General features: G+C 46.4%; 2 protein-coding genes across 3 annotated transcripts; one reads left to right on the plus strand and one right to left on the minus strand.

The window, feature by feature from the left end:
• The first annotated feature begins 3415 nt into the window (after positions 1-3415).
• Positions 3416-38024, plus strand: NET1 (neuroepithelial cell transforming 1). Of its 2 annotated transcripts, XM_055431176.2 has the most exons (12): positions 3416-3670; positions 14887-14953; positions 17236-17295; positions 31414-31521; positions 31928-32095; positions 32468-32530; positions 32849-32945; positions 33288-33364; positions 33853-34110; positions 34535-34705; positions 35672-35858; positions 36184-38024. In XM_055431176.2, exons 1-12 carry the CDS (start codon positions 3543-3545, stop codon positions 36570-36572), a joined length of 1773 nt encoding a protein of 590 aa, XP_055287151.2. In that variant the 5' UTR covers positions 3416-3542; the 3' UTR covers positions 36573-38024. The 2 variants fall into 2 exon arrangements, with proteins under 2 accessions (XP_055287151.2, XP_055287162.2); XM_055431187.2 differs by lacking the exons at positions 3416-3670; positions 14887-14953; positions 17236-17295 and adding an exon at positions 26393-26619.
• Positions 38025-54753: 16729 nt separating this feature from the next.
• LOC129555444 (calmodulin-like) lies at positions 54754-55597 on the minus strand. The gene has a single exon (XM_055424877.2). It carries the CDS (start codon positions 55450-55452, stop codon positions 55003-55005), a length of 450 nt encoding a protein of 149 aa, XP_055280852.1. The 5' UTR covers positions 55453-55597; the 3' UTR covers positions 54754-55002.
• Between the last annotated feature and the right edge of the window lie 15686 nt (positions 55598-71283).

Consider the following 71283-nt stretch of genomic DNA (forward strand, 5'->3'; position numbering starts at 1 on the left):
GGTGTGAAAGGAGAGGCTATTTTTAAAGGCTTTGAACACCTACAAAGCAGTATTTTAAACTAAAGAATGTACTATATAACAATTGTTAAACTGTCTTTTTTACTTAAGAAGGTCCTTTAGGTGATGTGGTCCTTTCTTATAATTAAAGGATGAAGCGCTTTCACTCTCTTTTGCTAAAGAGATGCTGTCCCCTCTGCACCTGGAGGCAGGAGGTCTCAGAATCAGATTTACTGTTAATGGCACCCCACTCCAGTACTCTTGCCTGGAAAATCCCATGGATGGAGGAGCCTGGTGGGCTGCAGTCCATGGGGTCGCTGAGAGTCAGACATGACTGAGCAACTTCACTTTCACTTTTCACTTTCATGCATTGGAGAAGGAAATGGCAACCCACTCCAGTGTTCTTGCCTGGAGAATCCCAGGGACGGGGGAGCCTGGTGGGCTGCCGTCTATGGGGTCACACAGAGTCGGACACGACTGAAGTGACACAGCAGCAGCAGCAGCAGAGACAGCCTGATAACTCATCTCCAGTACCTTTGGCAACCGGGGATTTATCGCACATGAATAATTCATTTTAGGTCATCACTTTCAACCTTTCTTCTCCCCAAATGTTAAGAAAGATCTAAAAGTTGAACGGTTCCATGAAGACCTACAAGACCTTCTAGAACTAACACCAAAAATAGATGTCCTTTTCATTATAGGGGACTAGAATGCAAAAGTAGGAAGTCAAGAAATACCTGGAGTAACTGGAAAATTTGGCCTTGAAGTACAGAATGAAGCAGGGCAAAGGCTAACAGAGTTTTGCCAAGAGAACACACTGGTCATAACAAACACCCTCTTCCAAGAACACAAGACAAGACTCTACACATGGACATCACCAGATGGTCAATACTGAAATCAGATTAATTATATTCTTTGCAGCTGAAGATGGAAAAGCTCTGTACAGTCAGCAAAAACAAGACTTGGAGCTGACTGTGGCTCAGATCATGAACTCTTTATTGCCAAATTCTGTCTTAAATTGAAGAAAGTAGGAAAAACCACTAGACCATTCAGGTCTGACCTAAATCAAATCCCTTACGACTCTACAGTGGAAGTGACAAACAGATTCAAGGGATTAGATCTGATAGAGTGCCTGAAGAACTATAGATGGGGCTTTGTGACATTGTACAGGAGGCAGTGATCAAGACCATCCCCAAGAAAAAGAAATGCAAAAAAGCAAAATGGTTGTCGAGGAGGTCTTACAAACAGCTTTGAAAAGAAGAGAAGTGAAATGCAAAGGAGAAGAGGAAAGATATACCTATTTGAATGCAGAGTTCCAAAGAAGAGCAGGGAAAGATAAGAAAGCCTTCCTCAGTGATCAATGCAAAGAAGCAGAGGAAAAAATAGAATGGGAAAGACTAGAGATCTCTTTAAGAAAATTAGAGATACCAAGGGAATATTCCATGCAAAGATGGGCACAATAAAGGACAGAAATGGTATGGACCTAACAGAAGTAGAAGATATTAAGAAGAGGTGGCAAGAATACACAGAAGAACTAAACAAAAAAGATCTTCATGACCCAGATAATCACAATGGTGTGATCTATCACCTAGAGCCAGACACACTGGAATGCAAAGTCAAGTGAGCCTTTGTGCTTCCACTGAAGGCAAATCCATGAAGCTTTTCCCAAAAGTAGCAGAATTATAGATGAACAGGTGAAATTCAGAGTAGGTTTAAATCTGATCCAAACACAGATATTGAAAGAAAAAAATGTCTCTTTAAATATTTTGTCTCTTGTGTGAAGAATCTATGAAGAATTGTTTGGTGGGGAAAAGAAAGACACAGGATGAGTAAAATTTGCTACAACTATTGACAGCAGCACTTACCATCCTGATCTGAAAGTGCCCCACTGACTGTGGTAATGAGAGGAGGCGCCCGCCCAGGTAAGCTTTATCACAGGGCAAGAAATGACCCCACCTGAGGGCTGCACACTTAAAGCAGCACAGCCTCTTTTCAGTTTTTCACTTTTCTGGGGTCAAAGGAGGTGTGACAGGCCTGCCTGAGTCCTCTGCGATAAAATCTGTGCACAAACATTGATGAATTTGCTAAAGTTTATCCAAATCTGCTTTGACTATGCCAAAGCCTTCAATTGTGTGGATCACAAGAAACTGTGGAAAATTCTTCGGGAGATGGAAGTACCAGAGCACCTGCCCTGCCTCCTGAGAAATCTGTGTGCAGGTCAATAATCAATGGTTAGAAATGGATATTGAACAACAGACTGGTTCCAAATAGGGAAAGGAGTACGTCAAGGCTGCATATTGTCACCCTACTTATTTAACTTACATGCAGTGTACATCATGTGAAACGCCAGGCTGTATGAAGCACAAGCTGGAATCAAGATTGCTGGGAGAAATATCAATAACCTCAGATATGCAGATGACACCACCCTTATGGCAGAAAGTGAAGAACTAAAGAGCCTCTTGAAGAAAGTGAAAGAGGAGAGTGAAAAGTTGGCTTAAAACTCAACATTCAGAAAACTAAGATCATGGCATCCAGTCCCATCACTTCATGGCAAATAGATGGGGAAACAGTGAGAGACTTTATTTTCTTGGGCTCCAAAATCATAGCAGATGGTGACTGCAGCCGTGAAATTAAAAGATGCTTGCTTCATGGAAGAAAAGCTATGACCAACCTAGACAGCATATTAAAAAGCAGAGACATTACTTTGCCAACAAAGGTCCGTCTTGTCAAGGCTATGGTTTTTCCGGTAGTCATGTATGGATGTTAGAGTCGGACTGTAAAGAAAGCTGAGGACTGAGGAATTGTGCTTTTAAACTGTAGTTTCGGAGAAAACTCTTGAGAGTCCTTTGGACTGTAAGGAGATCCAACCAGTCAATCCTAAAAGGTCCTGAATATTCATTGGAAGGCCTGATGCTGAAGCTGAAACTCCAATGCTTTGGCCACCTGATGCAAAGAACTGACTCACTGGAAAAGCCTGATGCTGGGAAAGATGGAAGGCAGGAAGAGAAGGGGACGACAGAGGATGAGATGGTTGGATGGCATCACCGACTCAATGGACATGAGTTTGAGTAAACTCTGGGAGACAGTGAAGGACAGGGAAGCCTGGCGTGCTGCAGTCCATGGGGTCGCAAAGGGTAGGACAGGACTAAGCGATTGAACTGAGCTGAAAATGCTTCCAGTTTCCCTTGACTTGTCCTAATGAACTGTACACTAGTAATCTGGCGTTGGCGATTTAGGAACTAGACCCCAGACCACCGGCTCATCAGCCGGGCGACCCTAGGACCATGCTCCCCCTCACAGCTTCCGCGCAGTTTAGCGCCTGAAGGGAACAGAGGGGCGGGACTCCATGTTCCTAGCAACAGCGCCGCGTCCCCTGATTGGCTGGTCGCCGCGCGGCCGCCATTTTCAAACCCCGGAAGATGGCGGCGGCGGAGGTGGCGGCGCCGTCCTGACAGGATCGCGTCTCCGGGCCGTAGCGGCCGGGCGCCCTGCCGCTCCCAGCGGGCCTCCCGGGCACCCAGCCACCGCGCCGCCCCCTCCGCGCCATGGAGCCCGAGCTGGAGGCCCAGGAGCAGAGCCGGCCGCGGAGGCGAAGCCGCCGGGCCTCGGGGCTCAACGCCGGCGGCGCCTCGGAGCCAGCGGCAGATACCCCCGGGCTCGGGCAGGACGGCAGGTGAGCGCGGGCTCAGCGGCGCCTGGGGACGCGGGGTGTCGGGCCCGAGGCTGGGGAGGGGGTAGCGGGCAGGGGAGAACCGGGCTGCCTGCTCTCCTCTTCTTCCTCCTCTCTCCCCTCGTCCCCCTCTTCTGATCGCCTGATCCTCCTTTATTTTTACCTCGGGGTCCTCTCCTTCCTCCCTCTCGTCTCCTCCCCTCCCCGCTCAGGGGGTGGAGGTCCTCTCTGCACACCCAGCAGGTTTCGGGCTGGACTGGGGGGTGGGGGGGCGGTTCCTAAATGCCCACAGAGAGCTGCTGGTTCAGGGGACTGGAATCTTTCCTGGAGCCGGAGAGTTTCTGTTGTTCAGTCGCTCAGTCGTGTCCGACTCCTTACGACCCCATGGACCGCAGCCCGCCAGGCTCTTCTTGTCCATGGATTCCCCAGACAGGAATCCTGGAGGATTCCTGTGACCCATTCCCTTCTCCGGGGGATCTTCCCAGCCCAGGGATCAAGCCAGCATCTCCTGCATCGAAAGGCGGATTCTTTACCATTGTGCCACCGGGGAAGCCCCCGAGGACTTCTACCAGACACCAAACTTTTAGTCTAAAAGCGAGCATTAAAATGAAAAGTTTCGCCGAGCTCTCAGTCCCTCCTTTCGAGCCTCTGACCAAGTCGGTGGTCAGAGCGCAGCTCAGGGCCCCAGCCTCCCGGGTAAAGAGGACGCAGAGGCCCGTCTTGGACTTTTAAGGTGTTGACACATTTCATTCTGTCCGGTGCGTCTACGAAGGGAGGACACCGGCCGAGGGTGTCAGAGGCTGTGTCTGCGAGGCAAGCGGTGAACAAGGGCTTTCCCGTCAGGATGCTGCAGGCCCTGGGTTCCTGTGACTGGCTGTTGGACCTTTCTTCTCTAAGGTTGGGTCCTCATCGGTCATACGGGGTTGAAATAGTACCCACTTCCTCCAAGTTGTGCAATTCAGTGAGGTCATTGTGTGAGCCTGTATGCAGGGAGCGCGCAACAAACTGTTATTTGCTTATTTTTATCTGTAATTCCACATCCGCTTCTCTTTTCAGAAGTCCCTGTGGTCCACTACTTAAACTACAGTTCCTTACTGAAGTTACATTCCAGTCATGCTTGGATGTGCCAGTCGTTTTTTCAGAGAAAGGAAAACACCTTACTTTCATGGACAGGGCATTTGTAAACTCACTGTTAATAAATCATCATGCAAAGAACTAGACTTTTTCATTAGATACTGATTTTTTATTTTGAAGATTAGGATAATCCTTGCCTGAAACCTTTGTACTGATTACAACTTATATTTAAGAGGTAGTGAAAGAACAGAAAGACGTCGCCATCCCAGAGACTGAGAAATAGGAGAATCAGGATCATGTAGTGAAGGGGAGAACAGTGATAAATTCATTCTGCGTTCATTTAGTAAAGCTTTTGAGCATTTGCCTGGAAAGCTTCCCAGAGGAGGGCATGACAACCCACTCCAGTATTTCCTTCCTGGAGAATCACATGGACAGAGGACCCTGGAGGGCTACAGTCTGTCGGGGTCACAGAGAGTCGGACACGACTGAGCAACTAACACGTTCACTTCCCTAGATCTTCACATTGTTGTAGATATTGGAGATTTTGGTGAACAGATGAAGTTTCTGCTCTCATAAAGCTTACATTCTGGTTAGGGATGAAAGACGATAATGAAATACCAGGTGGTCATCCTGTGAGGAGGATTAAGGCATGGTAAGGGCAGGCAGAGATAAGGTGAGGGGCAATGTTGCTATTTTTAAAAGATCAAAAAAGCCTCCTCCATGGTAATGATGCCATTTTAGCAGAGATCTGAAGGAATTAAGGAACTCAGCTATGTGAAGATTTGGAGAGAAAGGCAGTAAGTGCAGGACTTCAAAGTAGAATCCTGTTTGGTGTGTTCAAGGACTGTAGAGAAGCCACGGTAACTGGAGTGGAGCAAAACAAAGGGAGAAAGGTGGACAGCGAGGTCACAGATACCTGGGGTCAGATCGGGTAGAACATGGCCAAAGACTTCAAATTTGAATCTGTGGTTGGGAGACAGCAGAAAATTGTGTGACGTGTATTTTAAAAGGATTGGTCTGTTATGTGGCAGAGAGAAAATCAGGGAGACTAATGATGAGCTTATTGCAGTTTGAGACATCTGAGTGGTAAACATGGTGGAAAATACTCCTATTGGGGATGTATTTTTAAAGTAGCACCAACAGGATTTGCACATGGATTCAGTGTGGAGTTAAGAGAGACGGAAGAATGAAGAGTGATTCCGAGGTTTTTAATCTGAACACCAGAAGAGAAGATTTCCATGTTCCTGGAGAGGAAAGATCTGGGGAGAAGTTTGCTTCGGGATGTGTTATGAGGCTCCTATTAAGGAGTGCATCACAACAATTTTCCCCCTTTTCTCTTTTTTTGCTTTTTTCTCTTAAAAAAAAAAGCTTTCATTGAAGTTTAACAGTCAGAAGAAAGAGTGCATGAATCATAAGTATTTTGCCCAGTGATATTTCACAAAGTAAACACATCTGTGTAACCAAATATAACTTGAGGGCTTATCAACAAATAGACTTGAAATCACAGCACTGGGAAGTCATCTAGATAGTCTGAATAGTGGAGAGTTGGGGGCCCAAACCCTGAGACACTCCCCACATGTTAAGGTCTGGGAAATGAACAAGCTTGGAGGAGCCACAGCTGGTGAGGAACCAGGTGAGATCAGTGTCCAGGAGGCCAAGTGGTAAAAGGGTTTTGAGAAAGGACATAGGAAAGTATGTCAAGTGTTACTGATAAGGAAGCAATGAACAGTTTAATGAGATGAGGAATGAGTGACCATTGAATCTAGTCGTGAGAAGAGCATATTGACCTCCAGTAGTTACCATAAAATAGTTAAACTACTAAGAATGTTTGTAGTGGGTTGAGAAGAGAATGGGGTATGGTTTATTCCAGAAATGTGTGAGTGTCAGACACTATAAATATGGAGATGCAAAATACTGTCCTTACCCTGGGAGTGTTGCGGAGATCCCAGCCTCTGTTCTCTGGTGCCGGATAGAAACACAGAAACAAGAGTTTTGGGTGAAGTTGAAAAGAGTAGCTTTTATTGTTTTGCCAGGCAAAGGAGGCCACAGTAGGCTAACGCCCTCAAGACTGCCCTTCCTTGGGAAAAATAGGAAGGGATCTTATAGCTCAGGAGGGAAAGGGAGTGCTGTAGATAAGGAGTAGGGCAGTAGCAAGCTTGCATTCTTCTTTCCTTTTGGAAAATCTCTATATGGTCTAAGTCAGTGTCGGGCTGTCATGGAGTAATACAGTAGTCCTTGAGGCTATCACACTGTGACTTTCTAGAATAAAGAACGCTAACAAAAGAATGGAGTGTTAGGAAGTGCTTCCTCAGAGAAGCGAACACCATATGCATTGTACACAGCTCTGATTAGAAAGTAATCATTTTCAAAATGTATTTAAGTAAGCAAGAGAAGCTCTTCTGAGAAAATGGCTTAGTGGACTTAAAAGAATAAGGCCTAGCATGTTGGAAGCAGCCTTAACCAATTTCTGCTGTTACAGAAGAACTTACAATGGTATAGAGAAGAAACTTAATAACCATAATCATGTATGATGACAGTTACTATCGCCTTAAACGGTACATGATGCCATAGATGCAAATAAAAGGAGAAATTCTGGTTGGAAAGGACAGGAAATGATTCCCTGTTGTAACCCTTGAGTCTCGGAGGGCTAGTTTAGAGAGTGGATGTGCATGGGTGATATCATGTAGGGGGAAGCATTTAAATGTTAAAAGACCCTTTACACAAATGAGCATTAAGAGTTTTAGGTATCGTGACTGTTTAGGGAGAAGACTGAGATGGGGATAGAGGGGAGGTAGTGATTAGAGATGATACTGAAGAAGTAAGAACCACATCACTGAGGGGAGCCTTGTATGCCATGATAGCAAATCTGATGAAAACTAGCCCCCAAAAAGTGCTCATATAGGCAAAATTCCAAATTTGTGGACCCTTGCAGCCCAACTGTGGAACCAAATTAAAAGTCGCATGTGAATTCATCATTGGCGGGAAGTCAGTTTGCAGTCGCCTGGATGAGTGTTTGAATCTAATGGCTGGCAGTAAGGTTGGAGAACTTGAAACACTGGGTTACACTTTCAGGAAGTCTTACTGCAACCCGAGGGCAAGAAAGAATAATGGAGGCAACACCAGCTTGTGGGCTAGTTTCTGAAGAACGGGTGAACTTGATATGGGGCGGATGGGGGAATAAGCAAGTCCAGAGAGAGGTTGAAGAGACAGGAAAGAAGAAAGGTGATAAAACAAGCAACCAGAAAGACAGAAGGATGGACTCTTAAGTGTAAAGGTAGAGAGTCTAGGCTGTCTGAGAGCTGTGGACAGTAGCCTTTGGGGTAAGTTTGGGGAACGTGGGATGTTATGAGCAGGAATTTGGGGGCTTTCCCACCAGGGTTCTTTTTTTTAGGTGAATTTGTAAATTATCTCAGCTGAGAAAAGGGTGGTGACATAGGCTTCCCTGGTGGCTCTGTGGTAAAGAATCTGTCTGCAATTCAGGAGTCACAGGAGACATGGGTTTGATCCCTGGGTCAGCGAGATCCTCTGGAGAAGGAAATGGCAACCCACTCCAGTATTCTTGCCTGGGAAATCCCATGGACAAAGGAGCCTGGAAGGCTACAGTCCATGGGGTTACAAGATTCCAACACGACTACACCACCGTAGGCAGCGTTAGGAGAGTAATGAAGTTGTCCTACATCATTACTCTCTGTTCTTTTTTTTGAAAGACAAAAAAAAAATGAAAGTATCACCTTTTTATAAAACAGTATTCACATACTATACAGTTTTACCCACTTGAAGTGTACAATTCACTATTTTCCTCTAGATTCAGGACATGTGAATGTCCTCTAGACATGTGCAACCATCACCAGGTAATTTTTTAACATTTTCTTCACCACAAAATGAAAGCCCATACCTCTCTCCCTAACGCCTCTCTCTTCTTTTACCCCAAACCCTAACCTGCTTCTTGTCTCTATGAATTTCCCTGTTCCAGACATTTCACATGAATGAAATCGTATGTGGCCATTTTTTAGTGAGGCATCCTTTGCCCATTTTAAAAATTGGGTTATTTATATTTTTTATTACTAAGATATAAGATCTCTTTACTCTTGATAACAAGTCCCTACATGGTTTGCAGATATGTTCCCCTATTCTGTGGGTTGTCTTTTTGTTAACTGAAGTCCAGTTGATTTACAAATTGTGTTAGTTTCTGGTGTACAGCAGAGTGATCCAGCACGTGTGTGTTTGTACACATATTTGCATGCACACTGCTGTTTACAGGCCTGCCATTTAATCAGCCTGTCCACGTGGTTGGAGCTCATTTTCAGCCACATCTTTGCTAATTGTTAATCCCAGCCATCCAAATGAGAAACGGATAGACTTGAGAATGAGCTCAGGAGTTGGAATGGCTAATACATGCAGCACCTGAGAGAGAGGGCCTGCTGTACTAAGTTAAATAACGGATCATGATGCTGATCCACCTCTGCTAAAGACTGATCCTGGGCATTGCTTCACACAGAGGTAAAAAAAAAAATTTGAACATAACGTGAATGCTAACTACCATAGGAAATGTCTGGGGCAAGATAATTAGGGAGAAAAAGCAAGAATAGACAGCTGGAATCCACTGGGGGATTGCTCTGCGGCAGTGGCTCTTTGTCCTCCTCCTCCTTGTCCCTCTCTGTTCTGGGTAGTAATAGGGCAGGGTCTTGTCCACAGGAGGCCCTGGGCCCCACTACACGGCTCAGAACTCAGAAAGCAGCGTGCTTCTCTGGCCTAGTTTTCCTGACACTGAGTCTGTTCTAGCCCCGGCTTTGATTCAGCTAATTACTCTCTCTGGGAATGGACATTCTTTTAGACTGAGATCCAAAGCTGAATAAAACGTTAGTGTTTAAAAGAGTTTAGGCTTTACAGTCAGACTCCTTGGGTTCAAATTCTGGCTCTTGAGGATTTAATCTCTTTAAACCTCACTTCATACTTTATAGCTCATTAGTAGTATCTGTCTCATCAGGCTGTGATTAATCTCTTTTAAATCTCACTTTATAGTATCTGTCTCATAAGGTTGTGGGAATTATAAGAAGTAATTCATGTAAAACATGAGAACAGTACCTAGATATAGCAAATGCTCCATAAATCTTAGGTATCGTTGTTTTCATTTTCTGCAGGAAACACTAAGAGCTATAACTTACCCTCTATCAAGGAGTATTTAGCAGTTATTTCTGTTATCAGTTTTGTAGAGGTGGATCTCTGATTAGATGCTAGATCTTTGACTTTTGTTTTTCTAGTGAAACTGATGGATATGCAGAGTGGACATCCAGAGTTAAATGTATATTCTTAAACCAAGTTCTATTAATTTTGAGCTAAGGGTTCCTGTTCCCTTTAAGGGAATTTAACTTCTTGGATGGACTGTTTTTTCAAAACATTTAAAAAACCAAATTAAACAGAAATTGAGCCAGTCCTTGATAACCCGGGATTGTCATCATTATTACTATTTATATTAATAGTTGCTGAAAATAAAAGGATGCCCCCACTAGCTCCTAAGGCTGTTTCCTCCCACATAGAAATGACTGTACTGTTTAATAGTTTTATTGAGACATAATTTGCATATTATAACATTCACTCGTTGTAAGTGTGCAATTCAGTAATTATTAGTAAGTGTATAGACAAACTCCACCATTGGAACATTCATCGTCCCAAATACTCCCTCAAGTTTGTTTGCAGTCAGTCCTTCTCCTACCCCCAGACCTAGGCAGCCACTAGTCTGCTTTCCATGTCTGTAAATTTCTGTTTCTGGATATCCATATAAATAGAACCACACAATATAATCTTTCACTTTTGCATGTTTTGCAGTTCATCCCTATTAATTACCTGCCATGATAGAGAAGGGCAATGACGTAAGTCATAATCTCTGAAAATATAATTTGGCTTGAGAATGAAATAACAGGTGATTTTCTGTGGAACATCAACTGTACCATTTTATTTATGCTTTGTTTAGACTAAATCTAGTTGAGTGTAAAAATAATTTACATAGTTTGAAAATATATCAAATGACACAAAAAGAAGTATGTAAAGACCAAGGAGTAATCAGTGGGGCTAATAGGAAACAGTTTAATATATCAAGCTAGTTCCTTTGGGTATTCATTTATTTTATGCCTTAAATGTTAGTAATTAATTGGATATATTTAAAAAGAAGATTGGACAAAAATTCTTAAAAAGATGAACTGTCACTTCTTATTTTAGCTTTTGAGTTCCTTTTTAAACGGACTGTACTGCATATCTTCTAAAGTCGACTTTTAATGTTTTATGAAATAAAAAATTTTCCCACAAGGATTTAAAATAGCTGCTACATTGTGAGTGTGACCCCTATGAAAAAATGACTATATATCTTTCCAAGTTTTTTGAAAGCTGGCACTGACTCACATACTTTCAGGGCACAGTTTGTTTTTTAGGTTCCTATTTTCCATGAGTTCTCAAAATAAATAGGTACTTGCTTTTGAAATAGGAAAAAATAGCATTACTATAAAGCTGATTACAGCTGGTGCTGGAAACAATCTTGCCATCCAGTTGGAAATATTTTTCCAGTTTGCAGTGTGTTTAAAATTCCTAACAGCTAATTCTTTCCAGCTTTTAAACATCAAATTCATTCTGAGGTCAGAATGGACAATTCTAGGGAATAAAGAAATGAATATCTCTGGGTTTGTGTTCTCCTTGTCTTTTGTCTTGAACTGTGGTGCTGGAGAAGACTCTTGAGAGTCCCTTGGACTGCAAGGAGATCCAACCAGTCCATTCTAAAGGAGATCAATCCTGGGTGTTCATTGGAAGGACTGATGCTAAAGCTGAAACTGCAATACTTTGGCCACCTCATGTGACGAGTTGACTCACTGGAAAAGACTCTGATGCTGGGAAAGGTTGGGGGCGGGAGGAGAAGGGGACGACAGAGAATGAGATGGCTGGATGGCATCACCGACTTGATGGACATGAGTGAGTGAACTCCGGGAGTTGGTGATGGACAGGGAGGCCTGGCGTGCTGTGATTCATGGGGTCGCAAAGAGTCGGACACGACTGAGCGACTGAACTGAACTGAACTGTCTTATATCTGAAAGGAAGTGCTCAGTGACTATTTTAAATGCCACTATGATTACTACTTTGTAATGAATATTTGTATTACTTTAAAAATAATCTTCTGAGAAATCATAATTTTTGCTTCTCAACCCAATCTCCACTGGTGGCTCTTTGTGTAGTATATGATACTTAGAACAGTGTTTTCAAAAAGTAATCGTAACATGAAGGTTCCATTTGCCCTGTAATCCTTTGGCATTTGATTATAGTACTATATCTCTGTATTCTCTTATCTATGTATTCTTTTGTCATATGAATTATAATTTATTGCTAATATCTTAGTATTTTATCAGAAATCATGTGATCTTCATTGTTACTTGACTTTTCTATAGTGGCAAGAAATCATCAGTTCCTTAGTTTATCTTGCTCCACTAAAGAGGCCCTCAAAACAATTTTTGAGCTACAAATAATTATTTAGGGAGCATTTGCTTTAAATATCTTCAGATCTTTCTGTATCTGTTTCTAATTATTATTAGTGGCATCCTATTTCACTGTGCCAGGACCCTTTGCAGGAACTGAACAGGCCTTGAGAGGAAGGGAGAGTTCTCCAACCGGACCTTGAGCCCTCTCTCGTCATCTCCCCACTCTGCCGTTGCTGCTGTCCCTCCGCCCCTCGCCATCTGTTGTCAGCAGTATCAGAACTGCCTCTTAACTGGCCTCCTGACCAGTGCTGCCTTCTTCCAACCCAGCCTTCTTGTTCCTTAGAACTCAATTGCTGACAGCTGCCATACGTATTCAAGATCAAGTTCATATTTTTAAGGGTTGTACATGAGGCCTTTTATCATGATCGAGCCCTGTTCTATTTCTTTTGATGCTCAAACATAAAGAGCTACTTGCAGTTTCCTGTATATAATTCATTTCACTCCCCCTTCACATGTGCCTTTCCCTTTCCCCACAGAGCCTGCCTGGCTCTTATATACTTTGCTGATTGCGATTTCTCTTTGCTTCAGTTTTACGGTTACCTCAGTATTAATTCTTCTGTGAAGCCATTTTGCTGTCCTCTTTCTCTTTGTAGCCATTTTCACTTCCTGTCAAAATATAAGAAAACTTCTGCCTTATATTTAGCTTAGAAAACTACAAAAGCCTGTGTTTGATTTAAGCTTGTAACCGTTTGTAGAAATAAGCACCATCTGTGGTGTTTCTGTAACTTACAGTGACTATAAGAATGAGGTGAGAGACAGAATACACAAGTGGACAGTGGCCTGACAGTGCAGGAGCTAAGCAATAACTTCTGTAATAATTGGCCCCAAATGGCCAAGACTTATCAGCAACAGCCAGCTTCCCCAGTTTTTGTCTTTGGTTCCAAATTAAGAATCTCCCTGCAATTCAGGACACCTGGGTTCAATCCCTGAGTCAGGAAGATCCCCTGGAGAAGGGAATGACAATCCACTCCAGTTATTCTGCCTGGGAAATCCCATGGACAGAGGATCCTGGCGGGCTATAGTCCATGAGGCCACAAAGAGTCAGACATGACTGAGCAACCAATAACTTCACTTCCAACTTAAAACCAACTCAAGCAAATTCTGTCTGCACACAGTAAATCACACAGGAGCCCCAGTCCCACTTAGCTTGCCTGCACCTTCCCCTTGCTGACAGCCTCCAGTCAGAACACACTTGAAGCCTACCCTTGTTCCTCATTCCCCAGCCTGCGTTTCAGTCTCCCTAAACACCGGTGATGGTGGCCAGCTCCCTTGCTATAGCAAGCTCTGAATTAATAACCTTTGCTTTTCTCATAAGTATAGTTTATGAGGGCTTCCCAGGTGGCACAGTGGTAAAGAGCAGGAGATTCGGGTTCGATCACTGTGTCAGGAAGATCCCCTGGAGGAGGAAATAGCCAGTATTCTTGCCTGAAAAATCCCATGGATAGAAGAGCCTGGCAGGCTACAGTCCACAGGATCATAAAGAGTCGATGGGACACAACTTGAGTGACTGAACACATGCACATAGTTTATAAACATTTCCTGCACTACTTATGTTTTGTGATTTTCTACGTTTGACAAACCTTGACAGCACATTAAAATGCAGAGACATTACTTTGCTGACAAAGGTCCGTCTAGTCAAAGCTATGGTTTTTCCTGTAGTCATGTATAGATGTGAGAGTTGGACCATAAAGAAGGCTGAATGCAGAAGAATTTATGCTTTTAAACTGTGGTGTTGGAGAAGACTCTTGAGAGTCCCTTGGACTGCAAGGAAAACAAACCAGTAATCCTAAAGGAAATCAATCCTGAATATTCATTGGAAGGACTGATGCTGAAGCTCCAATACTTTGGCCACCTGATGCGAAGAGGTGACTCATAAGAAAAGACCCTGATGCTGGGAAAGATTGAAGGCAGCATCGGTCAGTCACTAAGTTGTGTCCGAGTCATGGACTGAGCCTACCAGGCTCCTCTGTCCAGGGAAGCCCGTGTCACTTAGTAGTAAAGAACAAAATCCTAGTCAAAGTTTAACCTTACTTGAGACCTTTGTCTCAGATACAGTTATTCAAAGCTTTTTATTTGGTTTATTAAGTCATAACACTAAAAAAACCAGTACATGGAAGAGATTTACACATAAAAATACAAAATAAATGCATTTAACTTTTGTATATTATGTTGTTTTTTACTATTATTTTTAAAATATTAAACATGAATGCTGAATTTTATCAAGTAATTTGTTGCATCATTTACTATTTTCTTACTTAACCTATTAGTGAAATATTTAAAATATATTTCATATCATTGAGCCATGTATATGTTTCTAAAATAAACTCTGCTTCTTTTAGTGAATCAGTTTAATATGTCTACTAGTTTTATAAAGGCTTTTTCACTTTTGTAATATTTCTGAAAATTTCCAAAAAGGACCAGAACCTATACCCTGATTTTTTGGATTTCGGTTTTTGTGGGTTGTTTTGTTTTGTTTTTAAATACTCTCCCTCTTATTTCTACAATTGAATGATTAATTAGGCTACTTTGAAGAGTTTTGAAACTATGAAAAAGATAGCTTTTTACCTGTTAGTGCTTAATTTTACTGAAGTTACTCTCAATGTATTTGTTTGAATGTTCTGTTAACAGATACTCCCTTCGGAGAGGTAGCTCCTTCACATTTTTAACACCTGGCCCCCATTGGGATTTCACTTTGGTGAGTAGACACCTGGGTTTTTATTTCAAGACATTAGATAGAAATAATTCCTGGGCTGTCCTTCAGTCTAGTTGTCGGTGCATCTCTGAAACCTTAAGGTACAGAGTTTCTATCACCGTCTTTGGCAGCCTAATTTAACTCTTCTCTGCTAACAGACTAAAATTTTTATTTCAATTAAATGTAAAATATATTTTGAAAAGTATTGGATTTATTCATCTTTATTCAATTCTTTCTCTTATTTCTACCAGTGTTAAAATTAATATATTATGAAACATGAATATATTAATATTTTTATGTACATACTCTGACAGGTTTCTCCTTTGTTGAAAAATATAAAAATGATTGTAGGTAATACATATAATGAATGAATTATTTCTGTTATTAATAATCTTAGTATAGAGGGACTGCCTTATTGTTTTTAGGAGACTTTCCAGAGGCATCCAACCTTATGGAAACTAACACCAGAAAATTGGAGTTTTTTAATAATTAAAAACTAATTTAAATAATTAAAACCTCATTGCTTCATAATACTCATATAAATAAAATATGTACAAAGAGAGCATGATTCTTATGCTTTTCTTATTTGGGAGAAATAGCAAAAATGATTCTGCTTCTAGTATGCCAAATTTTACCTGTGTGCATGTATTATGATGTGCCAATGGTCCAATAATACATGCTTCATTTGTATTCTATTCTCTTGTATTTAATTTGATATTTTAGTGTATCAAAACACAATACTCAGGGTGAGGTTAATGAGAGTGGACATAAATGTATATTTCAGATAGCCAGAATAATTTCACAGTTGGGGACTGACTTCTAAATTGGATGTGATTAGATTATCATTGTCTTTAACTCACATTGGAAAATGTGGGTGATGATGAGCTTGTCATCTGTATATTAAATTTTAGCAGCTCACTTTAAGGAGTAAGAAATACATAGAAATGAAGTTCTAATATTTTACTCCTGTACTCCAGGAAAGATATCTTGCATTTTCTCTGAGATAGGTACATCTCACTTGTGGAAACACTTCTATAGAGGTCTCTATGACAAAAGAAATATCTCATGGTTCAGGTATTAACACTTTCAGAATATGATTAAGAAAACTTAAGAGGGAGATTATTACCTTCTAAATACATAGTTGAAGAAAGGAAAAGAACAAAACTTAAGCATCTGACTCAAGGGGTGAGGAAAAGAACAATAGAGTGAACTGAAGGAAAGAGAAGTGAGAGTGGAAAAGTAAAGTCAACACCCAGTCGTGGTAGAAGTCTTGGCACACCAAGGTTAGAAGATAGACTAGAACTGAGACCTACCACAAGCAACAGACATGATGATAAAGTGCTAGCCACGTTCCCTTCCATGTATTTTCCCCACTTCTACCTGGACTTTATCTTTCCTTTTCTCAGTTGTCCCCACCCTGCGCAGTGTAGATTCTATTCTTCCAGTTCCTCCTCTGTGGGGCAGCCCTGGCTGCTCATTGTTGAGAGTTCACAGGAACTGGGCTGTGTCATATTTAATCTGAAAATTATTTTGAGATACAGAAGAAATGTTACTTAAGGATTCTTTTTCAGTATTAACTTTGTTGTTGTTCAGTTGTTAAGTCATGTCTGACTCTCTGACCCCATGGACTCCCTATTCCTCATCATCTCCCAGAGTTAGCCCAAGTTCATATCCATTGAGTCAGTGATACCATCCAACCATCTCATCCTCTGCCTCCCTCTTCTTTTGCTTTCAGTCTTTCCCAGCAGTATTGACTAAGGACTAGAAGTTAAAGCTATATACACAGTTTGGTCACTGCTGGCACTTGTAGGGCTGAAGGAAGGTGGTAATGATTACTGGAAGGTTCACTAGGTACGTGCATGTTCTTCCAGCTGAAAAGTCCTGCTTTGGGCAACAAACCGTAATTACTTGGACCAGGAGAAAAAGATGTTTCTTTCCTAGTGAAATCACCCCCTCGTAGAATACATAAAATGTGTTCCTTTTTAAAAATAATTTCTGCCTGTATATATAAAATATATTTTACTTTTTCTCTAACAAGTATAGGCTTGACTTGCATAAGAGTTCTGTTCTGGAAAACTTTAGATAAGTTTTTTAGTAAAGTGGAATCACTTCACACCAGATGATTCAATCTGAGGGAACTTTTTAGAAAGTATATAGTATATGCTAGTGATAAATTAGGAGTATCCCTCGTAAAAATAACTTTCTTATGAATATAGCCTAAGGCTTCACTTTTTAAAAGTGATTTTCCTTCTCTATAAAAATGAAATCTTTTCCTTTTTTTATAGAAAAGAAAACGAAGAGAGAAAGATGATGATGTCGTAAGCCTTAGCAGCCTTGATCTGAAGGTAAGCCTTATACTCTGGCAAAGAAAAGCTTTTAAAAATATGCAGATAGCACTTTATTTCTGTGCTATAAAAATAGCAAATGCTGAGTTTTTTGCATTTTGCATTTTCTAAGTGCAGAACTGAGTAGTATTGGCTCTTACAGATACCCTCCTTTTTCTGTTCTACTTCTCTGTGAAGAATGAGCAGAAAATGTCACTCAAAACAGTAGTGACCGCAAGCTCCTGTACCTAAGGAGACCAGGCCTGTCATCTGTGCAGAGGAAGGGGGGTAGCTTATAGATGGGAGAGCACATGCCCCTCCTCTGAGAGGGAGCTTCTCCTGTGCCCTATCCCCAAACCTAGGGTTTTGTATGAAATCCTAAAATTTAAATGTTGGATCAGATTCTTTCTAACAACTGTGCAAGCCAAATAACTTATCTGCAAGCCAGATGTGACCCAGGGGTTTCCAGTGTGTGATGTATGATCAACCAGAGCTCAGTGCACACTTAGAAACAATTATGTCTCCTATTCTGTAAAATTGTAGTTTGAAGTCCAAAACTCTGCTGTTTTGGAATTACTTATTTCGCTCTTGTTACTTGGAAGTTTTACAGAACCACCTTGGTTTTAAGGAACCTTGTTTTAAAAGACTGTTATGAAAAAATTATACATTTTTCAAGTGAGGTTTTTTTAAAATATGTTTGCCATCATGTTTAATGATGGGAGCTGCTACTTTTTAAAGACAGGTATTTTCTAAAAATTAGATTTTTACAGGTCTGCCCCTCAACATTTTAGCAAATCTGGTTGATTTGCTTGATTATCAAAGATTGTCATTGCCTAGATTCATTTATTCATTGACGTGGCAGAATAGTTCTATTGTGCCTTTATCAGCTCTTTATTAACTGGAACACTTCTGTAAAGAGAAAATTCCTCTCATCAGCCTTGGTTACTCAGAGTACTGTTTTATAATAAAGGCTGGACAAGTACTTGATTCCTTTCCTTTATCAATTTTCAAAAATAATGAGTTTTAGTCATTAAAATCTTCTAAAAGTGACTAATGATTTTTCTTTTTAATAGTACTGTGAACTCATGGATGTGAACACATTTGTTGTGTTTTGATCCATTTTAGCTGTTACTCTTACTGGGCTCACATTGTTCCATCCTTGGCTTCCGGATGCTGCCTCAGGATGGCTCCTGTGTCCTTTTCCCCCAGCTCTAGTAAGATATAATTGACGTACAACATTGTGTAAATTTAATGTGTATAGCAGGTTGATTCCCCATGTCCTTTTGATACCCCTGCCTCACAGCCAGCGGCTAAATGGCCTCCTTTTCTTCCTGGACAACAAGGTATTCCAAGCCTTTGCGGGTCATATGGTCTTTGCCTCGTGTTATTTTTGTCCCCAGTCTGGTGAAAGGGAAATTCAGCCTTCTTCTAAACCTGATATCATTTTCGCAGTTTTTATTGACATTGAATTTATGGGAATTATTTGAATTACTATAATTTTGAGGGTAGATATTATATTATGAACTAATATTCACCAACTAGCCAAAGACAGGCTTCTGTTGCCCTTCGGAATTTATTAATAGTACGTTTTAGAGCAGTAGTTGTATATTTGTACATACTGTTGTTAACTTCCTTTAAACTGAGGAATTATATTCAAGAAGGAAATCCTTATAAAATTTTGGTTGCATTAAATACATGCCCAGCTGCAAAGAGAATAATGCAGCGATATTCAGTCTCCATTTGTAAATGGAGACGCCAAAGATTCATGTACAACTATAGTAATGAAAGAATGAATTTGAAATAATTATTTATTGAACATCATCTTTGTATACCCAGTCTTCACTAAGGTCTGATCTAAATTCTTTCTTTTATTCTTTTCTTTTTTTTTTAAATACCACAGATATTTTTACAGAGTACCCACAGTATGTCAAATACTATACTGGACCTTAGAAATAAGACTGTATTCAAACAGGAAACAAGAACCTCTGACAGAATCATACCTGCATAGATTACCGTAGACTGTGCAGAAGTAATACCAATCGGTATTAGAAGGAGTTATGACAGTAACAGAAGATACTGTGGAGGTCTTGATTTGGAGTGGGTGTTTGGGAAAGCAAACATGAACTTGGGAAAACCAGCCCAGATAAGAGAAGGGGCATCTACACGTACCAGTAATTAAGATCAGTTATGTTAACATAATGATGAACAAATGATTTGAAAAGAGCCCAATATATGAAGAAGAACTAAGATATGAAGTACAGAGGGCTAATTGACCACTTAGTTGAAGAATTTATTGATCTCCCATGAAAAACAACAGAAGCAACATTCTGGATTCTTGAAATGATTTTCTGAAATATAATCCTTCTGTTTATGTAGCAAGTCTAGGTTAGTAGTGGTCTGGGACAGTCTAGTCTAAACTGCTGTGTGATCTAAAATATTTTTGTCTGTTTTTTCATTGTGAAAGTAACACACAAATGCATTGTCCTTGTACAAAATTAAAACGTATTCAAGTCTCCAGTTTTCACCTCCATCCTCTGAAGTAACTAGTTATTAAGTGTTCTAGGCCCTTTTTTCACACAGTGTGTATAATGATGACATATATGAGTATATTGTACATATGCTATAGCTTGCTTTTTTAAATTTATATCATCAATATATATTGGGCTACCTCATGCTTTTTTATAGTATTTCATAGTATTAAAGTACCAATTGCCTGTCATAGTCATTAAAGAATACATAATTTAGTATTAGGTGTAATCTAAAATTGTAGAGTATATCATTATGCTGTACAAATTGGTATACAGTTTGAGTATACCAGTACTCAAAATGTAACCCTTCAATGCACTATTAACTTTTAAGAAAATGAGATCCCCAAATCTGAACCTTCAGAGAAAGAACCACCACCTCCTTGCAGGATGCTTAATAGAGGTACAATTTCACTTTCACACATTGGAGAAGGAAATGGCAACCCACTCCAGTGTTCTTGCCTGGAGAATCCCAGAGACAGGGGAGCCTCGTAGGCTGCCGTCTACGGGGTCGCACAGAGTCGGACACGACTGAAGTGACACAGCAGCAGCAGAAATCACCACTCTTGCCTGCTCCAAATTTGATGGCTGTCTCTGTGTTTTCTCTCGGTGTGCAATATTGCTTCAGTCTCTTACCTTGGCCCAGGGGTAGGGGGTTAAATTTCAGGGGCTCCCACTTTGCCCTTCCCTCTGTAATGACCTTGAGAACATGAAGGTTATCATCTTCTTTTTCAGTCTCTTAAAATGGAAGCCAGCCAACTCTGTAGTCCTTACAGTTTGTTGCCCCCATGTCACCCCTGCTACATACACCATTGCTTCACCGCTCCATCTGTACCAGTCCATACCTGTGGTCCTTGTCACCACTTCATCCATGAGGGACCAATTTCAGACTCCCATCCCAAGTGTCTGGTCTGTAGGGCCAGTCTCCATGTCAGTGTCTCAGCCCGTGGTCCCTCCAGAAATCCGAGCCTAAGGCATGAGTTAGTGGACAGGTAGTCGGGTTCCAGGTGTGGCACCAAGGAACACGGAGGCAGCTACTGCAAGTGTCTTAATTATGGAACCTTCTAAAGAGCCACATAAAATACACCACACAGTTGTCTTCTCAGGGGACTCACGGGGGAGCTTTTACCCACCAGCTTCTGTGCTCCATTGGTCAGTGGGTGTCCCAAGGGATGTTAATCCCTCACACTTCAGGCAACCACATGTAAATGCCTCTCTCCACCTCTGAGAAGCCCAGGGTAAGAACACAGGGCCAGGGGCTGTCTGAGGCCGAGCCATTGCTGCAGCAGCAGCTGGAGTAAGTTGTGGGCTGAGAACACAGGACTGGCTCAGAGCAGTGCAGTTGGTCTTTGGGTTTGGGCCTTAGCTGAGTTTCAGGGAAAAAATTTGGGAAATCCCCCTCAACGTTATGATATTAATACATAAGCACAGGCCATCTTACATGATGCAAGAAATGTTATCCTGTACACTTGAGATAAAAAGTCATCACTAACAGCAGCAGTATCTGATTCTGTTTGATGCTTGGGTTATCATTGCAAAGAGAACTGTGGTTTTGATAATACCAAGCTTCTTAGCCTGTCAGCTATTCTGGTTATAGTCTTTCTCATAGTATTAACTGATCTGAGTTGATCTTTTCCCAAAATAAATTCTTAGTAAAGCTTGGACATACTACTCAAATTTTAATCCAAATGTTTTACAGTTTCAGATCCACATATAGTTTCATTGCTGACTTCTTTCATACGCATCTTGCCCAAATGTGAATGCCTTTTTTGGTGTTGTTTTTAACTCATAACTACATATTGTGGAACTCATTCCTCAGAAGTCCCACTTTGTTAATATTTCAATCAGTGTTTCCTTTTTTAGTAAGATTTGAAATTCTATTTTTAACTCAAGTATTTTTAGTGAAGTACAGTAGTTTTTGTAATCTTGAACTCTATTTTAAATTGAACATAGATTTTTATATTTATAAAAAGTCCTTAAAATATATCTTGTGAACTCTGCAGTCTCTTTATATACTTGTACAATTTTAAAATATGTTTAATTTAGCAATATAAAACATGAGTGCTATACAAGGGCTAAAGATAAAAATTTTACTCTCCTCAATATAAGATCCTTACAAAGTTGAAGAAAAGCAGGTTGGCAGTTGCATTTCACACTATCCCTTGTAGAGGGCAGCAGAGAGCTTAGATTTTGTTTTCTTTACCTTTAAGAAGGGTTTCCTAGCCTAATTTCCAATTGCTTATTATTGTTCCAGACAAAAGTAAATAAGAACAAATAGTATCTAGACCCAAAAAAAGTAATGATTATTCAGCTCTAATTTATTTCTAAATTCCAGAATTCTTACTTCACATTAAAAGGAGAAAAAAGGTAAATTGGCTAATAGTCCTTTGTCTATAGAGAAGGAAAACATCTTTCTCTTCACAGTATTCAAATTTTAGGAAAGTCAGCATTGGAGGCACCATGCGAACAGATGAACATAGGCTGTCATTACACTTGGTTTTTGGAAAACAGTAATTTTACCAAAAACTTGATTTTTTTTTTTTAACAAAGCTGCATTACTATTTTTAGATAATGCAATTTTGTTTTTATGTTTATAAATTCTAGATTTTATACACAAGGACAAGACACTTAACCAATTTGTGTTCCAATTATGCCAGTTGTTGAAAGTCAGATTGTTGTTAATAACATCATTAAAGTAAACTGTTGATTGAAATAGGATTTTTTTCTAAAACTTAAGCAGCTGGAACTATTTCATTGTTATCTTTTTATTTACCTGCCTATAATACAAATAATCTTTCTACTATGGTTTATATGGTTTGCTTCCCTGTAAACTGGTGGCAGTTATTTAACAAAACTAGCCTAGGACTAAGAGATTGTGTTTTAAACTCAGCTCTGCTCCTAACTCATAGAATGACAACTAGCCATGCCTGAGCTTTGAGCTGAAGGTGCTACACAGACTGTCTCATGGGGAAGGGACACTGCAGCAGCAGTTGAGCAGACCAGATTCAAACCTGTCTAGCCACTGATGACCCCTGAAACTTGGGACAGGTTTCTCAAACCTTCTGAGGCCTGATTTCCTCCATCTGTAAGATGAAGGTAATAATACATACTTCATAAAGTCAGGTGAATAAGATAATATGCATAAAGCTCCCAGCACAAAATAAGGACTCACATTTCCCTTTTCTTTTCCCCACTGTCCATTTTCCTCTTAAGTTTTCTTAGGAGGGTGAGTTAGCGGCCACAAGGGACCTTTTCAGCCATTGGATTTTAATAGAGCATTGTTAGAGTCAAGAGTCCCTCAGACTCATCACTCAGAGTGCTCACTGAACTGAATCCCAGGGTCACTGTTGCTTTTATAAATGCTCTGTACAGTTGTCTAGATTTAGACCACAAACCTGGACATCAAACTGAAGCTAAGATTTTAGGTTTGGTGAGCTGAGATTTTTTTCCACTGGGACTATCACTATACCTCCTTAGCTTTTGTGGCTATTTCTACCTTTATCCCTTACATCCTTACTGAAGGAGAGAAGTGAGAGATAATCATTTCCCCCCAATTACCTTGGCCTTAACCTCTATCAGAACTAATAGAAAAACAGAGCCTTGAGAAAGACGTCAGGTAAGAGACTGTGAGAACACCCTAGCAGCTTCTTTCCTCACTCCCTCTCTGCATAAGTCCTTTATTCCCTATGAAACTAAGTAGCCACAAGGTATTAGCCTTCCTTGCAACTGTTTTTTAATGGATGAAACTAATTAAACCAGATTACTGGACCTTATGAGCTCTGAGGGCTTAAGCAGATCAGTGTTCTCACCTGTAAAATAAGGGAACAAGATTCCAGGATCTCTAAGGTCCTTCCACTTTAATGCTGTGTAACAGAGAACTGTCTACTATAAGCAGCCTCTCTTAAGGTCCCGTGCATCACACATGTTGCCCAGGTGTGACTTGGTAATAAAGATTAGTTGATGAAATACAGCCAATCGCCATTACTCTTTCCAAGCCTCAAAGCAGACAGATTATTAACACCATCCTAAATGCAAAACACATTGGTGTTTATGGAAGGACAGCATTCTTCCTCCCTGCAAGAAGTAACACTGTTCTGCAAATCTTAGTAAATTGTTTTTTATAGATTATTTGTCATTATAGTCTATGCCCACTGTTCTGCTTGATTCATTCTTCAACCTTTGTGGTTTCTTTTCTGTCTTTATTCTGCTGAACTAGCACACTTGAGGTCTTCACTGGACCTATAATCAGTAAATCCATGAATCTTTTCTTACCCTTCGTAACCTTTTTGCCATAATTAACACCTTTTCTTCCCTTGGCATCCTGTTTTGTTTCCTTCCTTTTGACTGTTCCTTTTGCAAAATTCTTTCTCCCTTGGCATTTCTCCAAAGTTAGATCCTTGGGCCTCTTTTCTTTTTGTCCAGCTTTTCTCCCCCAGGCATCTCATTCACTCCCAGAGCTTCAACTCAGATCCCTGTGTCTCTGACTCCCCAGTCTAAATCCACTCTCTGACCTCATGAGTCTTTGTCCAACATTTCCAACTACTAACTCAGTTTTATTTGCATGTTTTCCACCACCTCAGACTTAGTATATCTAAAATGAAACTCAGAATGTCCTTTCAAAGCTGATTCTTCTTTATTTGCATTAACAGTTACCTCCTAACTTTACAGCCGTCGAAATCTCTAACTTCTTGCACATGTTGTCTTGCATCTGTCCTTTGCTTTTCCCACTGGCCTACCTTAGGCAAAGTTCTTGATACCTGGCTATGATTTTTGCATTACGTTTCCAGCCATCTTTTAAACCATCATAAACACCACCTTACAACACACCTCTATCCACAGCCCATGACCTCATGCTGTGAGTTTGCTCCCTGTGCTCCTTTGGGAAGGCCTTGCACTTTTCCTTTGCTCAGACCTATGAAAAACACAACATGACCTTCCAGGCTCTGAAACAATGTCTTACAGCCCCAACCACAGTGTCTTTCCCACCCTTTTCTCAGCTGGGAAGACTCTGGATGTGGTCTCTTCTCCTGAACACCTCACTAGCCATACAACTTATTTGGGACTTGTAAGAAGCTGTCTTGCATCACTTATCTCTTTATGTGGCCTTGCTTTACACAATGATCTGTTAGCACTTCAGGAGTGGATGTGGAACCTATTGTTTTCTATCATCTGCATCATTTAGAATAGCGCCTTTATAGAGATGCTTCAGATTTCTCTGATCCTAATAAATTGAAGGCAGGAGGAGCAGGGGATGACAACGGATGAGATGGTTGGATAGGATCACCAACTCAATGGACATGAGTTTGAGCAAGCTCCAGGAGGAGTTGGTGATGGACAGGAAAGCCTGGTGTGCTGCAGTCCCTGGCATCACAAAGAGTTGGACACGACTGAGCTACTGAACTGAACTGAATAAATCCTAAGAATTGTTTTCACAAATGACCAGCATCCTGTCATTCATAGTGCATGTGTGCTTGGTCACTCAGTCATGTCCAACTCTTGTGACCCCATGGACCGTAGCCCTCTAGGCTCTTCTCTCCATGGGATTCTCCAGGCAAGAATACTTGTGTGAGTTGCCATGCCCTCCTCCAGGGGATCTTCCCGACCCAAGGATCAAACCCATGTCTTTTGAGTCTCCTGCATTGGCAGGCTCATGCTGCTGCTGCTGCGTCGCTTCAGTCGTGTCCAACTCTGTGCAACCCCATTGACGGCAGCCCACCATGCTCCCCTGTCCCTGGGATTCTCCAGGCAAGAACACTGGAGTGGGTTGCCTTTTCCTTCTCCAGTGCATGAGAGTGAAAAGTGAAAGTGAAGTCCCTCAGTGGTGTCCAACTCTTAGCAACCCCATGGACTGCAACCCACCAGGCTCCATGGGATTTTCCAGGCAAGAGTATTGGAGTGGGGTTCCATTGCCTTCTCCTGGCAGGCTGATAGTAGGATATAATTAAGAGAAAATTCTACTTTTCAAAATGGAATACAGTACTTACTAAGAAGAAAACCTGCTCGATTGTAGGCCTGCCAAACCAACAGAAGTAGGGTTGCTTCATACAGGTAAGGTTTTGGACTAGAAATTGCACTTATGTAAAATAAAAGCAAGGTCCCTGGACAATTAGGCTTGTCTTTAGTATCTACATTATTTAACTCTGAATTATGATTTTCTTAAAGTTGTCCAGGAGTTGGTGATAGACAGGGAGACCTGGCGTGCTACGGTTCATGGGGTCGCAAAGAGTCGGACACGACTGAGCAACTGAACTGAACTGAAAGTTGTCAAGTAGTCCATAATTTATTTTTTAGGTAACAGGGTTTAATAGAAAAAGTATCCGTGTTTGCAGCTAAGTACTAAAAAAGGAAACCTGGATAAACAGCTCGTTTGTCTCTGGGAATGCTTTTTAAATCAGGAAGAGCGTTACATTAACCCAGTTTCCTTTTCCCCTCTGACCACCACTGTAGAATTCCATAACCCCTGATAGCTTTCTCTGGGAAGGAAAGCGGAGAGGCCTAGGTGCGCCCGGCTGTCAGTTAAGACGGTCACGTGTCCCCGGGGCCCCGCCCACCGGGCCCGCCCCGCCCCTAGAGCCTGGAGGTTGCGAGCCTGGCGGGCGCCCGCAGAAGCTGCAGCCGCGCCGAGACTGGCTGATGGCTTTGCGGGCCGGCTGAGCGACCCGCCGGGAGGAGCCAGCCGGGAGAAACCGGGGGATTCGGGCTGGGGACGCGGGGCCATTCGGGAAGCATGGTGGCGCACGATGAGGTCGGAGGTCTCCTGCCCATTAAAAGGACCATACGAGTCCTCGACGTGAACAACCAGTCTTTCCGAGAGCAGGAGGTAAGACAGGAGGAGAACAGCTCAGGGAAGGTTTCTAACGCCACGAAACTTACCCACTTGAACAGCTTATTAAACAGTATGACGTTAAACTGAACTTCTGCTCTTACTGAGCTTTCAAGTGACCTTGATTCACATGCAGGTTTGAAATGTGTTTATGCGTGGCGTTACTTAAGAGTACACAAACTTTTATACAAAAGAAAAAGATTTTAAATGTACATCCTTCGGTTTGGTTGAATTGGTCACATTTCTGATGTTTAATACAGTTTTTTGTTTGGTTAGGTTTTGTTTTGGGGTTTTTTTTTTGTCTTGCATTTATTTCTGTTACAAGTTAATGCTAGTGAACAAAATGCCAGCGTTCATTTTTAATTTTCTTTCCACATCTGATAAGTTCGTTTTGTGTGGCTTTGTCCTTCAGAAAGAAAAATATGTTAAATTATTTAAGCCTGTGAACCATTATTTAGGTACTTGTGCTGTCCTTGCTTTAATTACCTGAAGTTATTGTACTTTTTTAAGGTCTTTATGAACATTTATCAAGACAAGTGACTTTTATGCTCTTATTTAATTTTAATAGTTAATGCTATGTGCTCATTCTATATATATAGCACACGGGAATAGATACACTCTATGGTATGTACTTTATCATCGCTGATGAAATAGAAATCTCATTCCAGTATTCAGTTAACTATATGCCGCTGCTTTGAGGTGATGGTTTTGTGGCCATGTACATATATCAAAACTTACGTGATTATACATTTTAAATATGTGCAGTGTCTCAGCAAAGCTGTGTGTCTCACACACACACACCTTTGGTAGTTAAAATAGCTGCCATCTTTAAAAGACATGATTTGGCTTTGGTTTTTGTTTTTCTGTTTGGTTTTGGCTTTTGTGTTTCAGTTTTCGCAAAAGTGGTCATCATGTAAATACTAAAATGGAACTAGCCTTGTTTGGTAGCAGACACTGACCATGTTTACGGCATACCTATATTTCAGAGATTAAAAACACCAGGAATGTCATCAGGCTTTTAGCAGCACAGCCTTAAATAAATAACTGTATTTGACTATTTAGTACTAAAAGGAAAGGGAAGAAATCCTATGTGATCATAACTCAGTTTTATCTTTTTATAAATAACTTTTTCTTTTCATTCTTCTTAAAGGTTTTGCCAAATAGAAAATTATTTATTTATCCAGTAAACCGAATGAGTAAACCCAGACACAATACTTGGTTTTTTGGGTCTTGATTTGGTTGACTCTAGAAAAGACGACCCCCCCTAAAAAAATATATCCTCTATGTGACATCCTGAGGAGAAAAAAAAACCTTTTTACAAGAAAACAGGGTTCACCTTAGAACTTTTCCATGTTGTTGCTTTTGTGCGCAAGGTACATCCCAGTAAAAGACTTTAAACTGTTTTTAAGAATTTTCTGTTTGTAGCTATCCAGAAAATATTTTAAGGCATAAAAACTGAATACAACTGGGTTAGTGAAATAAATAGATTGATTAAATACTAGGTCTCAAGTCAGATTCCCTATAACAATACATGTGATTGCCTGGCAAACCTAGAGTCTGGTTAAAAGCTAACCTAAATAAACAACATAAATTTATATTAGAGGGTGTTGGGTTTTTTCCCTCTAAGTGAACTTTAGCACTAGTGAAAGGTTGCCGACAGTAGAAAGTTCCTTGAACATGTGAAACTTGTTTGTGTCCTTTGTGTTCCCCTGGGTTTTCAGATCATCTTTGAAGGAGGGTGTACAGTCTCACTATCTGTACGAATTCTTTAAGCTTCTTATATTTACCATAATGTTGCTAACAACACTTCAAAACAAAAATAACACGAAAATAAAACCAGGAAGAAAGCCTTATTTGGGTACTGGTAAGACAGGTAGACTCCTACCCTCTGTTCCTTCACCTGCAGAGGGACAGACATGGGAGGATTCCCAGCACTCCCCACAAGAAACCAGAATAGGTTAGATGGCTCATCTCAACCTCTAAAGAAACACTGCTCTTGGTTGTAGCTCACACATACCAAATTCTAACTCATAACAATTTGTTGTCCCTACCTTATAGGTGACCTGGTCTATAACACTTTTCCACAACAGTTATCTCTGATTTTTTTCAAATGTATTTATCCTGAGATTAGTGAGCCATATTCAGTATTATATCTTTGCCTTTCAATCATACTTTTTGAATTAGTTATTCATTAAAGTTCTCTGTAGTTTTGTAATAAATATACATGCTAAAAGTTTGTGTTGCATCTTACAAGCATTCTTCACATGTGAACGTTTAGTAAGGCATGAAAATTACTTTCAGATCCCAAAAGCCAGTGTGAAAAGTACAAAGATGTCCTCTCACCCCAGGCCCTCCTCCTTGTACTCCTGATTCAGCACTACTTTGGTACAGACTTAAGAGTATCTTGCTCTGTGACAGAGCTAGCCGGATGCTCCTCCCAGGCGTTTTAGATTAGATACGCTCCTGAGACTAGCATCTCCTTTGTGAAGCAGTGAGATTATGGGTGGGCTTCTCAAGGGCTGGGAACATATTTAACACCATACATATACTGCCTGGCATAATACCCCTCCACCCTCAGAGAATCCACATTTCAGTTTTAGTTTCAGAAAGATGCTTTAGATATATTTACATTTAATTATCTAAATTAAATTCAGCAGTTTTCGTTTTAAATATCACAGTTTCACGTTACCAGGAGATTAGTAGTTGTACTGACTGATCCAAAGATAAGAATTTTTTATTTTATGTATTAAAGTAGATATCAGAAATTCCTTTCCTTCCAGCTAAACTTAACTTTTCCTTTCAAATTCACTGGGAAGAGCACCTTTCCAAGACTTTTCATTTGAAATTAAATATTTTATGATTTACCAGGAAGGTCAGATTGGTTATGCTCTAAACAAGGATGAGGAATTAACCTCTCCTTCTAATCGGTGGAGCAAATCTTCCTGACAACTGCTCTGTTTCTCCTTGGCACTGGCATATCATACTTTGTGAGGTAATTCTATCTCCGTTTACACAGAAGCGTCTTTGTCCTGCCTTTACTAAATAGAAAGGAATGCCTTCTGCCTGCCTTCTGCCCGCGCATGTGTCCCTTCAGTCTTCCACAGATGGGTCTGGTAAAGGCATTCACACATGTCCTCAGCCCCACAGTGCGTCATTTTAGTAGATATCTCGGGAGGTTTCTTTTTCAGTTCATTTAACATTCGCACACTTGTGGCTTCATAGTCACAGTTTTACTTCGGAGTCAGTTATTTGGGGTGGGGGTGGGGGCTGACCTGCCACACTACCTCTTCAGGACTGACCCAGGGGCCTGGACTTTGTGGTCTGTCTGCAGATCCTTCTGGTCACATTTGGCCGTGTCCACACCTTCGGAGCCTAGATAAGTCTCATTGCTTGTTTGGATATTCCATCACTTAAGTTCTTTCCAGAGGATTTTAACTCTTTCTGCCACTTTACTCTCAAATTATTCTCAGGGAATTATTTTTATTCACTTTCCTCTTTTTCATGACTTGGGTCATATCAAAGATTTTTTAGAAAAAAATTTCATCTGTCGTTTTTAAGTAGTGAGTTTTGTATAATTTTTCATCATTTACCCTTCTGTAGCCTCATTAAAATTTTGTCAAGTATGCCACAGTTGCCAAAGGCACCAAAAATTACAAACAAATAATTATACACCATAGACATTATAAAGGGTAGGACTAGTTTATGATCTAACCTTCATTACCTAGGCAGCTGTGTGAGTCACCTGGTGGAGTGCCTCCACTCTCCTAGCTGTAAAGTTAAAGAAATGCAGTTTGTAAGGTTTTGGAATCTTTGGTAAATGATGTGTTTGCTATACTATTATTGTTTTGAAAGCAATGTATGTAAAATAATTACATCTTCTCAATCTTATGTATTTTTCCTTGATAATTAAACGTATGAGGATCTAATTATTTATAAATACCAGTATTTGCATAGTAAGTGGAAATATTCCTGAGAAAGGATAGCTAAAACTCAGTATGTTCCGAGAACTATTCTAAACCCTTTAAACATCTTATTTAATCTTCATATCACCTTTATAAGAGAAGCTCTCATGATGACCCCATTTTACAGATGAGAACATTGGGACCCAGGATGTTTCCTGTCTAGTGTCAGAACCAGGATTTGGGCCCAGTCGGTCTGAGTCCAGAGGCTCAGCCTCCTCTCCTCAATGTTCTACCTGTGCTTAAACACCTCCCACCACAGGGACCTGGCTGCCTTGGAGCTGACTCATCTCAATGTCCGATGCCTTCATTTAAAGGCTGTTCTTTAAGTGAAGTATTTCAGAGTGAAATGACAGAAGCTCTGGCATTTGCTGTAAAATACTTCAATATGGGCACAGATGAAACCAGTTGTTAGACCAAGATCCATTATGCAATTCTCCCCTTAAGTGTATGTTTGATTTTTCATAATAAGAAGGTGTTTTTTAAAAGTTATTCTCTATATTAAACTAAAACTTTCTGTAGGATTTTTTTTTAATCTAATTCTTTTGTTTTAATTTTGGATTTTTTTTGTTTGTTTGTTTAATGATAGTATGTTATGGTCTCAGTGATCAGGTATTTGACCTTTCTTGTACCATTTATTTTTTAATTTTCCATTACTCATTAGTGTTCTTCATATTTTAACAAGGAGAAACAACATTCACTTTCGAATTCCATGTTTCTCGTATATACTGTACAAATATCTGACTTTTGAGAGATCTTAGCATTTTGTCCAAACTTTTGAAATCGTTATACCTAAACGCATGTTTAGTATAACTTGTTTTTGTTTTCACAGGAGCCAAGCAATAAAAGAGTGCGACCTCTAGCTCGGGTCACATCCTTGGCAAATCTAATCTCTCCTGTAAGAAATGGAGCCGTCAGGCGCTTTGGTCAAACAATACAGGTAGGAGCAAGTAATGTGGTGAGATGACGATTTATAGAAGCCTAAAATTTGCATTTTCTTTGAGCTGTACAGACAGGTTTGTACTGTTATACTTAAACATAATTTTCCTCTTTTGGAATATGCTGTTAAGGAATATTGTCAAAACAATATTTATATAACATTATTATATTCGTTTACATCTTAGAGCAAAGCAAGAACTTGGATAGTTTTTATTCCCAGAAAGTAATTTTGACTGACAAATATTTTATAATACTGTCAGATTGAAGCTGGCATAAATGACTTTTATGCATAAATAAATTGTCAGAACCTTTTAATTTGTCCTTTTATTTTTTTTTTTTTTTAGGAAAAAAATAGTTTCTGTATCCTCCAAAGCTTTTTCTTATTCACTCTTTTCTTTTCTTTTAAGTCATTTACCCTTCGTGGTGACAGCAGATCCCCAGCTTCAGCCCAGAAGTTTTCCAGCAGGTCGACAGTCCCAGTGCCTGCCAAAAGGAGAAGCAGTGCCCTGTGGTCTGAGACGTTAGACGGCAGCATGAAGCAGTCTCTAACCTCCAGGGAGATCAGACGTCAAGAGGTGTGTGCCCCACAGCAAGACTGTGTGTACTAGCATAAACTGAAACATAGACTCTGATTCTTAAACATGTGTTTTGTCGGAAGAATAGCAAACTAACACCTCCGGCAAGATAGACTTGCATATTGCCTTTGAGTGGCTGTTTTCAACACTTGCAGAGGGTGGTGGTCATTTGGTTTAATACCCTGATGGGGTAGAATATGAAACTTATGGCATCCTCTTATTAGAGGTTCCATTCTGAATTACAGTGTTCAGATTGAGTCACTTTGAAAAGCGCTGTTCAAACATCAGGTAAATAATGGTAACTATCCATTGTATGTAATTTTCCTTTCTGAAGGGAAGGAGTGACCTGTGATGTTTGCTGGATTTTTTTAGGCAATCTATGAAATGTCCCGAGGGGAACAGGACTTAATTGAGGACCTCAAACTTGCAAGAAAGGTCAGTGAAGAACTTTCTCTCCTGTGCCATAGGTTTTAAGAATTATATTCCACAAATTCTAAAGGGTGTTACCTTTAGAAGTTGAAAAGTAGAGAATATCTACTGGTGCATACTAATTTCAGATGAGGTTTATTAGAGGCATTTCTTCAAATATGAATATAAGGAAGAGTTTTTCAAGATTAACATGTACTTTAATTTCTGTTATGTATAAAATAATATCCGTGCTGGTTTTTACATAGTCAGGCTTGATTCACATGCGGACCTCTCTTCGTATTTTATTTGCTTGATCTGTGTGTGCGCACTTCTCCCCTCCAACAGGCCTACCACGACCCCATGTTAAAGCTGTCTATTATGTCAGAAGAGGAGCTCACACACATATTTGGTGATTTGGATGCTTACATACCTCTGCATGAAGGTAAGGTGTGCTCCCTAATTTTTGTAAGATTCTGAACAGCAACAACAAGTAATTTTAAATCTAAACTTCTAATTTAGTTCAGGATATTTTTGAAATTTTTATTGACATAGAGTTGATTTACAAAATTAGTTTTAGGTGTACAACATAGTGATTAATATTTTTAAATATTATACTCCATTTAAAGTTACGGTTACATTCCCTGTGCTGTGCGGTATGCCTTTGTAGCTTAATTATATCATACACAGTAGTTTGCACCTCTTAACTCCCTACCACTGTCTTGCTCCTCCCTGAATTATTTTTAAATAAACTTGTTCTTGGAATTTCTGCTTTCTGACACTTCAGATTTGTTGGCGAGAATAGGAGAAGCCACCAAGCCTGGCGGGACAGTGGAGCATGTTGGCCGCATTCTCGTAAACTGGGTATGTTGCAGGTTTATGCAGACAGGGCAGGCTTGTCACTTGTGATCAGGATCACACTGATTTGATCCAGTTAGTGGATTCTAAAATCAGATAAATGGGGCACTAAAACTGAACAAATATACACAGAAGTTGCAGTCACTGTTTAAGAAAAACATACCATGAATGACACCGTTTCATTTGTTTTAAGAATATGTTCCTCCTTGGACAGAATTCCCACATTACGTACTGTTAATTACCTGTCTTACTCTCTCAGTTAACATCTGAGTGCCTGGCTGATGCCAGGCCCTGTTCCAGGAGGGATGACTGGTGTTCGGTGATGAAAGACAGCCTTTGCATGTACAGTCAAGTGAGAGAACAGTCACCCATTATCACTTGCAGGAGAATCTTCACAGCTTGTTAAAAACTTTCACGAATAGCTCTAAGTCTCATGTCTTATGCTTGCAGTCACACTAGTGGACTATACTTTGATTTCTCTTACTGCTCTTTAGTTGCCAGGCTTGAATGCCTACAAAGGCTACTGCAGTAACCAGCTGGCAGCCAAGGCTCTTCTGGATCAGAAGAAACAGGACCCAAGAGTCCAGGACTTCCTCCAGAGGTGTCTGGAGTCTCCCTTCAGCCGAAAACTGGATCTCTGGAGTTTCCTCGATATTCCTCGAAGCCGCCTTGTCAAATACCCTTTACTGTTGAAAGAGATTCTTAGACATACTCCCAAAGACCACCCAGATGTTCAGCTCCTGGAAGAGGCTGTAAGTAGCCCAAGAAGTGGTTCCTGTGCTTTGCCAGTTTGCATGTTAGCTTTCCTGAGAAAGATACACTGTGATCCCCTCACAGCTTCTGCATGCTGAATGAGTCCATGAACTTTCAGTTCTCATGTGTTAGCACACTCTGCACTAGTAAAGAGGTGTAACAGATGTTTTATTTATGTTTTAGTCAGAAGACTGGGTTCTAATCTGACCTTTTCCATTAGCTAGCTGTGTGACTTAAGTCAAATCACCAGTGTGGCTGACACTGTAAAATGAAGGGACTGACTGAATTATCTGATTCCTGGGGTCCCTTCAAGTTGTAAAATTTTATCATTTTAATGCAACATTTTAGTCCTGTAGGAAAACAGGAATAAATTAATATGCTGAAAGTGCACCATTAATTTTTTATATATATATAATTTTTTAGATACTAATAATACAAGGAGTTCTCTCTGATATCAACGTGAAGAAAGGTGAATCAGAATGCCAGTATTACATTGACAAGCTGGAGTATCTGGATGAAAAGCAGAAGGACCCTAGAATCGAAGCAAGCAAAGTGTTGCTTTGCCATGGGGAACTGAAAAATAAAAATGGACACGTAAGTGCATTTAACACTAATGTGAAGTGAGCAGTTCCTGCCCTCTTCCTATTGTTTAGTTTTTTCCACATGAATTATGAAGCAGGTTTATAAAATAAACTCGTCACATACTGAAAGTAACTGGATTTTATGTTATCAGCTTTGATAAAGCAAATAGTTGGTTTTTGTCGTTACAGAGTGACTTAAATGTCTTGGTGGATAATCAGTAATAATTTATTTTTTAGTTTTGAAGCATAAGTCAACTTGTTTGGCTAGGGGTTCCGTTCTAAATAAATTACAGTTTTATGATGTTTAATAAAAAAGCATATCCTTCAGAATAATTTTTTGAAGAGTTTATAGTAGTGGAAGTTTTTAGAACTATGAAACAACCTTTTACAGCAGATAGAATGAGAGCAAACTTCTTTTTTCAATCTTAGTTACAAAGGTACCTGCTGGAACTAAGTATACACATGGAATGGTTTTATTTCATCATGTACTTTTCAGAAACCCAATTAGTAAGTTGAGGTTCTGTTTGGAAAGCATTAATCTTCCATCTCTGATTTCTCTTATAAGGCCTCATTGTTCTATAAAAGCTTAGGTTTGTCTTTGTTTAGACAAAACAGAACCATTAACATTTTTACCAGCTTACATTTTTAAGTTCTCGCCCTGTTAGAAGACTGTAGTGTACAGTCCTGGCATTTCCAGTCACGTTGCCACAGACAGGTCTTTGTGGTACATGGCGTTTGCTCAGCTGCTGCTGATGTAATGTTACACATGGACAGAATATAGTCTACAGTGAGAAAAGCTCTCCAAGGAGAACGTGCATTGCTTTAAAAGCACCATCTTTATGAAGTCATTTGTAAGGGGATCTTAGGAAATCAATTTGATAAAATTAAGGTCCAGTCACGTTTTTTTAACAATGGATTTCACTCACTTAAAAGTCACAAAGTTCTGCATTTAAGAAGTATTTGTTTCTTGCTTCTCCAGAAACTGTACATTTTCCTGTTTCAAGACATCTTGGTGTTGACTCGGCCTGTTACTCGAAACGAGCGTCACTCCTACCAGGTTTACCGGCAGCCCATCCCCGTCCAGGAACTGGTCTTGGAAGACCTGCAGGATGGAGACGTGAGGATGGGAGGGTCCTTCCGAGGGGCTTTTGGCAACTCAGATAAAGGTACCAATCACACTTTAAAATGGTTTCAATGATCATAAACTCAGAACTTAAATGATTTCAGCTTTAATAATTAAGAATCTGTCCCCAGTCAAAACACTAAACATGAAATGAGTTCTGTCATCCCGACCTGGTCCACTCGCTGAGTTGTTAGGTGCTGTGGTGCTCTGACTCCAGCATGTGTACCTCATACATACATAATACACAGGGCGCTGCCTCCTAGATGTACCTGCTGTGGGGAGACCAGCACCCATACTCATGTAGTCTGACCACATCTAGAATAAGCTTTCTAAGTCTGATTTCCTTTTGTCAATGTTTATTTTTCTAGCTAAAAACATCTTCCGAGTTCGCTTCCAAGACCCCTCTCCAGGCCAGTCTCACACTCTCCAAGCCAACGACGTGTTCCACAAGCAGCAGTGGTTCAGCTGCATCCGCACCGCCATCGCCCCTTTCCGGCAGGCCACTGGCCCCTCAGAGCTCCATGAGGAGTGCGGGGAGAACCCCACCACCACCGGCAACACCAGGGCCCAGAGACAGGCGTCCACGGCCTCTAGCATGACTCAGGGTGAAGCTGATGGAGACGCCGCCGAGTGTGGTGCGCCGGTGCACACAGCAGACCACACGATGGGCATGAAAGCACCCCAAGCCCAGACCAGCCTCCGCAAAGCCGGGGACAAAGCCCAGGTCGGTGGCAAGCGGAAGGAGACCCTGGTATAAAGGAAGCTCTGGGCAGCAACTGGGAGAGACTTTATTTATGACCTTGTACAGTTTTTCTTTCTGTCCTGTGAGCACGGCAGCGTTACTCAGTACCCGTCTCATGTCTTCTGTGTGTTTGGTTGGTTTTGGTTGTTGTTCTTTTATTTTTTTTAATGGCAGCTAAAGATACATATACAGATTACTGTTAAACTGCAGTGTTTTTTTTTTTTTCTTCTCAGATCATTTAGAACATGCAAACCTGGTATTTTTAATCAAATGAAATACTTAACAGGTATTCTCCTTCTGCATTCATCATGACTTTTTAATACTGATTGTGATATTTACAGTTATTTGCCAAAACTTAAAATTTTGCAAATACCAGGATTTTACCAGTGTTTTTTTGATGAACTTTGCATGCAGAATTTGAAATTGTAACATTGGCATCTAAGATCTACTTGGAATGTTTGTAATATTTCAAAATTTACATTGAAACATAAGTTCCTTGGAAAACAAAAAAATTTAATAGGTTTTCCATTTTGCCAACTGGAATGCTTTTTATTAGTTTGTTTTTCACTCTACATTCCTCATTTTTCATTGATTTAACCTGCCGATTATTTAATTTTTTTTTATTGTAAAGTAGTTTTTAGTATTTCCTTTTATTTTTTTACTTTGATCCCTTTTCAAATTGGCACGTCTTTAAAGTATTTTTCTCCCTTGATTAAAAATGTGTGTGTGTGTGTATGTTTTTAAATCATATTAACTTTACCAAGTGAAATCAAGCCATACTGTTTTTGAGCCAGTTAAGAAAATTGAGATTTTTTTTAAAGTGTAGTGTTTCAGGGTGGTGGACACACATGAAATGACTCAGTGTGTTCTGAACTACTGAAAGAAAACCATCTTAAGGATTTCATGGAAAGTTAATATTCTCTGAAAAGCAAGAGGGAAGGCAATTGACTGGTAGTAAGTATTTTTTTTAAAAAAACAGAGGGAAAAAGAGGGTAATTTTGTCTTAAAGTAAAAATGTCTGAATGTGTCAGACGTTTCTGAGAAGAGATAGTAAAAGCTGAAGTCGAGAGTATGTAGTAAGTCGTAGAAGGCCTGGGGGATGTGAGCAGTGTTTGCCTTGATTTACAGTACTTGCAAATAAGGGGTTTGAAAAGAAAAGGAAATGTGTTGACAATTTGATCATATTAGATCCATTCTGGCAGATTTATTCGTAAGAGGGGAAAAGAGACTGGTGAGTGTTTTACTCTGAAATGTTTCTGTTCAAATGCAATCATTGTCTTGGACGGAGGAGGACTGAAAACCCATGTCGTGGAAGATTTGTCATGGTGACTGTTCCAGTAAACGTGGACTGTTATGTGAACTGTATCTGGCCAGTGGAAATGAAAACTGAAAAAGACTGTAAATAATTAATTCCAAATGATTTCTCTGTATAAATGAATTATACAATTAAAAAAGTCACACCCATAATCACCCTAAAGGTTTCCTGACTGGTGGATGTTTGCTGGACCTCTGCCAGAACATGCTGCCACAGCCAAGGAGGTGATGACAAGCCTCACAGAGGTTTTAGAAGATCACAAATACGCCTTTGAAATGCATCAAAAAGAGAAAGATTAGGTCAAGTTTTTTGAATCTTATTAAACCAATTAGAACACTAATCAGAAACAGCATTTGAATTGAAGACAGCTGAACACCTGGCCACTTTCTGGATACAGTAGTCAAGCTATTAACAAAGGGCCTTCATTAATGTAATTTTAATTTAGTTAACTCAGGTTTCTAGCTCTGTAAATCCAAACCCAATAGTGTAGATTACACCAGTGGTTGTGATCGGAAATCAAGATTTCTAATCATTCCTGGAGATGTTGTAAGATACAGTTTCTTCCAGAGTTACCTTGATAAGCTTCCTAAATTGTAGAAACAATGATAGTTCAGATGTTCTTAATCAAAAGATGTTTTATTGGAAACTTATAGCTTTCCTGGGATCACTCTAGGGAAGAAATAAGACCCAGAAACTGAGTAATTATGTAGAATGAACACCCTTCAGAAATTGCATCTGTATTTGAAAATCTCTGATTATTTCAGTAGTTCTCAAGCCTGTTTGGGCATCAGAGTCGTGAGGAGCACTTTGAAAAAAATAAAGTGATAAAAATAAAGGTTGAGCTGGCCTCACCCCCAGCTCCCCTCCCCCAGTTTCCACACCTGTTTCACTGAATCTGTGTGTAGGGGGGTACAGGGGTCATAATTTATATTTGTCAACACTCTCCCCCTCCCCGTAATTCTGATACAGAGAATTCCATGAGTCAGCTCTTAGTCATCACTGATCCACCTGGTAGCCATTATGCAAATGATACACAGGAAGTACTGACGTATATCTACTCACTATCTTCTCAGTTTGCCTTTAAACTCTTCACAGAGTCTGAGTTGAATACATACAGGCAGAATACTCAAAACACTGTGTTTGTCTGTCTTGAGCAAAGAGTGGTCTTTCTGAACCTAGGGTTCGGTCTGGCTGTGTGCACACAGGTGGGAAGGGGAGGCACGGATGGGTGCCTGGGTGAGTCGTCAGCCAGTGGGGCACCAGTGTCACCAAGTCGCCTTTGAATCGATTAAGACTGGTGTCTGGCTGCTCCAGGTCACTCGTGCTGCCTTAGCTCTCCTGTGCATTTAGTGCTTGGGTGAACGTGCACACCCAGCCCAGTGCTTGGTTCTCTGTACATATGCCTAACGCCGATGTGACCGTTCATTTTACAGCCATCAACAGATGCCTGGCCTGGGCCGCCATTGACCCAAGTGGGCATCTGTCTGGTTCTCTTCCTCATCAGAACTCCTGCCAGTCCCTCGAGGAGACACTGGTGGATGGGTGGTATTGTCTATGAGGGCTACACGTCCTGGAGGTGAAAGTAGCTGATAACATCCTGCAAACTTGGGCTTTTCTTACTCTAGGTTGTTAAAGCACACCCTAGAAAGAATCGCATCCCTTTGTCCAGTGAAGCCTGTTCCCATGAGAGAAGTATCCTAGCAAAGAAAATCTCCCTCAGTCCTAGATCAGAGACCTTCCCAGATCAGAGGGGATTGGGGTTTTGCCTGCATATGTAAGGAATTCCAGAACAAACTACAAGTCTTCGGACTTAGCAGGTACAGTTGTTTCCTCAGATCCAGTGCCCATAGCCCTATTTGTCATGAGGCTTTGAGACAATGGACACATTCACTAGGATAATGAGTGTTTAAACCCAGAGCTGCAAAGTGATTCCGTAAGAAGAAAACACCACTTTTTTAAACACCCTTTGGAATATCTCAGGAAACCCAACTCCTTTGAAAACTGATAAACATTTATTCTGCCCTTTCCTCCACAAACCATATCTCAGGGTAACTAAATAGCTGAAGAAGGGAATGTTTTCTTTAGAGCAGTGGCCCAGCTAATCAGTGAAGAAGGCATGATAGAGTATCACTGTTTTGTAAGCCCTTATGACCTGATGGGTCTAGATGTCAACCATTAATAAAGACCACCATACCTCCTGACAGGGCGCCCACCCACCACCTAAGCAGTCTTGCCAAGAAAGTCAGCCTTAGTTCAGTCTGCAGGAAGATAAGACAAATGAGTTTCTTCAGCAAAGTAAAATTAATTCAAAGAGAAAGATGGAGGAATCCTACACCTAAGAGATATATCAAACCCTTGCGATGTATGTATGGACTTATTTGGATCCTGCTGCTGCTGCTGCTAAGTCACTTCAGTCGTGTCCGACTCTGTGATTCCATAGACTGAAGCCCACCAGGCTCCCCCTTCCCTGGGATTCTCCAGGCAAGAACACTGGAGTGGGTTGCCATTTCCTTCTCCAATGTGTGAAAGTGAAAAGTGAAAGTGAAGTCGCTCAGTCGTGTCCGACCCTTAGCAACCCTATGGACTGCAGCCCACCAGGCTCCTCCATCCACAGGATTTTCTAGGTAAGAGTACTGGAGTGGCTTGCCATTGCCTTCTCCGTATTTGGATCCTAAATTGAACAAATCATTTTTTAAATAAGACAAACCAAAATATCCAGAACTGAGTGGGTAAAGTGCACGAGATATGGTTGTTTTTATGTTTAACCAGAAGTACTATGATTGCAGTCTCCCTAGGGAGACACACTGAAATCTTTATGGATAAAAATCACATGAGGTCTGAAATTTCCTTCAAAATTATAGGGCAAGAGCATAGTTGGAGATAAAAAGGAAACCACATAAGTTGAGAATTGCTGAAGCAAGATGAGGCATCATGAGAATTCTTTATACTCTGCATACCTTTTTGAAGAAATATTTGAAATTTTTCATTAAAAATGCAAAAGTTAAAAAGAATGAAATTCCAGGATTGTATCCAAGTCCTTAATCTCTTAACCCCCTCTGAACCCCCAGGCTTCACTTTTCATAATAAAGGCAGCTGCTGCTGCTGCTGCTAAGTCACTTCAGTCGTGTCCGACTCTGTGTGACCCCATAGACGGAAGCCCACCAGGCTCCCCTGTCCCTGGGATTCTCCAGGCAAGAACACTGGAGTGGGTTGCAATTTCCTTCTCCAATGTGTGAAAGTGAAGTCGCTCAGTCGTGTCCGACCCTTAGCAACCCCACGGACTGCAGCCTACCAGGCTCCTCCATCCATGGGATTCTCCAGGCAGAGTGTTCATCAAATACAGATGGTCTACTCTCTGCCCTCTCACAGACACACAAACCTGCCTCAACAACTGGACATCCATGTCCTCTGTTACAGTTTGGCAACGGATCAGAAAAATCTGGATTCTGGTTTAATTCACACAACCTTTTCCTCTCTTTCTCTTTCTTCCCGTTTGCCTTTCCTTTCCCTCTCCATCAGTGAGTGGCTTCCTTCGCCTGCCCTCTCCCAGACACACAGACATGGGTTCTCCCCCGGAGCTAAGCCAGTGAGAAAGCAGATGTTTCCAGGTCCCCCAGGGAAGCTTCTCCATGCAGCCCAACCCTGAGACCTTCCAGCAAGGTGGTTTAGTCACTAAGTCGTGTCCAACTCTTGTGACCCTATGGAATGTAGCCTGCCAGGCTTCTTTGTCCATGGGATTCTCCAGGCAAGAATACTGGAGTGGGTTGCCATTTCCTTCTCCAGGGAATCTTCCCAACCCAGGGATCAAACACTGGTCTCCTGCATTGCAGGCAGATTCTTTACCAACTGAGCTACAAGGGAAGCTTCCAGCAAGGACCAGACAGTAAACTATCTCCCTACCTCTTAAGAGGCTCGTGTCCATACAAAAACTTGCACATGGGTGCTTTTTCACAGTGACTTTATTCATAATTGCCAAAACTTGAAAACAACCAAGGTGCCCTTCAGTAGGTAGGTGATGGATAAATGAATACAGGGCATCCAGATGGGAATATTATTACATGCTAAAATAAGCCAGCTGTTAAGTCATGAAAAGACATGGAGGAAACAAAGGCCACATGCTATATGACTGCAACTAGTTTGATGTCACGGAAAAGGCAAAACTATGCCAACGATAAAAAGGTCTGATTCTGAGGGTTTGTGGAAAGGGAGGGATGAACAGGTGGAGAACAGAGGGTTTTTAGGGCAGTGAAACTTTTCCGTATGATACTGTGTTGATATATAATATACGTGTCATTATATGTTTGGCCAAACCCACAGGACACACAACACCTACAGCGACCCCTGATGTCAACTGTGGACTCTGGGTGATAATGACATGTCCATGTGGGGTCATCAGTTGTAACACAAGTACCAACCGGTGGAGATGATGACGGGGAGGCCATGGGTGTGAGGGAGGAGGAATATTGAAACATCACACTTGCCACCTAGTTTAGCTGTGAACCTAAAGCTGCTCTTTGAAGTCTATTTTTTAAGAGAAAGAAAAAAAATTACCCAGACCCAGTGTGCTGTTAGGAGCATACATCCTTCAAGGACGGTCTGCAGAGATCAGAACATGAGTAACAGTGTGCATGCTCTACAAACATGGCCAGCAGGTGCCCAGCACAGTGACCCAGAAGCCAGGCCTCAGGCTCTCATCCCAGCCCCAACCCACCCAGGGCAGCCACTCCTGAAGGGTCAGCATCTAAGACAGGAATGCATCCTGGGCCTGCCCCACAGTCTGGGTGGGAGGGGCCCCAAGCTGCCTTCTGTCCACCCCCGTGGAGTCTTGGTTGGAGACGCCTGTGTTTCAGCTGAGCTGGGGTGGACCAGCCCCAGGCAGAGACCCCTGCCTCTCTCCTGTCTTCTCCGCGCTCGAGGATGGAGGACCGTGGAGGGGCTCCCACTCTGGCCCCTTCCCAGCAGGGCTCTGTGATGGGATCAGGAAGCAGCAGGCCTCCCCCCCTGGTTGGAGTAGCTCTCTATCCTCTGGCTTCTCAGGCTACAGCTGTTGGTTGAACGTGACAGGAGAAGCTGGAAACTGCCCCAGGGCTGGAAAAGAGGCTGTTATCCGCCAGCATGAAGCTTTGCCAACATGAGATCGTCTTCTCCCCGCCAGGCTCCATCTCCAAGTGTGATGCTCGGCCCTCCTCACCCACCTGCCAGAGAAAGATGTGGAAGCTGTGATGACTGGGGGAGGGGCAGGGAGCAGATGGGTAGGAGGCACCCCCAAGGTTGACTCTGCAGAGTTGGGGGTGCCCTCACCCCCGCTTTCTTCCCACTCCACCTCCGTGTTTTCAGGGCCCTGCTGAGCCCCAGGACAGGAAGTGGGCTGCCCAGAGCCTCTGCCCAGAGGAACGTGTGGCCTAAGACAGGAGGCTGTATCCACATGGGACAAACCTCACAAACCACAGGGGTCAATGGATAGCCAGCAGTGACTTTTTCATAGCATCAGAGGTGCCCGCATCTGACAGGGAGCAGCACAGCTTTGGGGGCACAGCAGGCCCGGGTCAGGCAAGTCCTCTCAGACCTCCGTGTGCCTGATCCCAGCGGGCAGCGTGCTTTTCCACAACAAGGGAAAGAGACCCACAGGCGTGTCAGTACACACTCCGGGACCGCATCTGAGCGACTGGGCAGAGTCCCTGAAACGTGACGTGCTGCATGCCTGCAGGGCAGGGGCGTGAGGCCATCTTTTCCACAAGTGGAAACTATTTCAGCAGCCATGCTCCAGCGCTAACACAGCCAGGTCCTCCAGGGCGGGAGCTCCCAAAGAACTTTCCAGTCACATTCTTTGTTGCAGGAACAGACTAGCAAGGGCAGCTGTTGGCATCTGCCTGCTGATCAGCACGGGTCCAAAGGGTGCGAAATGAGGTTCTTCAATCAGAGCCGTGGAAAGTGACACCCTGACCCGCAATTCCCCGCACCATGAGGCCCCCACCCTGAGCAGCCAGGCGGGCTCCTTGACCTGGGAAAGTGCTCGTCCCTCCCTCTTTCCCCCCCTATCCCTCCCTCTTTCCCCCTCCCCCTCCCCCTCCATCCCCCTCTTCCTCTTTGTCCTCCCTCCACTTCCACACTTTCCCCCTTCCCCCTCCCTCCCTCTCTCTTCCCCTCCCCTGTTCCCCTCCCCCTCCCTCTTCCCCTTTCTCCTCCCTCCCCTCCCCCTCCCCTCCCTTTATCCCCCTCCCCCTCCCTCCCTCTTTCCCCTTCCCCCTCCCCCTTCCCTCCTTCTCCTCCCTCCCCCTCCCCTCCCTCTTTCCTCCTCCCTCTCCCTCCTACCCATCCTGAACCAGGCTCCTCTTTACCTAGGTGCACAGCAACCCAAAACACTGAGACACCAAGGTCTGCAGCAAAGAGAGGGTCCATCAGCAAGGCCGCCAAGCAAGGAGATGGGAAAACAAACCCCAAATCCAGTTCCCCTCAGGCAAGGGCCTTGTGTGTTTATGGGATGAAGATCAAAGAAGCAGGTCATCTGAGACACAGGGACCGTGGGGAAAGGTGATGGAAAAGGGTGTCCCGGTCATCGCTTTGTGCAGGCATAGCTCAGCAACAGGCCTCTGCACGTTCGCACACTCAGTTGAAAGGTCAGTGGTCCCAGCCAGTCTCAACCAGCTCAGCTCAAACTGGACACTGCTGACTCTTGCTCAGCTGAACTAGACACAGCTGACTCCAGCTTTCTGGAAAACAACCGGAGCAAGCGTCTTATTGCTTAGGCGCCTTGCAGCCTGAAGGACGAGCCAGACGTCTGCAGCAACAATAAAAATCACCTTGATGAGTAAAGGCAGGTGCGATGTGTTTGACTAATCCTTGGTTTCAATCCCTCAGACCCAGCCAGGCCTCACCTGTTCCAGGCTGCACCTCCGAGGCCCCATTGACCCATCCCCCCACTAGTCCCCCCAGGGATCTGTTGCTGCCCCCGTGACACTGAGCACTTCTCACTGTCAGCATTACCTTCTCTACTGGCCTGTGAGGTTACTGTTCTTTACGTTCTAACCACCAATTCTCCTGACACAGAAAAAGTGCTCAGACATATCTGCTGAATGAACCAGAAAGGCCATGATAGCTCAGCCTTAGCAAGAGTCAAGGTAGCAAATGGAAGCTGGTCCACGCAGACCCTCAGTGCTCTGAGGGCCCTGTGGCAGCCAGGCCTGCCATGAGCCACCATCCTGGAGTTCAGACCTTCCCCCGCCCCCTCCTGGAGTGCCTCAGCGCTAGCCTGCATGACCAACAGAATAAGATGGAGGTGACAGCACGTGACTCTGAAGCCGCTTCTGCCTTGCTCAGTCCTGGAGGGAGCCAGACACCAGGCTGTAAGGGCACTCATGCTGGCGTGTGGACAGGCTCCCAAGCAGAGGAACTCAGTCCTCACACCCACAGCCAGCATCAGCTTGCCCACAGCGTGAGGGAGCCACTGAGCAGGGGAGGAAACCTTGAGCCCCAAGCCAAGCCTTAAGATGGAGTAGCCTCAGCCACCACCTTCTTTTTAAATTTTTATTTTGCTGCACTGGGTCTTAGTTTCAGCGTCTGGGATCTAGTTCCCTGACTAGGGATTGAATCCAGGCCCTCTTGCATTGGGAGCATGGGGTCTTAGCCACTGGACCACCAGGGACGTCCCAGTCACTGGCCACCTCATCAAAGACACCTCATCAAAGCCAGTACTAGCTACTAGCTACTTTGCTCCTGGAGAAACTGAAATTAGGGCTTCACAGGTAGCGCTGGTGGTAAAGAACCTGCCTGCCAGTGCTGGAGATGTAAGAGGTGTGGGTTCACTCCCTGAGTTGGGAAGATCCCCTGGAAGAGGGCACGGCAACCCACTCCAGTATTCTTGCCTGGAGAATCTCATGGACAGAGGAGCCTGGCGGGCTACAGTCCATGGGGTAAGACACAACTGAAGAGAATTAGCACGCACGCACGCATGTTTACTAAGGTTTTGAAACCAAAGGAAATCGTTAAATCCATCACACCTGTACCTGGCCTCATTTATCAAGCTTGCTTTCACTGCCACCACAAAAGGCTTGCGTGTCCTCCACACGTCACCGAGCACAAACAATAAGATGTTTGCCCAAGTTGTTTTCTAAGAATTTGGAGTCAGTTGTGTCTGGTTCAGGCTCCAGCTAGTTAAGGCTGGTTGGGACCACCAAGCCTCCCACTGGGCACGCACGAGTGTCCACCTGGTGACCTTTGAGACATCGGGGGTCCAAAAGACCACCTTCAGAACCTGCTAACTGCTCCATCTACTGAACAAGCGTCCTATGGAAAAACCCACAGCTTAGTCAAGGTCTGCTCAGAACAACAGTGAAACTCACCTTTTATTTCCCATCACCTTTCCCCTCTCCCTACATCTCAGACCACGCTGCGTCCTTACCCTGTGAATACCCCAGCCCCTCACCACTGGGGAGGTAGAGGTCAGTGTCAAGCAGGGTTGTTCTCCCTTTTCATGTCCTGGGGCTTGGACGAAAGCAGAGGGAGCAGAAAGTAAACCTCAGGGAGAGAAACCAAGGCCAATCTCCCAGGGCAGAGAACAGGGGAGTAGGTCACAAACATGGTCTGTGGCCTGAGGCCTGCCGCCCTCTGCCCCTGAAGCCTGCGTCCCACTGGACCAGGCCCACAGGCTGACCTTGAACAGCCGCTCTTACTCAATTTCTTGACTTTACAGCGGAGGATAGACTTGTCCTCGGAGTTGGGTGGAAAACTACAGGTCACGAGGCAGAAAGTGGTTCCTGGTACTTGTGCAGATGAGCAAAAACAGAAGTTTTGAGACCTCCAAAAGTTTTTGAAAAACTTTGAAAAGAATCAGAAGTTTTGGAAGCTGTGTTTTTAAAGGGTCCCCCTGTGGCTGTGGCCAGACATTGGCCTCTGGCTTGAGTCCTGAGTTCCCCCTGGGCTTGAGAACGGGGCAGGCGGTGACCAGGCTGGGCCCTCCCCAGGGCAAGAGAGCCTGCCCCTGCCGGGGGGCAAGGACCAGGGTCCTCCGCCCTCAGCTGTTCCCACCCCCGCCTCAGCCCTCCCACTGGGGGAGTTTCTGACCTTTTCTCCTACATCATCACTGCTTCTACCCCACCCACCCACCCCCCACCCCCGGTCTCTCTCATGCTCCAGGGCACTAAGGCCCCATCTTTCCCTCCTGGGACTCTGGTCAATCCCACCTCTCCTGTGGCCTCCACCAGTCTTCAGTACAATGAAAGGCTTGGGCACATGGATAGCTCCAGAGGCCAGGTCATTTAGAGCCACCATCACAATTCTCTGGGGTTTTTTTTGTACCATTCGCTACCTGCTGTTCTTTACTCCACACATTCTGCAACCCAGTAAATGTATTTTAAAGGCCATGACTATAAGTGGAAAACCAGCTTTCCTCACTATAAATAGAAGGAAATAGTAACAATCAGCGACCTGAAAAGAAAACACCAGGAGTAAGTCCTGCCCGGGACACTCCCCCTCGCAGTGGGGAGGCCAGTTCTCTCCTTGGCTACCTCTGTCAGGTTAAGTCCTCACACCACTTCAGGCACCATCAGGCCCCAACTTTGGTCAACAACGGACTTCCTTTCAGATCTACCAGTTTTGGACTCCCCTGGAGGTTCAGGGGTTAGGACTCCGTACATCCACTGCAGGGGGCACCGGTTCAACCCCTGGTTGGGGAACTAATATCCTGAACATGGAGCAGCCAAAAAATTAAAAAAAAAAAACAGAGCTACTGGTTTAATTATTTTTCTGTTTCTTTCTCCTTTCTTTCCCCAATAAAAATCATAACGTACATGTAAGTACAATCCTCTGGTCTGAAAGTATGTGCTGAAAAAGTCTATTTTTTTCTTTTTTCGCCAGCACCTACCCACAGAGCAAGACACCAGCATTGTCTGGGGAGCTATAATGGCTGTGTTTCCAGCATCCCTGCCCACTAGCCCTGACAGATACCGCAGCAGTTCCTGCCAGGAAATTCCCTGCTGCATGGAAAACCCAGAGAAGGAAGCAGAGCCCCGTGGACCTCTCAGGTTCCACCCAGAGCTGCAGGAGTAAAACAAGTCCATCATCTCGGGCCCAGGGATCCACAGGGACCCGGGAGCCTGTGACGAGACACACACACCACCCGGCCTCAGGCAGCCGCCTCTGTGCCTATTCTACCATGGCCAAGGTGGCTTGGACCCTGTGTACCACTTGATAGAGCCCTCAGGGAAAAGTGTTGCCACCTCCATTTTGCAAAAAAGAAAATCAGGGCCAAGATCTAACTCGAGGTCAGCACCAAGTTCAGCTTCACTCCTTCCAAGGCCGCGGGTAAAGTGATCCTGGGCATCTGGGGGGAGATCCTGGTAACCCCCCAGCCCACCTGCCAATCCACGGTCTTCCCTGGGCTCTTCTCCTGGTGACCAGGCGCCTCGTCCAGCCTTCTTTCCCCTTAAGGACCGTGACCCCCGTCAACTGGGCCACCGCCCCAGAGGGCAGCTGAGCCCTGGCTACAGGGCTAGGTCCTGACGTCAAGGATCACCTGCCACCCAACCCCCCTGCTGGGGCAGACAGGGCTCAGCAGCAGGGGGCGGGGGATGGGTGAAGAGCCCCCAGACTCGGGCAGGGTCTCCACTGTGCTCTTTCCCAGCCTTCTCCAAGACCAGGTGGACTCAGGACAACTGGCCCATCGTCCTTACAAGCAGCAGGCAGAGCGAGTGAGGCTCAGGTCAGAACCTGAGTCCCACCCGACCCCTGGCTCTCACCCCCAGGGCCTGGGACCCTCCTGCTTCCTCCCCTGCTGGCCTTGTAGTAGAGGGTCTTGGAGAACCTCACATCAATGCTTCCCAACTCTTCTCCACCCAGGACCCCTGTTATTCCCCAAATGGTGTTCTCACCGAACAAACCACACATGCTGCATCTGTTTTCCACATGTGGTCAGGGATGGGCGGCCACTCAGATGCACGCCCAGGCAGTGGGAGAACCTCCCTGACTCCGCCCTCAGGAGCTTGGGGGCCTCGACACACATTTGTGAGCAACTGCTGGAAACTCGCAATGCCCACAACCCACGTGGTCTTCAAAGCCCCCAACACTGAGAAACCCACTGAAACGTCCTGTCCAGCCATCTCTGCCCCCAGCAAGATGAGTCCTCCATCTCTGCTGGGGGGGGGGGCAGTGCTCCAATGGGCAGCCCCCTCTTCCAGCTCTCATCTGTGCCCAGGTTTGTCCCCGGCATGGGGAGCTTTCAAAGTGGGCACTCCCTTACATCGCCAGGGCTGGAGAGCACTCTGCCCAGAAATATGTTGAAGGGAGGGAAGGATGGGAAGATGAGGGAAGAAAGGAATCTGAGCTTCAGCAAGAGCCCAACTCTCCAGGGAAGAACTGGCTCCTGTTTGCACACTCGGGGCAGCTCCGTCTCCTGGGGCTCCTGTGACCACCCCCTCCCGTCCTCAGACCCACGGCAGGTATGCGGCTCAAGGAAATGCTGTGGAAGGAATGAGTGAGCAGGTTAGCATCATCGGCACCCACATGGGTACCCACAGCTCTGGATGCAGGAAAACTCAGTTTGCCGAGAGCACCTGCAACCCCCTCCCCAGATCTGACTCCCATCTGGGTCCCAGGTCAGCCAGGCAGAAAAACCGGGGCTCCAGGCTTGGCTCTGGGGGGCAAAGCAGGCACGGGGGGCTGCAAGTCGCCCAGGAGAGCACCATCGGCTCCCAAAGTGACTCAGACTTGACTTGGGCAACAGAGGCCTCCAGCCTGGGCCGTGCTTACCACCCCGATTCTCCCAGCACACCGCCCCCTGCCCAGTGGGGCGGAGAAGGCCCAGGCCGGGGGCACCAGGCAGAACCGTGGCTTTGGGGGCAGATGAGTGCTTCATTCTTTTCTCGCCTTCTCACCTCAGCCACCAAGCACCTGGGAGCATGAAGCAGAGGGCCAAGCCAGGGACCCCAGAACATCAAGGACTCCCGGACCAACTGTGGGTTCAGAACATTGAGGGGGGCCACACGTGACCTTTTCCGAAGCTCTCCAGGTACTTTAATTGGCAGCCAGCACTCAGAATCATGGCTTATAGTACACTCTGCTATATTTAAGATGGATAACCAGCAAGGACCTGCTGTACAGCACAGGGAACTCTGCTCAGTGTTAGGTAGCAGCCTGTATGGGAGCGGAGTTTGGGAGAGAATGAATACATGTGTATGTATGGCTGAGTCCCTCTCTGTTCACCTGAAACTATCACAACATTGTTAACTGGCTATTCTGCAATGCAAAATAACAAGTTTAAATTTAAAAAAAAAAATAAAAGGAATCACGGCTTATAGCAAAGGCGGACTCAGGCTGGACTGGCAGGAATGACATGGAAAGTTCCTGCCGTGCCCTGGGGCTGGGACTAGGCGGGAAAGAGACCCAAGTGCCAGAGATAGCAAACAGATGCAGGTGAGCAAGAAGAAGCTTGCAGAGGCACGGGCCCTTTCCCAGGTTGTGGTAAGGTGGAGTGGAGCATGGAAGGAGCAGATGAGGTCATCTGTGCTGGGTGATGCCAGGAGGGAGGAGGCAGGCCCTGGCTTCTCAGATGCAGGGCTGCACCCTCTAGATTGTAACCACCTAGCAGAATCTGGGTGAGAGGGCCGTGTTCATGACCCCAAAGCTCAGAAGCCGGGTGGGGTGACAGAGCAAATGGGGCTGGATAATTAATCTAGAGGGTTCCTGAAAACCTGGAGCACCTGCTCTTCCTGACTTTGCGGGGGAAGAGAGGAGCATCAATCTGAAGTCTTATCAGCTGGACCCAGTGGCCTGACGTCCAGATCATCATCTGTCCTGCCAGTTACCTGCCCTGGAATCTCCTACTTCCCTCCTCCACCGAGTGATGGTTAATTCTGTGTGTCATCTTGGTGGGTCTAAGAGATGCCCCAAGAGCTGGAGGAGCCGTGTTCCTGGGACCAGGTGGGAGGGGTGTGTACAGCAGTGATGGGAATTTGACCTGGTTCAGCAGATTTCCCTCCCCAGTGCCAGGGGGCGAGGCGGGGGCATCGCCCAATCCATTGAGGGTTCAAGCAGAACGAAAAGGTGGGGAAGGGCGAGTTCACTCCCTGCTTTGAGCCAAGACCTCCGCCTTCCCCCGCCCTTGGACAGGGGTCTCCTGGTTTGAGCCTTCAGGCTGACATCAGGGTGTACCCCATCAGCCCCCTGAAGCCTAACCTTCAGGTTTGGACTGAACTCTCCTGGGCCTCCACCCGCAGGGAGCATGTCCTGGGGCTTTGTTTCCATAATGCACGAGCCAGTTCCCATGACAAACCTTCCTACGTCTTTACAGACCCTGTGGTTGTTCAGTCGCTCAGTTGTGTCCGACTCTTTGTGACCCCATGGACTGCAGCACACCAGGCTCTCCCGTCCTTCACAGATATGACTTAGTGACTGAGCAACAACAAAAAACATAATTCATTAAAATTATTACCTCGAAGGATTTGGGGGAATTTTTGTTTTAGTTGAAATTAGTTTTGTTTTCGCCAAAGTGGTTTCACCCCAGCCAGTTCCCGTAGATGTTGTCAGTTTAGTTCTGCTCGGCCAAATGTCAATTTTGTGTGTGACTCACATTTCAGACATGAGCAATTATCAAATACTTTAAACATACGCAAAATATCGCTTTGACGGAGGCAGTTAACAAATCTGTAAATTGAAAGGAGTATTGAAGCAGCAGTCTGTTTTGAAAATCTATTCGAGAGAAACCCACCCCATCCATCTACAATTCTTAAGGCCAAGGGTTTAGCTACTCCACCTTGAAAGGAATCGGTTCCCTTCTCCAATATACTAAAAAAGAAAGAAAGACCCAGAGACCATCATCTCTATCGGGTTATGGTTCAATGCTGACATGAACTGACAGCAGCAAAACCAATTTCCAAGCCACAAACTAAAATATCCAACTGAACAAAGAAAACTTCAGAGAAATATTCAGAAACTGCTCAGAGCATCTTATCCGATGTGAATCTCTGTAATCGTTAGTGTCCTTAGAGATAATTGTTTGGTAAATTGGGGATGAACAGCAAGTTGACGGTTTGCAGAACTAGTCTTAGCAAGTGGACTTTCAGAGAAATGGCTTTTGGAGGCCCAGGTTTCCTGATGTGGCCTAGAGCCAGGACCTTCCACCTGGCTCTGCAGTTCCCCTGGGGTCGAGACTGGGTGGGGCTGCTTCTGCTGCTGCTAAGTCACTTCAGTCGTGTCCGACTCCATGTGACCCCACAGACGGCAGCCCACCAGGCTCCCCTGTCCCCGGGATTCTCCAGGCAAGAACACTGGAGTGGGGGGAGTGGATAACCTGGGGTCCCCACTCCAAGGTCATTCAGGCTCCCTGAAGCCGATGTGAAGCCGTTTCTGTGCCCCCTGCAGTGTCAGGTGGAAGGAGAAAGGCACTCAAATGCAGGCGCACAGCTTGGAGAGGCTGGTCCAGCAGACCCTCTCCAGGGCTACTTCCTCCAGGGGCGGGGCTGCCGGGAATCTCCATGGAAATCAACTGTGCCGGTGGAGCCCTGAGGTCTCTCCAGGTCCTTCTCTCATCAGAGCCCTGAAACAAGTCACTTCCTCTTCCAGACTCACGATTCCCTCTCTGTTCCCGGGGCAACAGATGAAGAGAAACTGCTGCGACTTTCTTCCTGCCTTGTGGCCCCAGCAAGCCCTTTTCAGCAACAGCTCAGCAGGGATGAGCCTCAAAGTTCTCACACCAGCCAGAGGCTGCTGGGCTTCATCTCTCTCTTTCCCTCTGCGAGCTCTAACCATCCATGAACTGCTTGTATTATTCTCAGTATAACATCTTTACACACACGGATATGGAGAGTAAAATAGCTTCCTTGTATTAGCATCCTGGGCTTGCCCGGTGACTCAACAGTTAAGAATCTGCCTGTCAACACAGAAGATGCAGAAGACCCAGGTTCAATCCCTGGGTCGGGAAGATCTCCTGGAGGAGGGCATGGCAACAGTATTCTTGCCTGGAGAATCCCTTGGACAGAGGACACTGGGCGGGCTACAGTCCATGGGGTCCCAGAGTCAGACACAACTGAAGTGACTAAGCACATGCGTACATTAGCATCCTAGCACCAGCCAGCCTAGGGAACCAAGCGCTTCTGGGCTCCCTCCTCCCTCTCCTTTTCTTTCCTCCCCTCCTCCTCCCCACCCTTCTCTTCCTCCCCTCCTCCCTGCTCCCCGCGCCCACCCCCGCAGTCCTGGAGTCTGCTCTTCCCAGGTATGAGCCTCATACTTCTTCAAAGTCAGAAGAATCATTTTTTTCTTTTTTTTTAAGGGGAGAAGATCAGTTTTATGTACCACAGGCTGCAACTGTTCTTCTCAGAGGTTGGGGCCTCACAGGACAGTAAGATGTCAAAATTAACATGGGATTCCCCATGTTTCAAAGAAAGTACATGAAGGGAAAAAAAAAAATCTGCCATCGGAGTCATTTCGTTAAAGAAAGGACATTTGAACTATAGAAAGAGCATACTTCTCAGAACTTTAAAAACTGAATACATCAAGTTCATCCAAAACATCTTTATTTTCCTTGTTTCCATGCAGAGCCTGGAGCCCTTCACCTTGGACCAGCTTGGCATTTAGGAATCCCTCATTTAGAAACTCACCTTCTGTGACCTGCATCCCTAAGAGAATGGGGACTTTCTGGGGGAGTCCATCTCCACCCTGGACACCCCACCCCTGAGATCTCAGGAAGGAGGAGCATCCTCCGTCCCCTTCCTCATCTCCCTCTTATCTCCACCAGACGCCACACCTGCTCCCGCCCTGGGAACCCTCAGGGACCAGAGCTCCTGCCTCTCTTCTCTGTCTTCCTCCCCGCTGTAGCCCAGGCCTGAGCAGGGGACTGCAGGGAGGCCCCGAGGACAGGGCTAGGATGGACCGAGCAGCAAGTATGATGTCATGGGGCCCCAGTGACCCACTGAAAATATCCCCAAGTGGAAACACTCCATCAGTGCTAGAGCACACCCAGATGGTCTGGCCCCACCCCCTCTGCACAGGTACATTGCTCTGTCATTAGCCCTCGAACAGGAATAGGGGAGGGTAAAGGGCTGGGCAGGTGTTTTGCAATAGCCCCCCAGGTAAGCAGACTCTGTCTGTCCCCGCCTTCCACTGAGAATCTCTGCCTTGGTTCTGCCAGGATGGTTTTTAGAAACACACAGCAAAAACCCAGGTTCCAATGGCACCTCAGCTTGACATCAGGTGGTGGAAGTGGGGCTGCTCCTCCCATCTCTGACTTCTGGCCTCTCCCCAGCTCCTCTGTGGGCACATGCACACCCAGGGAGCTGCTTCAGAGCCCCAACCCCAAAGGGGCCCCAAAGGGCTGGAGCCGAAGGGTTTAGGGGCACCTTCCTCCCTGAGCCACGTCTTTCTAGGATCTGATGGGAAACACCCCCCACCCCTCAAATGTGACCCCCTCCCATTACCCCATCACAGCATCTCTGGTCCTTCCCACTTCTTGACCATCCTGCCCTCCTTCAGGTAAAGCAGGGCTGGTCCTCCAGGGCAACTTGGCTCTAGAAGTCCCCGTATCTCAAATGCAGGACATACACACACACAGAGAGTTTTCTTTCAGCTGGCTGCATGCAAAGGGTGATAAATGTCACCAGTGGGGCAGGCGTGTCCCAGCCCTGGTCCCAACTCTGGCCCCAGGTTCTGACTGGAACTCAGGCAGACACTCGAGTCCCGTCTGTCCCATCCCACCCATAGCTCTCCCCGCACCCTCCTCAATCACAGGCATCAAAAGGGGGCCTCCTGGAGTCCTAGGGTCCCCCACTAGGGCTGAGTGGAACGGGGAGAGGCTCAAGAGAACCCCACGTGCCCCCGCTGTTGCCCTTCAATGACCCCACCCAACCCCCACCCTCCCCAGCGCCCCCTACCCCCATTCAAGCACAATCGTACACCTTGGAGCTCACATCCCTTTATTCCAACCAGCGCATCAGTTTGGGTCTCCTCACAACAGCTCTGCAAGATAGGGAGCACCCCCGTCTCCCAAGCACTCTCCATCTGGCCGGGCAGATCGCGCCCCAGGCCACGGGGAAGGGGGAAGCCCCTCCCGTCCACCACCGACTGTCCCCACATAGAAGCAGGGCCTGGCCGGGCGTTGGGACCAGAGTCGGGCAGAGGCAGGGGCAGCAGGGCAGGCGGGGGGCCTCAGTTCTGGGTGAGGATGCGCACGAACTCCTCGTAATTCACCCGGCCGTCTTGGTCCACGTCCGCCTCCCGGATCATGGCGTCCAGCTCATCCTGAGACAGCTTCTCCCCCAGCTGGGCGGTGGCCTGCCTGAGCTCGTCCACACTGATATAGCCATCGTTGTCCTGGTCAAAGGCACGGAAGATATCCCGCAGGCCCTCCTCCGTGACCGAGGTCTGAAGCCCTGCGGCCATGGCCTCCAGGAACTCCTGGAAGCTGATGACGCCGTTGTTGTCCGTGTCCAGCCGGGCGATGAGCACCTTCAGCTCAGCCTCTGATGGCTTCAGGCACAGCTCCTGCATCACAGTGCCCAGCTCCTGCACAGTGATGGTGCCATCCTTGTCCTTATCGAACCTGTCGAAGGCCTCCTTGAACTCCGCCACCTGCTCTTCGGACAGCTTTTCTGCCATGTCACTAGCACCCGCTACAGAGCTTGCCAGCTCACTGCCAACCTGCCCGAGGGGCTCACGTCAGAGCTGAGACCAGCTCGGGACCAAGGCTATGTGTGTCTGAGAACAGCAGGCGCAGCCTTGCCACTGCTGGGAACCCCCTCCTTTTCTGTGCATCCCAGCAAAGGGAGGAGGACACTCCCCACCCACCCCACGTCCCGGGGCGAGATCCTCCTCCCAGGGAGGGACAGCGGACTGCAGACGGACAAGAAATGCAGGAACTGGAGAGGCAGGCCCGCCCCAGGAGAGGCTGCAGAGAAACAACGTGGCCAGGCCTCGCCCACCCCGACAGCAGAGCACAGTGACCAGGGCACTCTCGCAGTCCAGCCAAGCTCAAGATGGGGGGGCTCAAGACAACTTCTCCAAATTTAGAAACTGGCTTGGGGAGGGGAGGGGAGCCTCACACAGCCCTGGGGACCACGAGGGCTGTGGCCAGCGTTCCTGTTCTCTCTGGGGCTGTCCAGTCCCCATCCTGCAGGGTGGGCTGTGGTAGTAGAGCTGAGTGGGATTCTCCCAGGATGCACTGCAGGCATCATCACTCTCCAGCCCACGGTGGCCAGCAAGTCCTCAGGTGGGGACACGTCTGCCTGCCTTTGGCTTGGAGAAAGGGGGAACTGGGGTGGGCAGAATCGACTGCAAGTACTGCTGAGATTTGTTCATGAAGTGAATGTTTGAAGTGTGATTTCAGAGGCGAGAGGAAGCCTCCAGTATCCCGCAAGGTCCTCTCCTCTAGCTCCGCCCTCTAGCTTCTCTGATTCTGTCCCAAGTCCCCGGTTCTCTACAGAGACCCCAGGAAGGCGGGGTCCCTTCACTTATAACTGCAGAGGGGTCCTGCCTGAGAGCGCTGGGCTGGATCAGGCAGCCCCAAAGATGCCAGGGGTGGGAGGATGTAGAAAGGGGTGGCTAAAGCTGTGTACTTGGTCTGCCTTATGGATTTACTAAGTCAACCCTAAGCAGACAAAGTCCCAGGCTGCATGGTCTTATCTGTTTCATCTCTGCCCACTGCTCTGAAGCAGAGTTTAGACCTAGAGCTCAGGCCCTAGGGACCATACCCAAGTCCTTAGCCCTGAGATCCAAAGCTGTAAAGGGACATTTGCCCTGGGGCCCCCATGGTGACTTTCTCCCTCATGATCCCTATAAATCCCCTGACTTGTCCCAGCTATGCCTCCGGGGGAGGAGCAGACTGCTTTTGTCCTGAGAAATTAGTAAGTTCCACTCCTTCTGGTTCAGCCCATCAGACAGCATTCTGTCCTTCCCCAGAGGGCAGCTGGGCAAACACCTCTCCACCTCACCCCTGGCCACCCTGAGTCGGGAAAGAGACAGGAAACCTTCTGGTTGCCCAACTCCTCACATGAAGGGTTTCCCTGGTGACTTAGTAGTAAGGAACCCACCTGCCAAGGCAGGAGACACAAGAGACCAGGATTCAGTCCCTGGGTCAGGAAGATCCACTGGAGGAGAAATGGCAACCCACTCCAGTATTCTTACCTAGATAATCCCATGGTCAGAGGAGCCTGGCAGGCTATACTCCATGGGATTGCAAAGAGTCAAACACGATTGAGTGCACACAGACATCATGAAGATGATCACTATCTCATCTCAGAGCAGAAGAGTGCAGAAGCCCATACATAATGAGCAATCAATTTCTCAATGAAACTGACAACTGTCTTGGGTGGAGGCTGTGGATTCTCCTGGGAGACCAGCTTCGTAAGCCAGGTGGGGAGGGTGGGACCGCTGATTACTGGGACCAGCCCAGCTCCCTTGCTTATTTTTAAAGAATATTTGAAGATATAAATCTATGCTTTAAATTTCCTTTTCTTCTCATCTCGTTTACTCTCATCGCTGATCCTGCACTGTAAGTGGAGAGCTTTGCAGATACTGTCAGGAGAACTGAACTTTGGGCTCTAATTCCATCCTTAATCTGGGGACTTAATTTGTGTGTCTGTATCTTCAGCTATGAGATAGGATAATAAGTCCCCGTATCTGATCAGACCTCTTAGGATCAAAGCTCGAAGCTTCTTTGATCAACGGAAGGTGCTGTTATTCCATGACCACCTTGTGTTTTGTTGTTGTTGTTCAGTCACTCAGTCGTGTCTGACTCCGCAATCCCATGGACTGCAGCACGCCAGGCTTCCTTGTCCTTCACTGTCCCCTGGAGTTTGCTCACACTCATGTCCATTGAGTGGGTGATGCTATCCAACCATCTCATCCTCTGTCATCCCCTTTTCCTCCTGCCTTCAATCTTTTCCAGCATCAGGGTCTTTTCCAATGAGTCCAGCTCTTCCAATCAGGAGGCCAAAGTATTGGAGTGTCAGCTTTAGCATCAGTCCTTCCAGTGAATATTCAGGGTTGATTTCTCTTAGGAAATCAACTGGTTTGATCTCCCTGCAATCAAAGGGACTCTCAAGAGTGTTCTGCAACACCAGCTGATTCAAAAATATCAATTCTTTGGTGCTTAGCCTTCTTTATGGTCCAACTCTCACAGCCATACATGACTATCGTCATAGCTTTGACGATGCAGTCCTCATGTTTGCATTTGGTGTGAACCAAGCAGGAAATGGCAACCTGCTCCAGTGTTCTTGCCTGGAGAATCCCAGGGATGGGGGAGCCTGGTGGGCTGCCATCTATGGGGTCGCACAGAGTCGGACACAACTGAAGTGACTTAGCAGCAGCAGCAACCATACTCCTAGAAGTATTCACTGGAAGAGGACCTTGCTTTCAAGACCAGCGGGTAAGGGGACAAGGATGGCCGCCTGGGAGGCTGGGGGCTGAGGATGAGGAGACTGGTGGCTGCCACTCCCTGGGCAGCCCTCAGGCACAGGAGGAGGGAGGAGAATCTGTAGACCCAGCAGGGAGGTCGTGGTCCCGCAGGGGCACAGGATGGCTGTGCCTGCTGGCCGCCAACTCTGTCTGCAGAAGGAGAGCCTGGAGCAGAGGAAAAGCGGGGGGCAGAGGAGACTCTGGCAGGTGGGCCAGCGAGCCTGCCCTCCCAGGCCTCATCTGCTCCTGCCCCCTACCTCTGTCTCCCAGGGACACTCAACTTCTCCCAACCCCGGTCCTACAGGAGGAGGCTGGGACAGGAAGGTGACCTCTTCCAGGCTGGCCGGGTGAGTCCTGAGGCCCTCAGGGCAGGGAACCCGCACACTCAGTAGCCATAAGTGTGTGTGTGTGCACGTGAATGTGTGTGGCTGAGTGTGCAGGGGAGGTGTGCAGAGCCAGGTCAAGGGTGGCTCCGCTTCCCAGGGACCTGACACAGCACCCCGCTGCTGTCTGAGTTCTGTGGGCAAAACACCAGGAACCTGCAGGACGGGTCTTGAGGCTCCTCCACCTCCCAGACCTGCAGGGACCTGCCTGTCCGTCCACCTGAGCCAGTCTCCCCAGGAACCTGCCCCGATCTTACCCAAGAGATCCACTCCAAGAAAAGGAAAAAGACACCGTGTAGGGGTCACTGCCGCCCACAAGGCAAACCCCCACTGGCTCCAGCCTGTTGCCCCCACTGGGGCCCCACCGGGCCCCCACTCTGAACACAACGCTCCCACTTGGGCCACACAGCAGGGTCCGAGCAGCAGAGGGTGTGGGGCTGGCCTCCCCACCAGCCTGGGGTGGGTGACTTCACCTCCCTTCCAGGGACCTCCATTTAAAGGAGACGACACAGCGCTGGCTTTATGGGGATGTCAGGGTGACACGAGCGGACAGGAGGCAGTCACTTAGAGCCTGGTATACAGAAGGCACTCAATAATAGGAACCGCGCTGTCCCTCGCTGCCCCATTGCCCAAGTGTTGCTCTCCACCAGGCACCTCCACGCTTCCTTCTGGCATTTGCTTCCAGGCCAAAGGACAAACATCCTTGAAGGGGACCAGGGTCGCTGTTCTAAGATCTCAGAAAGTCTTAATCTGAACTAAACACCTGGGCTCCCAGGTGCAGGGGACAGTGTCTGTCCCGCTTCACTCCTAGTGCTTCTATTGTTTCCTGTTCCTAGTGGCCCTCATGGGGCTGGTGCTCCTGGTGAAGGAGCAGATTCGCTGGACGAGCTGGAGGCCACCTTTCCAGGTCTCTGTTGCAGCAGATGTGTGATTCTGGGGCTGCCAGGGGGTGGACATCACATCACGTGTGTGCGTCTGATTGCTCTGCACCCATGACTCTTCACCAGCCGGGGCTGCTGGGTTTTCAGGGCCCACAACTTGCCTGCACAGGGCAGGCTGGCAGGACTGTCCTCTCCCCTCTTTAGGGGAACTTGGCAGAACACATGTCACGCTCCACCCACCATCCATGCACACGCCTGACCCGGTAACAGTGGACTTGTCTTCTAGCACTTTCTGTAAAAAGTACTTCCATCGAGTGCTTCCAGAGGGCTGAGACTTATCCTGGGACGTCAGGCACTTTCACTTTAACCATCCCAGATGGAAATCTTCCTAAGGTCTCATGTGTTTTATTTCCCATCACTGTAGAACTGGGTGGAATGTCCCTCCGGTGGTCAGAGATGAGTGTGGCCATCAGCTATGTCTCAATGCCCTACTGCCCAATGGGACTCCGGCAGGGGTGCTGGTCACTCGATACATGGTCCTGGCTTGCTGTTTATCTGGTTGGTCCTCCCCACTTCCCGCCCGGTGTCCAACAGCGTCCTCGCCATCTGTGTTGGTGACGTCACTTGAGGAAAAGCCCAGAGTTGCCTTCAGCACTGTGGGCCTGACAAAACAGAAGATGGGGGGCTTTCCTGGTAGCTCAGTGGTGAAGACCCTTCCTGCCAATGCAGGAGACATGGGTTCAATCCCTGATCCAGGAGGATCCCACATGCTGCGGAGCAACTAAGCCCATATGCCACAACTACTGAGTGTGTGTTCTCGAGCCCAAGTGCCTAGAGCCCCTGCTCCACACTAGAGAGGACGCAATTGGAGAGGAGCCTCCACGCTCAGCAGCTAGAGAAAAACCCATACAGCAATGAAGACTCGGTGCTGTAAAAAATAAATCCTTTTTTTTTTTAAAAAAAAAGAAGATGGGGACCCAGTCCTGAGCAAGGGGCACTTGTCTCCCTGTGCTTGTCTGGGGAACGCTGGCCGAGCCGAGCAGGGGTGCTGGTTTAGACCAGGTCAGGGCTGACACCTGGGGAGTGGGGGCGGCTCTGCTCCAGCCACACAATCACACGGCACAACCTGGCAGCTCACCTCTTGCCTGTGGCCAGGATGGCTCAGCCCGGCGCCCAGGATCTGGGTCAGCGTCCCTGCCCCACTCCTTCCTCGTCACGAGATCCCGGAAGCCCTTTCTCTGCCCCCAGAGCTGGGATCTCTCTTTCCCACAATCCTGTCCAGCCAACCAAGATTCCTGGAAACAGAATCTGTCTCTCAGGCTGCTTCCTTCTTCAGGGAAATTGCTCTTTCCTGCTCTGGAGTCTCCTACAGACCCGCTGTCACCAGTCAACAGTGAGGAAGTGTGTTTCTGCTCCCTTCTGCGCCTGATTCCATACAGCCCCAGGACTCTGGCCGCCCTCAGTGATGGGCTGGTGAGAACCTTTTACATCTGTGGTCAGCAGGGGTGGTGGCCCCAGCTTTGCCCTGTTCCCAGCTGTCCCTCCACACCTGCCAGCACCTGCTTGCCTGACCCAGTAAAGCCACGCCCACACCTGCGCTCCCCTGTTTACCTGGGGGAGAGGGTGATAGCCTTCCTCACACCTGTGCTCCCATGTGCCAGGTGCCTTGAGAAGGTCTCTGAGGGTGACCTCATCTCGTCCTCCCTGTTCACTCCTACTTCCAGATGAAGCAACTGAGGCTCAAGAGAAGTCACAAAACGGGGTCATGGACAAGCCAGGGTTTTAGATCTGGGCTTGCCAGACCGCGAAGCCCGAGCCTTCTGCCTCTCATGGCATCTGCCCAGAGCAGAGCCCAGAGCAGCCGGCTAGCCCAGGCTCCAGGAGGACCGCGTCTCTCCTCCATCTGTGCTCACAGTGCTGATTCTGCCGGCTTCTCATTAGTGAAAACAGACATTCCGGCTCTCAGCCCCATCTCTCCCAAGAACTCAGTCCAGGCACGAAGCCTTTGGTCTAGGCGAGGAAGTAGAAAGTGGAGGGGATGGAGGCGGTGGGATGTCAGACCCTGAGATGCGCTCACCCCTCCTGTCTCCATGTCCGGGGTGGGGGGCATACGGAGGACTTTCTGCTGGTGCTCTCAGAGCCGGGACTGCACTGATTCTCCCTAGGGTCCTGGGAGGTTGAAGTCACAAGCCCTTCCCCCACCTCGTGCCCCCTCCACCACACAGGCCACATCTGGCACCAAGGCCCCCCGCTGTCTTCACCCCATCTCACTCCATCATTCGCTCCGGGAGACTTGAGTTCTACCCCAGTGGGGCCTCCATCCAGCCATGTGTCGTCCATTCGACAGATGCCCATTGCCAGGGCTGGGCTTGACCTTGAGAGCCTCCACTGACCAGACGCTCTCCCCGCCTCCAGAGGGGCTGAGGCTGGTAAGAGGACCCCTCAGAGACCGGAAACACCCTTGGGTCTACTCTCCAAGGACAGCTGTCCTGGGAGGCACAGAGAGGACTCGCCCCGGAGCCAGGAGACCCTCCTGTGAGGCACATTTTTGTCCCTCACTCACCAGTTGCCCAGTCCTGGATAACCACTTATGTTTGTTGGGTTACCAGGTCTGGAAAAGGAGGGCATGGCACTAGATGATGGCTTTCAGAATTTCATTGGCAGTGGCACCACATTTCAAATGAAGTCTTATTGGTTTGAGAGAGAGCAGTTTATGTTCATTGAGCTCTTATGTTCCAGCTGCTCTCTGACCCCTCCAAGCATGACTGCATGGTGCTCTGGGCCTCACTGTGATCAGCTGGCAGGTGAGGTCCAGGGGTCAGGAGAGTCTGACTTGTCCGACATGAGTGAAGTGGCTAAAAGCAGGCTTTCCTGGTTGGTGGGGGAAAGGAAGGAAGCAGAGTAGCTCCCGTCAGCCTCCTCCTGCTCCCTCAGCATCTCTGGAAGGACTTCTGCAGAGTCCAAGTGTCTCCAAGAGCAAGTTCAAATCCAGGGGATGAATGACCTTAAAAGGAGCTAAACTACTTTGCTCTTCTGATAACCTATCCAGGTACCATGCTCATGCTCCAAGCATCCTGCTTCAACCACATCTCACTTGCTCACCAGCGGGCACATGTGTCCAGCCATAGATGCTTGAACTTGCACACACACATGTTTTCCTGTGTTAAACGCAAAGGTTTTCATCACCACCATAAACTTTGGGCTTCCCAGGTGGTTCGGGGGTAAAGAATCCACCTGCCAAAGTAGGAGACACAGGAGATATGGGTTTAATACCTGGGGTCAGGAGGAGGAAATGGCAACCCACTCCAGTATTCCTGCCTGGAATAGACAGTATTCCTACCTGTCCCATAGACAGAGGAACCTGGGGGGCCACAGTAGGGTCGAAAAAAGTCAGACATGACTGAGAGACCGAGCACGCACCCCACAAACTTCAAAGCTTGGAACTTGGAACCAACACCTTTCTGGCCTCTTAGTGAGTCCCAGACCCTCTGGGGAAAGCAGCTTGTTCTCTTGAACATAATTACCACACCTCGGTGGCAATAAGGGCTCAAAGGAACAGACAGGCCTCCTTAGCCACTTATCAAGTGCATCTCAGTATCAAAAGATTCGTAGCATGAAGTTCTAGCCCCTCAACAACATTAGTCCCTGTAATTCTTTGTCCATTTTTTCTCAAACCATCAAATGCAAGTTTGAAAGGTGGGACAGTCACACACATGAGCCCTGCCCACCCCCAGCCTGCTCTCCACTGACCTCCACCCCAAGGCCAGCCCAGAACCCCTTCATCTGCCACAGCGCAGCGGAGGCAGTAAGTGACTGCAGTGTGAGCTACTCGGGAAAAGTTACCAAGCCCACAGGAATCACAGAAACCATCATTTCCCCCAGGAAAGCAGGAAGTCCAAGAAGAGACTTTGTCTTGTTTGGCTACTTTTTTTGTGAGCTGTAACGCTGATGTGTTTTGGTTTGGGTGACGGTTTAATCCTGAGTTAACCAAAGTGACTCTCAGCAACTAAACACAGACTCCTATACATTAGGGCCTAGACAGCATATCAAAAAAGCAGAGACATCACTTTGCCAACAAAGGGCCATATATTCAAAGCTATGATTTTGCCAGTAGTCATGTACAGATGTGAGAGTTGGACCATAAAGAAGGCTGACCACTGAAGAATTGAAGCTTTTGAATTGTGGTGTTGGAGAAGACTCTTGAGAGTCCCTTGGACTGCAAGGAGATCAAACCAGTTAATCCTAAAGGAAAGCAACTCTGGAAAAACTGATGCTGAAGCTGAAACTCGAATACTTTGGCCACCTGATGCAAAGAGCCGAATCATTGGAAAAGACTGTGATGCTGGGAAACATTGAGGGCAGGAGGGGAAGAGGGTGACAGAGGATGAGATGGTTGGATGGCATCACCAAGTCAATGGACATGAGTTTGAGCAAACTCCAGGAAATAGTGAAGGACAGGGAAGCCTGGCATGCTGCAGTCCATGGGGTCGAAGAGTCGGACACGACCAAGTGACTGAACAATATGTCACCTCAGGTGTGAAAGCAGGGTGAGGCCCCCAGAGACACTGTGGGTGCAGGTAAGCTGATGAGGAGTTGGAAGGATTAGAGGCAGGGGTGGCCCAGGGGGGCACCCTGGAGGTGGACTCATAGACCAGCCACCTGGAGAAAGCAGCAGGACCTGCCTGGAGGACACGGCAGCCCAGGAAGACAAAGGGAACCCTCAGAGCAACCTGAGTGCTGGTTTCCTCCACACTCGGTGGACTTCATTCTGCAGGTGAGGCCTCAGATCATAAACACGAATCACCCGGGTGGCCTATGACCCTGAGCAGGAGGCGGGAAGCAGCACCCATGTCCTGGAGGGTGACGCACCTGGCTGCTTATCAGGTTTTAATTAAACATTGCACAGCTCTGATCCAGATCGATGGTCTCCTCCCTGAACTGAAGGCGCAGCCCAGGACAGGCCTGGAGGAGTGCTGATGACTCACACAAAACCAAGACCAAGCAGACATCTTTCCCAAGCTGGTCAGGCTCCGGGCTGCAACCGTCTTCAGGGGGAGGCGAGAAAGGACATCCCAGACCCCCACAAATTCCCACAGAAGGCCCAAAACCCTCTCCTGGCAACAAGGGCAACTAAGAAAGTGTTGCTTTTCCCGCAACACTCAGAAAGTTGAGCAAAGATGCGCTTATGTCACTGGCCTCCCCCAGCCTTGGAAATCAAGAAGTTCCAGAAAGCACTGGTTGGTAGAGGCTCCTTGCTGTCCCCAGATGGACTTGAACTCAACTCTCAGTATCCCACCACCACATCCCGTGTTTGTCTGTGTCAGTGTTGTTACTCTTGGACTGTGAACTGCTAAGATCCCACAACAACAGTGCATGCTGTGTGCTCCCTGCAAACCCAGGCATGTCTGCTCATTTCTGGGAGACTGAGTGACGGAAAGTCATAGGTAGGAAATTGATCTGCAGAGACCGAACACCCCAGAGACAGCCCGAGATGGGGACAGCCATGCACTGGAACCGAGGAGACTCTGAGGAACTGTTGGTCCTGAAGCCACAAGGGGAGAAGGTGGAGGCCCTACCCCGGGTCCTGGGACCATACTCCCCTTCCCAGGACTCTCCCCCATCTCTGTCCTGAGCCTCCCTGCACCTCCTGCCTGGTCCCGCTGGGTTCACATCCAGACATTTGGCCTGGAGGCAAGAAGTCCACCCTCCCCAGATCTGCCAGCACCCATCACCCCGACTATGCTCAGGCCTCTCTATGAAGCCGGGCCAGCATTCCACAATAAAGACCGAGTTGGATCAAAGTGCCCCAGGTGACCAGATGGCTTGCAGGGAGCTGGGAGGTGAGTCTGTCCTCCTGAGGCCTGAACAGCAGGAATGCTGTGTGGGCGGGAGTGGACTTTTCTAGCATCAGTGCAGGGATATGAAGCAGCAGAGAAGCCAGGGGTGGAAGGCCGGAGAGTGAAAAACCTCAGCAGCTGCTCCCAGGGATCAACAGAGGTCACCTGCCCCCATAGAGCCACATGGCAAACCTGTGAACAGTGAAAAGAGATGACAGACCACACCGTGGGTGAAGCAGGCACCTGGGCAGGAGCACCTGGGGGCACCCCATGGGGTCTGACCCAGACGGAAGGGCTGGAAGGGACGACACAGGTCCAGGCCTCCTGCAGGTGGAAGAAGTCTGCCCGAGTGATGACTCGGCCCTCCACTCATTCAGCAAATGACGTCTCCCAAGCGCAGGGCCCGTCCTGTCGTGGAGGGCTTCTGTCTGAGTCTGTGTCAGTCACTTCCGTCGTGTCTGACTCTTTGTGATCCCATGGACTGTAGCCCACCAGGCTCCTCTGTCCCTGGACTTCTCCAGGCAAGAATACTGGAGTGGGTTGCCATTTCCTACTCCAGGGGATCTTCCCGACTGGGCTCTCCTGCATTGTAGGCAGAATTCTTTACTGTCTGAGCCACCACTGCTGGTCGGGGGGAAATCAGAAACAGCCTTGAGACTTCCCAATACTTAGATCCTCTTCTAACAGAATTGGTGGTGATATTGATGAACGTGGGGGCTTCCCCAGCAGCACTAGTGGTAAAGACTCTGCCCGCCAATGCAGGAGACACAAGAGGCCTTTATAATTTTTTTAAACTATGCATAAAGTGATTCAACATTCAGAAGATCTGCAGAACTCAGTAAACTAGTAGTTTCCAATTGGCCGACGCATGGCATTACCGAATCACGAGCGGGTGAAAGATCACTCGGAGCACAGGGCAACCAGTGGATTTCAACGGAACAGGATGAAAGTTCGTTGACATGGTTTCCGAGTCCATACACAGTGAAACTTTAAGAAGCTACCACCTGTCAATTTTTGATATGGTCTCCAAGAAGAAGAACCACAGTTCTCTGTAAGGGTCATTGAACGTTCTCTCCTTTGCCAGGTGTGCATATCGTGTGAAGCTGAATTATCATATAATTCAAATCAAAACACCTGCCCACAGACCGAGTGCAGAAGCACACAAGCTTTTACAAAGCCAGGCATTAAGGAGATTTGCAAAATTATTTTTTTAGGTGCTATAATTCTTATTTTTTGTTTGGGAAATATAATTATTATTTTATGTTGTCGTTTACTTGCTAAGTTATGTCTGACTGTTTTCGACCCTGTGGACTGTAGCCCGCCAGGCTCCTCTGTCCATGGGATTTCCCAGGCAAGGATACTGGAGTAGGTTGCCATTTCCTTCTCCAGGGGATCTTTCTGACTCAGGGATCAAGCCCGCATCTCCTGCACTGGCAGGTAGATTCTTTACCGCTGAGCCACCAGTTCAGTTCAGTTCAGTTCAGTCGCTCAGTCGTGTCCGACTCTCCGCGACCCCATGAATCACAGCACGCCAGGCCTGAGCCACCAGGGAAGCCCCTAATTATATAAAACTATGCTATTTTTGTTTTTTCATTTATTTTTTGCTTGTTTGCAGGGCAGGAATAGAGAGGCAGACATAAAGAATGGACTTCTGGACAGAGGGAGGGAAGGGGAGGGTGGGATGAATTGGGAGAGTAGGCTTGACAAACACACACTACTGTGCATAAAACAGATAGCTAGTAGGAAGCTGCTGTAAAACACAGGGAGCTCAGCTCAGTACTCTGTGATAACCTAGAGGGGTAGGATGAGGAGTGGTGGGGTGGGAGGGAGGCTCAAGGGAGAGGGGACATATGTATACTTACAGCTGATTAACAGGGTTGTACAGCAGAAACTAAAGAGACATTGTAAAACAATTACACTCCAGTAAAAAAAATTAAATTCTACATTCCTTACAAAAAGTTATGAATACATAAAATACATTTACATATATTAAAATTGTATTAGTTCTCATTTCAAACGCAGGAAATATTGATAGACATTTTTAAAGGCTCTTTACAATCTCCAGTAATTCTTAAATGTATAAATGGGACCGAAGACCACAAATAGATCCTGCAGGGAAGGGAATCAATCACTGCCCTAAGAGGCCACAGTGGGAAGAACACGCAGCTCAGGAAATTAAAAACATTCCCTCTGTCATAGTTTCCTAACCAGCAGGTTGCAACAATTCAGTCATCACAGCGCTGTGTCCTGTGAGTCAGGCACAACTCTAAAACACTTACTGAGCTCCCTCTCAACTTGCTTTATGAAGAGTCCACTCAGGCTCTGACCCAGAAACCTGCAGACTCCTGTTGGCCACTTATGCCTTGCAGGTGAGGAGGGCAGGACACAGAATATGGCAGCCCATCCACCGGACAGTGTCAGGCACATGTGACCCGGCACACTGGTCCCTGGTCCCCCCGGACACCGTGTCAGCTCCACACCCACGGCCAGCACTTCTCCTGCCCCTGCCCTTGTGGTCTTTCATGGACACGTTCCCCCCAACGTATGATGTTGTGGGGACACACATTCCAGCTATAGCACTTAGTTTGTCAAGTCTTTCTTTCACAGGTCATCATCTAAACCCAACCCAAACTCACAGGGAGGAGAGGGCTCAGGGCTGGTGCTTTTACTAAGTGTGGAAGGTGTGAAAACTGGAGGGGAAGGAGTGGGAACTGGGTGAGTCCAGTAGGCAAACCCAGAGCTCGTCCCTCTCGAGGCTGTCCATCCGCCTCTTTGGAGCTGTCCCCATGGCTCTGGCCAGTGGGGATGAGGGTCTGGCCATTCCCAGAGCTGCTAACATCGGTGGAACCAGCTGGTCAGCCTGCTGCCTGGTCCTGGACTCCTGTTCCAACAGGACCTGGGCTCTAAGTAACCGCAGGGTGGGGAGCGTGCAATGGGAGGGACAACCCGGCTGCTTTTAAGTGCCAGTGAAAGCTGGGGCCAGAACGCCAGCCATGGGCTTGTGCAGCACAGCCACCTCCATGTGCTCTCAGCCACCTCTCCACACACCTGGCCACCTCCACACTCACAGCCACCTCTCAGCAATGGTCGTGGCCGAGCAACCGAGCAAGAAGCAAGTGGCTGAGTTCTAGGAGGCCTTCTCCCTGTTCCACCCAGACAGCAACAGCGCCATCCCCATGCAGGAGGTCGGCACCATCCTGTGGTCACTGGGCCCAAACCCCACCAAGGCCGAGCTCCAGAAAGTGGTGGGTAAGCTGGACTGTGACAGCAGGGGCCCTATAGGCTTCCCTGAGCTCCTGGGCCTGATGGCCTGGAAGGTGAAGGCTGGGGACAGCGAGGATCACATCTGGGAGGCCTTCTGTGTCTTTGACAAGGACAGCAAAGTTCTGATCAACACAATCGAGCAGCGGCACGCAATGACCTGGCTGGGCAAGAAGCTGAACAACCAGGAGGTGGAGGAGATCACCTGGGCGGCACGCATGGACGCAGATGGGCAGGTGAACTGGGAGGAGTTCATGCACCTGCTGGTCTTGAGTGAGGCCACTCTCCCAGCCCGCCCCTGCCCAGGTGTCCCGTCTCAGTTACCCCCACCCCTCCGGGCACTGCTCCTTCTCTGGTTGGCTGACTGATCCAGCTTTCAGCCCTCACTTCCTTTCCTCACTCCTGCCCACCTCCCCACCCTCTCCACGTTCAGGATGAGCCAGACCACTGCCAAGACCAACAAAGCTCAAATGCTCACTGCCTCAGGAGCAGACGCTTGAGGGGGGCCCTGGGCAGGGATCAGAGGAAGACAATCACAGCTGTGTGTCCCTGGGGAGGGCCCTCCACCCAGGACCCCTATCAGGCACCCCCATCAATCCACTCTGATTCAGGAGGAGGGAGTGGCCCAGGCCCTGGGGCACTGACTGGAGCTGACAACCGGGGTCCGGCCTCCCTTCCCCACGTGCCCCCTGGTTCCTTTCTGTCTCATCCAAACTGGTGATTTATCTCTTGAAGCCAGGAGTCAGTTCTAATGGGTTTGTAATGGGTTTGTATTCACCTTCTTGGAAGGAAATTTGAATGAAAGGGAGAAAGAGGCTGCAGGGGAATAAAAAAGATGCTTGCATTCTTGCCCTGTTTCTTTTTCCCTGGTTCAAATAGAAATGATCCTTGTTAGCTCCAAGAGGCAGCAATCTCTCTTTTTGTGCCTTTTGGGAATGTGATGAAATCTTGTACTGGTGGGCAAAGCAAAGAGAGGGGTCTCAGCAAGGTGAATCTTGAATTTTTATTTCAAATAAAATGGATGAGTTGGCAGAAAAGGGTGGTTGGAAATCCACGTAGAGCTCTAAGATCTGAGCGGATTGCGGGGTGGAAGGAACACTGTCTGTGTCCGTGGTTTCCCTGCATTCACGATGGAGTTGCTGGGAAGTGTAAAGACTCCAGCACTGGAGAGGCCCCAGTGATGCCAGAGCAGTAAGAGACATGCCTCCTGCATTAAACCCTGGCTCCCAGAGGTGGCATCAGATGACCCAGAGGCCAAGGGGCTTGTCAGAGATGACATCAGTGTTTCAAGAGGTGGACGCTACCCCAGGACTCATCAGGAAGGACTGCCAGCCCTGGGACGGTCACAGAGCAGCTTGGCCATCTCCATGAGTCCTTTCCCGACACCTTTCCCATACGCATGGGTCCTCATATGTAGAAGGGAGCTCACGGGCTCTGGGCCTGGTCATACTGGCATTTCTGGCCTTCAGGTGGTTGTTGCTGCCCCCACCGACTTTGCCAAGTCACTCGTCCTCCCCGTGGGGACAGCTGAACTGGTCACCGGGTCCCCCTGTGAGCACACTGCCTGCACAGTAACTCACAGCCACCCTACAAGGAGCTGCCCTTCCCCCGTCTACAGAGGGGGAAGCCAAGACACTGAGAGCTTAAGAAAGCACCAGAAGGGGCAGAGCTGGGCTTAGAGACATGTCTATGACCTGACCTTGCTCCCGGCCTCCCCACCCATCACCCCTGGGGCCTCCACATGACCTGATGAGAACCATGCCTCCTCCAGCGCTTGTGAGGATATCATCTTCTTAACACACCTGGCATGCAGTAGGTGCTTAATAAATGGCAGCTACCATTGCTATCATCCTTCCAGCCCCAACACTGCATGTCCACCCCTCAAAACGGTCCAAGGGAAGAGTCAGAGTCTGGAGTGGGAAGTGGTCCAGGCAAGGCAACCACAGAGCCCCCTTCATGCAGGAAGTGGATCTGGGGCTCTGACCATGGGATCTCGTGGGCTCAGCCTCCTCCCACCTCAACAGCCAGGGGTGGCTGAGCGCCTGCATTCACAGACTTGGGAACAAGCCCATAAGAGAGGATGGTGCATCCAGATACCACAGATGCACCGCCCGCAGTGCCGTGGACAGAGCCCAGTGCCCATCACCTCAGAGGCTCATTTGGGCACCAGGGTCCCCCCTGCCAAAAGAAGCAGTGACGTCCCCCCCCCCCAGGGGCCAAGTGCCTTCCATGGCATGTGCCCTCAGCGCTGTGGTAGGGAAGGAAGCCGGGTGAGTGAGTGTGTGGGTCCCAAGTCTCCCTGCCCAGTGTCCACGAGTCTGCAGGCACCAGTGTGGAGCTGGCTGGGGAGCTGGCATTCAGTGCCCCTCATCCCATGGGGTGCCCTGAAGTACAGGGGCTGTGTGCCTGCCCGCACCTCAGCTGGAAGGGCTGGGGTATCTTTCTGTGTCTGAATTTAACAGGTTTTAGAGCCCTTCATGGAGACCTGTGGGGCCAGGGCAGGAACGCGGCTGGTGTTGGAAAGACCTCCTGGTCCTACTGTGGGTGTGCCAGTTATGCCCAGAGGCTGGGAGGCAGGTGAGGGGCCCAGACGGGCTGGAACCACTGCCCCCTCCCCAGAGACAGCAGAGCCCTTCTGTTTTCAGCTCACCTCTCGTGACCTTGAGCTTCAGG

This window comes from Moschus berezovskii, chromosome 15 (assembly GCF_049115385.1).
Source record: "Moschus berezovskii isolate FMDL1 chromosome 15, NW_MosBer_1.0, whole genome shotgun sequence".
Lineage (NCBI taxonomy): Eukaryota > Metazoa > Chordata > Mammalia > Artiodactyla > Moschidae > Moschus > Moschus berezovskii.

Coding starts and splice junctions, on each gene's coding strand:
- NET1 (XM_055431176.2), top strand. CDS start 3,543: ATGGAGCCCGAGCTGGAGGCCCAGGAGCAGAGCCGGCCGCGGAGGCGA. Junction 14,954..17,235: donor CCCATTGGGATTTCACTTTG/GTGAGTAGACAC, acceptor CTTTTTTTATAG/AAAAGAAAACGAAGAGAGAA. Junction 35,859..36,183: donor TTTTGGCAACTCAGATAAAG/GTACCAATCACA, acceptor TTATTTTTCTAG/CTAAAAACATCTTCCGAGTT.
- LOC129555444 (XM_055424877.2), bottom strand. CDS start 55,452: ATGGCAGAAAAGCTGTCCGAAGAGCAGGTGGCGGAGTTCAAGGAGGCC.